The following is a 72,089-nucleotide window of genomic DNA, read 5'->3' on the forward strand; positions in this document are numbered from 1 at the left end:
TAAAAATGTAATTATATATATTTTATAATATTTTAACTTCTTCGGTTCGATTCAGACGGTTTGAAAATATCTCAGTATTAAACCCGAATAATGAACCGAACCGTTATTTATTCCCTCTCAGATGAACCGAACCGCCCAACCAACCCAAATCCATCTGATCCGTAAACGCTTGATTCGGTCGAGTTGATTGGTCCATATCGATTTCACTAGTTATTTGCCCACTCCTGATTTTATATATATGAATAAAACAATAAATGGAAAAAAAAATTAAATCTAAAAAGAAATTGATAATATTTTTAAAATTAAAAGAACTACATTATATTTAAATCAAACATAAAAAAAGATAGGTAAAATTAGCTCATTAAAAAAATGTATTCAATAAGTGAAAATGTAGGACCTAGGTACCATGAGACACACCTTTTTATTTATTTTTAATTATTTTTATATTAAATAAATTAATAAATTTAAAATTGAAATTGTTGTTTTTAGGGTTCAATATATTAGGAAGTAATTGCAGCATTTTTTTTTTTGGAGAAATTAAAAAATATAAAATTGCTATAAATCGATTATGCCTTATTTTAAACCTAAAATTACAAAGCTTTTATAAATTTATTATGATTAGTTGTTGCTAATTTATTTTAACTTGATGCGTTAAGCTGAAATAGACACATAGATCTTTAACTTTAACTTCTCAAGTATGCATTACGCTATCGATTTAATAATTTTTAGAATTAAAATAATAAAAGAAAAATAGAAACGTCTTGTTACGCATAAGCTAGCAGCGTTTGATGTTTAACCGAGGCTTGGCTTGTAGGTTGATGCATAGAAGTTTTATTAGTCTCGTCCATTTTAGAGCCTTACTTATAAGATACGTTTTTTTTTTTTTTTTTTTTTTTGGGTTATTCAAAGGTGTATTTTTTTTTTTTTATGGGAAAATGAAATTCTACTGAACACAGAAAAGAGAGCAAATAGGCTGCAGATCAGGTTGATCCAAATTCCAATCAGGTGGCAACATCTGTGCTTGAATATGATCAGATATTGATCTGAATGAAACTGAAAACAATTTAATAAAATAATACTAATTAAGTAACAAAAAATTAATAAACAAATTAGTATATACAAGGGCCCCACATAGTCATACAGGAAAGAAAAACGAAAATACGAAAAAAAAGACAAAAGATAGGTCTAAGGGGTTTATGGGTTCTCAGATCTTAGTTCTTACCCCTTACTCTCAATTCGAGGTTGACAGAAGCAATCAAACGCATGTGGTGGTGGGACGTCAAAACAGATGGAAAAAACGTGTCCACGGACAGTTTCAAGGGCCCCATATACCAATAGAATCATCAACAACAAAAAAGGCCAAAAAAAATGTTGGTAATTAATGCAAAGAACGGGGGGCATATTGAGAATCTTAAACTCCATTGCTACTTTACTCTCCATCCCATCATTCGTTCTTTTTTGGTGAAGCCATCGTTCTTTCATTCATCCCTACCCTATCTCTAGAAAAGAAAAGAAAGGAAAAGAAAACTTCTGATGGACAGAGAACAAGAGGAGCTTCAATCTCTAGGATTCTTTGGCATCTTGAAAGAAACTTTCAAGCTGGTTCACTCATGGAGAAAAGTATTCAGCCAAATCACTCTAGCCCTTATCCTCCCTCTCTCTTTCATCTTCCTAGCCCATTTCCAAATCTCTCAAACCATCTTTTTCAAGATCCTAATCCATGAAGATGCTCGTGATCATACCCTAACCAACACTCCAAACTATGAAAAGCTCTCTGATATCATTTCCTCTGAGTGGACTTTGTTTTGGCTCTTCAAAGCTGCCTATTTCACTTTCTACCTCATTCTCTCCCTCCTTTCCACCTCTGCAATTGTTTACACAATTGCCTGTATATACACAGGAAAACAAGTCACCTTCAAGAAAGTCATCAAAGTTGTTCCCAAGGTTTGGAAGAGACTCATGGTCACTTTCCTTTGGAGTTTTGCAATTGTTTTTGTTTATAACATTGTTGCAATTGCATTAATTGTCTTGTGGATTGTCTTTGTTGGGCCCGTTACAATTGGAATTGTGGTTCTGGTGTTGTTCTTGATTCTGTATCTTGTGGGTTTTGTTTATATTGGGATTGTTTGGCATTTGGCTTGCGTGGTTTCTGTTTTGGAAGAGGTTTATGGGATTCAGGCTTTGAAAAGGAGCAAAGCTTTGATTAAAGGAAAGATGGGAATTGGGGTTGCATTTTTCATCTTCATTGGGTTTTGGTATTTGGTAATTAAACTGCTGTTTGAGCATTTGGTTGTGCTTGGTGTTGTGCCTGGAATTGCTATTAGAATTGGGATTGGAATCCTTTGCTTCATGATGCTGTTCATGGTGATCCTCTTCAGCCTTGTTATTCAAACTGTTATATACTTTGTTTGCAAGTCATATCACCATGAAAATATTGATAAGTCCTCCTTAGCTTACCATCTTGAGGTTAATCTTGGAGAGTATGTTCCTCTAAGGGAAAAAGATATCCAATTAGGGGAGCTTCATGCTTAGTTTGAAACTTATTCCAATATCAATAAGTTGCTATATATATAGACATGTTTATGGTGTGTGAATGTTTATCTAATGTCAAAAAGTGATACTCAGTTCTTAATGTTTATATTATGTAAAAAAGCTCTTGATGTTTATATATATATATATATATATATGAAAGTATAATGTTATAATTTGTATACTTCTGTAGCACAAGATTTATTCAGTTGTTATCCTATTAGCATGAAGATTTACTAATTTTGCAAGCTTGAAATCACATTTTCATTTGATGAGGCTTGACAAGAACTGAAATACTAAAAGAGAGAAGAAAAAAAAAAATTGAATAAATGAATAATGATTAAAAAAGTAAGACAGAAAAATATTGACCAATAAATGTGACCTTAATTTTAATTTGGTAGTTGCAAGTAGGATATGAAATGATTTCAAAAAATTAATACTATCCAGAGGAAAGGATATCTCCATTTTGAGATGAATATGAAGATATATTCTCTCACTATTTTTTTTTTTTTTCCTCTCGTCTATCCTAACGAAGTAAATTTGAATTTTGAAAGGTTAAACTATGTTCTCAACACCTTTGGAGTTGTTGAAATTTAGTAATCATTGAAAGCCATATGAAATATTAGTCTTAGCTAAATGTTCCATGAGTGATATGAAATATTAATAGCTAATTGTTCCATGAGAATCCTGTGTTGTGCAAAATTGGATTCGATCGATTTTAAAATTCAAAATTGATAATCGAATTGAGTGAAAAACAAAAATCGGTAAAACCAATTTAAATCAAATTGGTTAAAATATAATTAATTAAAATATATATTTAAAAATAATTAATAAATTATAGTTATATTAATTAATTAAATATTTATATTGGTTTTAATTATGAAAAATTTTAATTACAATGTCAAACCAACTCTCTATGCATTTTCCTAAAAATTTATATTACAACAATACTTATATTTAATTTTTTTTTAGCTTTCAAAAAGTCTTAACTTTCAATTTATTTTTATTGTCTTCTTCTCATGCACCAGAAAAACGCGAATATACTAAAGGCTGCTATGGGACCTCCAATAAGTGTTTTTTTTTTTTTTTTTTTTTTTTTTTTTTTTTTTTTTTTTTTTTTTAATGATCAATTGGACCTCCAATAAGTTACTAGTGGTGTTTCGGTACCATTGATACTAATTTTTTCTCTTATATATATATATATATATATATTAATGAAACTAAAAATTTTAAATTTTTTCTTAAAATGAACGCTGGCCGACAATGGTTGTGCCTATCGGTGTGAAGGTCACCAATGATGGCCGATTGCTCTGACTGGAGTGTTGCTCTAATTTGCATTTTTAGATTCACCACCACCACCTCTCTCTTTCTCTCTCTCTCTCTCTCTCTCTCTCTCTCTCTCTCAAAATGAGAATCAAACACCCATTTATACCTCTACGAAAGCTCAAAAACCTAACACACAAAATCATCACAAATTTATTTTGATTTGTTTATATCTAAATAGGTGGATGCTCGCTTAAGAGAAGAAGAATATATTAAAGATCAATTTATTAAATAAATAAAAAAAGGGGAAAACTGGATGGGGTGTTTTGATAATTTAAAATAAGACAGAAAAACATTGACCAATAAATGCGACCTTAATTTGAATTTGGTAGTTGCAAGTAGGGTATGAAATTATTTGAAAAAAGTAATACCATCCAGAGAAAAGGGTATCTCCATTTTGAGATGAATATGAATATATATTCTCTCACTTTTTTTTTCTTTTCTTTTCTTTTTTTCCTCCTCTCTCCTAATGGCAAATTTGAATTTTGAAAGGTTAAATCAAGATTCAAAATCTCAACATTGATAGAAATATTGAGAATTTAAAACATGAAAATATTAACGAAAATATCAAAACGAAATTAATTATTAAAATTATAAAAATGTTAAATAAATATGATATTTTTCTTAATTATTTAATTAACGAAAATATCAAAACGAAATTAATTATTAAAATTATAAAAATGTTAAATAAATATGATATTTTTCTTAATTATTTAATTTTTAATAAGCATTAATAGTTAAAAATATATTATTATTAATAAAAAATATAAAAAATTACATATTTAATAAAATTATTTATTAATTAAGATTCTTAATCAATTATTTTTTAATCTTAATCAATCATTTTTTAATAAGCATTAATAGTTAAAAATATATTATTATTAATAAAAGATATAAAAAAAATTACATATTTAATAAATTTATTTATTAATTAAGATATATAGAGTAATTGGTATAATTATATTATATACTATGAATATCATTTTAATACTATAAAGAATTCCTAGATGGTTGAGAATTGTTTATATCTTTTCTATTTTTATTTTAAAATGTGAAATATAAAAAATAATTATTAAAAAATATATCTTCTTGATAATTTTGCATATAATTGTTAATATATAATCGATATGAATATTTAAGAGTTAAATTTACATGTATCAAATACTATCGATACCAAAATTTTGAACTTTATTTTACAGAAAATATATTTCTTTCGTATCTTTTAATTTTTGTCTACGTTCTAATTTTTATTCGTTTTATAATATTTACTCAAATATTAAATTTATTATTATAAAAAAATAATAATAGATAAGTAAACTTATAACTTGTGATACTGTTTTTTCTAAAAATGTGATAGATAAACATGTATAATGTAATTTTGGACATTGTTTGTTAAATGTGAATTTTTTTAACTTTTATTCGTCTAATTATTAGAAGACAATTAAAAAGTAAAAAAAAAAAAACTATGAAATAATATTAATTTAGAAAAAAAAATTTACTAAATATCAACAATATTTATAAAAATTTTTGATAAAAAACTTAAATAAAAAAACTATAGATATTTCTAAAAATTTTATGAAAATTTTCATAAAAATTATGGATTTTTTAATCAAATTATGAAAAATTTGATGAGAATATTATAATAAAAATTTCTATAGAAATTATTAAAAAGTTCACTAGATATTATAGAAATTATATTTGTTTTCACTTGGAATTTAAATTTCTTTTCGATATATTTAAAATATAGAAATTTTGGTGGAAATTTTACAAAAAGTTTCAATATTTTAAACTATGTTTTCAACACCTTTGGAGTTATTGAAATTTAGTAATCATTAAAAGCAATATGAAATATTAATCTTAGCTAATTGTTCCATGAGAATCTTTGGTTGTGCTGAAAATTAAGTGAGTGGATCACTTCAATCTAATTTAATTTATTTGGATTAGTTTTATCATAATAATTAGATTAGATCGGTTTTAAACTTCAAAATTGATAATTGAATCAGTTGAAAAAATAAAAGCCTATAAAACCGATCTAAACCAAATTAATTAAAATATATTTATTTCAAATAATTAATAAATTATAGTTGTTTTATTTAAGTAAATATTTGTATTGGTTTTAATTATGAGAAATTCTAATTACAATGTCAAACTAACTCTACCAATACCCCTACTAAATTTATTTTTTTCCCTATTTTTAGCTTTCAAAAAGTCTAACTTTCAATTTATTTTTCATGTGTTCTTCTCCAAACACAATCATACACCAAAGGAATGCCAATCTACTAGATGCTGCTATCAAACCTCCAACAAGTTACTAGTGGTTTTTCGCTACCGTTGATACCAAAATTTTCTCTTATATATATATATATATATATATATAGAGAGAGAGAGAGAGAGAGAGAGAGAGAGAGAGAGAGAGAGAGGCTAGGATCGGATTCGACTTGATCAATTTTTATCCGAATTAAAAATGTAAAAAATTTTCTGGCCGTTTGATTAGAATTGACGGCTCAGATTAGATTGCCTTTCTACCCCCCATTTCCTACCCATCTTCGACACCATCACCCACCAACACCAAACACCAAACAATCCTCTTCTTCCTCAAGATCTACTTTGGAACAATTTTTCAGCGGCCAAAAGATCCAACCCCAGTGTCTACTCACTGAAGAAGATGAAACCCATCTCCTTCAAATCTTCTACCATGTCACCAAATCATCACCTCCTTTGTTTCCCATCAATTCACCCAACTTGGACTGTATCGAAAAGTCTTTGGGATTCAGATTTAGCCCCACTCAGATCATCGACAAGCTCCTTCTTCTAGACCACGATCGAGAGGTTTATAAGATTGCACACAAGATCTGGGGGAGGAAAGGTTCGAATTCTTGAGGTGGTAAAACAAAAGAAGGAAAGGAAGAGAAGGAGGAAAAATAGAGAAATGGTGATGTGGGTTTGGAGGAATTTCCAGTCCTAAAGCACAAGGCTTTTGGGATTTTGCAGGGAAATGTTGTTCGGAAGAAGGAGCTAATGGGTTTTGAAGAGAAAACATTGAAGGGTTTGAATCAGTTAACGCCATTTTAGCCCAAAAAAAAAAAGGAAAAAAAAAAGGGAAAAAGGTGACGGTTTTTAGAAAACCATTACTAAAAGAGACAAAAGCGAATGCTTTTCCAAAAAAGCGTTGGCTATTATATATTGGAAAAGTCGACAGTTTTTTATTATATACAAGAAAAGGTGATAATTTTTAAAAAACCGTCGCCAAAAAAGAGAAAAGCCGATGCTTTTTTAGAAAAGTTTTGGCTATTGTTCTCGTTGATGCGTACATAGAATTCCTTAACAGTATCAAATGCAGAAAGAGGGCCTAAATTTGTGAAACTCCAACTTTTATTAGCTGATGCCATAACTGGAAAAAGCTTGCAGTGATTTATCACTCTTTGTTTTCTGTCTTTCTTCCCATACAAATGCTATGCTATAATGTTTCCATTTTGTAATACTGATCAAAGTGTGTTGTGAAAGGAAAGGATCCAAGAGTGTAGATGAAGAAATGGATGAGAGAGATTAGACATTGTAGATGGAAGTGGCTACCATGAAAGTGGTGCTGCTCATTTTCCTTTTTTTTTTTTTTTTTTTTTTTTTTTTTTTTTTGGTATTTTGTGAGTGATTGGGGAAGAAGATGATGAAAAAGAGTGAGTGGGAGTGTAAAGTGGTGCTGCTGGTTTTCCTTCTTTTCTTTTTTTCTTTTTTTGTTTTTCGTGAGTGATCGAGCAAGAAGATGATGAAAGACAATGAGTGGGAGTGTAAAATATTTAAAATAAAAGAATTTAAAATAATAAACTATATACCCACATTTTTTGTCCGTATAGAAACAGTCAAGACGTTCTAACTTTAGTCAAGTCTAGAAGGAAAGCCGATGGAAAATTTTCTTTTTTATGTAACGTCTGCTTTTCGCAAATCTACATTCAATTGAATGGTCCTAACTGTAAAAGAATTCTGTATATATTTATATATATATATATATAGATATTAATGACTATATATATATATATAAATGAAACTTAAAGTTTTCAATTTTTTCTTGAAATGAACTTTGATCGACAATGACTGTGCCTACTGTTGTGAAGGTTACCAATGACAAGCCGATTGTTCTCGGTTGACTGGAGTATTGCTCTAATCTGCATTTTCACATTCAAGACCACCCACCTCTCTCTCTCTCTCCCTCTCTTTGTGCAAAAACGAGAATCAAATACCCATTTATATCCTTAAAGAACAAAAACCCATCTCACAAAATCATCAAAAAATTATTTCAATTTGTTTATTTACAGAGAAAAAATTGGTTATCTAAATGGGGACAAAGTCTAAGCTAGTGAACGACCCAATCGCACCTTAATAAAATAAAAATAAAAAAATTAAAACAATCGTAGAACTTCAAAAACAAAAAAAAAGATTGGCTTCGGAGAATAATTGGAATTTTGCTAGAGATCCCATGGCCATCACCTGCAGATTATTGGTGTTCCTTCGACATCTGTAGGGTGACTGTATGATTTTATTTTTTTGGACAACAGGGTGGTGCTCACTTAAGAGAAGAAGAAGATATTAAAAATCAATTTTTCAAAAGAAAAACTGGGTAATGAGATGAGTGTTCTCCTAATTTAAATGTTTATGGAACTATATATAGTTATCCTAATTTAAATGTTTATGGAACTATATATATTTATTTTTGAATTGTAAAAACAATCTCTTTTTAATTATTTTATTAAAAAATTAGCTATATTTGATATATTATTTTAATCAATTTTGTTTCATTTATTTTATTTTTAAAATAAATATTTTTATTTTTCAAAATGTTGATTTTAAAAATTTGATTATTTTACGCAAATAGAAAAAAGCATGATCCGAGGTTTTAACTCTCTAGTATTTAAATTTCAAACCTCAAAATTTCTAAAACTAATTTCAAATTCAATCTAAACCCACCATATAATTCATCATACATGATACATTATCTTTAACATTCAATCTAACTGAAATCTAAATCAATAATTCATTTATTAACAAATCAATTTCCTTAAAACAAGCTTATTAACATATTTAATTTCATTTTTAAAAAATAATTATGCCATTTATTTCATTTAAGCATTTTTTAAAAATTAGTAAACTTAAAAACAAATATAAAAAAAAAATCCCATCCAAAAACAAAAACTTTATATATAATTCATATTTTACCCAATAATTATATAATGCAAAATATATATATATATATATGATTATTTTAGGATAAATTACATAAAACCCCTAAAACTATTTGACACTTACAAATAATTATCTTAAACTATTAAAATAACATATAAACTCCTCACCTATAATTATGTAAAACATATTGCCCTCCTAATATTTTGTACAAAATAAATATTCAATATATATATATATATTAAAGCAATAAAAATAATATTTGATTAAAAAAATAAATTAATGTTTTCTTCAAAAAATATTTTCTTCAAAAAATATTTTCTTCATAAAATATTAAAAATTATTCTCTTCAAAACATAAAATATGGAAAGTAATATTTTCTTCAAAAATATTTAAAATAATACTAATACTAATTAATTTAATTTGGTGTTGAAGTGTACCTTTTCTTTAACTTGTAAACTTTTAATAGATTGAGTATTGTTTCTACTATAAGAGGTTCTTTGTAAGTGTCAAATAATTTAGGGGGCTTTTCTATTTATGATATGTTATTATATGTCAGCCTAAAAACAAATGGGTAATTTCATTCACCTTCCTTGAAGTTTGATTTAAATATAATTTAGTTTTTTTAGTTTCAAAAATATCATCAACCTGTTTTTAGGTTCCAAAAAATTATCATATTCTTTTTCTATTATTTCATTTACACCTCTTAAAATAATATTATCTATACTTCCTTAGGAATGCTAGTTGTAATTTTTTGAGCTTAAGTGATGAAATTGTAATCAGTGCACACTTCAAAAGGTTCAAATGTAATATTTCCTAAAAAAAGTAATAAAAAATAACATTTGCAATTTTTTTTAGTTTATTTAAGGAATAAATGAATGACATAATTATTTCTTAGAAGAAAACTGAATATATTAATAAGCTTGCATTAAGAGGGTTGATTATTGACAAATTAACTCACTAATTTAGAGTTTAATCATAGTGAATTGAATTATACCAGATGTTTTATCATTAATGTAACCTCAGATATGGATATATGAATATTTAAAGAGATAAATATAATTAAATCAAATAATATATATATTAATATATATATATATATATATACTTGATAGATATCTTGATATGCTATACTATTTCCTAACATTATTTTATCAACATGTTATTATTGAACAGACCTATAGCTAACGTGGTCGACCTTTTTTTATTGAATAATCTCTCAATAAACCTTACATTGCCAACTTGCCACAAATTGTTTATTATTGTTATTGAGAAGGGGGGCGCATAATCCGACGGAAATTAAGTTCCCACTCACGACCCATATAACAAGCTGCACCAAGTAAAAAGTGTAGAAAAATTAGCTCATAAGGACCACCATATTATAACCATTCATCAACAAAAGCCGCTCCCCATATCGGGTGAAAATGCAAACCTAGCGCTGCAGAAGTAGAAATAATGACACCAAAAATAATATTGTTTTCATAAAATAGAAATCCAGAAGCAGGTCCACAAATACCATCAATATCTACAGGAGGGACAGCAATGAAACCGATAATAAATACAGAAGTTACGGTCAATAAAGTAGGGATCATCAAAACACCAAACCAAACCATCCAATGTAAAGACGGTTTTCAATGTTGGTTATCTAGTTATAGAAGTGACCCCATAGGCTTTCTCTTTTGCATCTCTCTAAAATTGTAGTCATGGTAAAATTTTGGTTTATTTCATCATTAATCATCAAGAACTCCCAAGCACATGAACTTTCTATAAATAGATAATTGATAACATGTTATAGATTAATATATAATGCCCTTTCTTTTGTGATATGAAGATAAGAGCGTATATTAATATAATTTATTAATGTATATAATTTTTGTACAATATATAATTAGATTTTTTTTTTTAAACTTTTGAAGTTAATAAACAATGTTACCATCTATTAGGGCATGGTGTCTTTGAGCTTTTACCCTTTTTCTTCAATTTTCGGTGAATTTGCATTGCTACTTTTCAGGACTTATTTTGCAAGACACATCAGATGGTATTGCCATCAATATCAGTTTGTGCTCAGAAGGATTCTTATTACTTAGTTTCTAAGAATCAAAACCTTAATCACGTTGTAGCTTTAGTAGAAAATCATGCTATCAAAGATATTCAGAAAGAAAATATTAAAGTCCTGTAGCAGAGAGTTTTTGATGCTTTATGAAGTATTTCAAAGCAATCAAAGCCTTTTTATGTTGCCACAGCTAGTAGAGGAATGTTTCGCCTTCGATGACTCAGCCAATTAATCATGGGGAATGACTGATGCTTTACAAACACTCTCTCGTCACTCATGTTGTTTGCTCTAGAGGGCAAAAGACTTTTCAAAACACAGGAATTGAAAGAGAGAAACTTATTTCTATTTGGTATATAACAAAAGGGAAACTAATTCCTTTAGGGAGGGGTTTGTCATATGTTATTATACTTAGAAGGATGATAAACAATGTGTTTGGAGCTAAGACTCCTTATCCTTAAAACTGGGCATGCTATGCTTGAAGTTGTGGTCTCCACATTTCAATTCAGAAAATTATAAGTCAACAAACACACCGATTTAAGTGCATCTTTGTGGTTTGAATTGGGTTTATTGGCATCCTTAAATCTAATAGAGATAGAAATACCTCTTAAGATTGATCAGGTGACAATCACTGGGGATGTTGGTAATTATGCTAGGGTTCTCATTGATGTTTATTTAGCTAATTCAATTCTAAGTTGTTTATTTAGCTAATTCAATTCTAAGTTTTATTTTACTTAATAGCGAGGGTGGGAGTATCAAGGTTTCTCTATCTTAAAAACCTTTCCGATTTTTGTAAGCTTACAAAAATATTGATCACACTGCTTCTAGTTGTAGACTTGTCTAACAAAAGTAAGACTTTCCCCATAATCATAATTAGCAAACTGAGAAGATTATACCGATTTTTACTTAAATAAATAAGGAAAGAAATAAGGCTACTATTATCAATAATTAGTGTTCTTCAGATAAAAGGATAAAGCATGACAATAATCTTTTAGGTGCTTTGGCATATGATAATACAAAGGAACAATTTTAGCCTAATAAGATAAACGAAATGGTAGATTCTCATACTACAAAGTCAATTTAGGTTCCCAAAAGTAGGATAGAAACTTCTCCTTGATTTTGCATTTCTTCTAGGGATGAGTTGAACATAGTTCCTCATCCCATTGATAAAGGTGGTTTAGTTCCATCTATTCGTGTTCTTTTGAATAATTGTTTACCCAATGTTACAGTGGTTGATTTGGATGCTCAACCAATCACTTTTAATGTTGATTTGAATGGTTTTATTCATGTCGTTACTTGTATTTATGTTGTTATTCTTCCTCTTGGAAAGAAGTGTTTATAGAATGCTTTTTTTGCATGTCTACTATTATTATGGATCCTTGCACAGTGGTGGGTGATTTTAATTCCATTATGGGAGCTCACGAAAAGATAGATCCTCCTCCTAAAATATCTACTTGCACTTATATTAGAGAGACGATGGATGCTGCAAAGTTGATTCCAATTTATTCTAAGGGTCTCGGTTTACTTAGTCTCATATGGGGACACTTTCTTTTATTCAAAGTAGGCTTGACAAATCTTTTTGCAATGAAGAATGTGTTAGTTTTTGGGAGGAGATTTCTTGCTTGGTTTTATCTAAACATCATTCTGATCATTGTCCCCTACTAATTTTATTTAACTCATTTTGATTCCATTGTCCAAAACCTTTATCATTTTTTTATCCATGTGGTTCAACATGGTAATCTTATTGATACGGTGAAATAGTTTTGGAGTCTTGTGGAATTTTGACTTAATTATTTTATGTATATTTTGAGGTTAAAGGTATATATTTAAATTACTGGAATTTTTGAGATTTTTATTTTGTTAGAAATTTTGGAGCTTTGAAATTTTTGGAAATGAAATTGATTTTGGATTGAGTTTGGATAATTGGTTTTGAAGAGGATTAAAAGAATTTATTTTATAGGGTTCGGATTAAGTAAATTGGAAAAGAAAAGAAAATTATCTTTTATATAATTAAGGTTAAGTTAAATTTTTAAGTTTTTAAGAGACTTTTGGAAAATATTGATTAAATTTGTCTAAAAGGTTGAGTTTGATTTTAACTTGAATATTAGAAGATTTTTGGGGAACTTAATTTATGATAGTGTCTTAAAATCTCAGGAGACTTTTGGATAATTGGTTAACAAGGTTAAATTGATTTCTTAAATTATTGGATGACCTTTGGAAATGAAATTTGAGGTTAAGAAAGATAATTTGTGACAGCCCAGACCACCCACATGTGATATTGTCCTCTTTGGGCCTGGGTAATCCTCTTACAACCCATCCCTCAAGGTTTTAAAAAGTTTTGTAAGGAAAGATATCCACATCTACTTAAATGGACTGTTTCGTTCCCCTTTCCAACTGATGTGGGACTTCACACAGTTGGATTTGATAAGCTTATTTTATGAGTCTTGCAATTGGATTTTAAGAATTGACTCTTGAAGAGTTTAGTCTAGATTTAAATATTATTTGGTTTCATTATTTGATCTTTAATGATGAGATAAATTATTGGACAATTTATTTGGATTTAAGTTTAATTGGATTATGTAAATGAAATGGAATTTTTGGCTAAATTTGTGGTTTTGATTAGTTAATTGTGGATGTTGGATTTTGTTTGTTAAACTTGGTTTGTAAAGTTACGAGGGTTGAAATTTTATTATGCATTATAGCTTGATTTGATGGATGATGGTTAGAACTTGTGGGTTGAATTGTGGTTTGTGTTTGGGATTGGTGTTTAAGAATGCTAAATAAGATATTTTGAATTATTGAATTGAGTATTAACCAAGTTATGGTTTTTGACCAAAAGTCAACAGAGTATTTGATTAAGACTAAAATGAAGGGCTGCACATGGACTTGGGTTACTGCAAGTATGAATGGGATCTTTCCTAAACCCTAATTACTTTCAGTTTATGTATATATTACAATGAAGTGGTTGCATTCATGCATGCATGAGCATGACATGTAGAGACTTGTATGTGATTGATGTTGATTTTAGTATACGCTTTTTTATTTACAATTTGTGGTATTATTATTGTTGTTGTTATTGTTATTGTTACTATTATTATTTTCAAAAATGTTGAGTTGAGTATGATATGTGGAAATGTATAGGATTATATAAGTATATTATATCATGGATGACATGCACTAAGCATGGTATATGAGTCCGTTTAAGTGAAAGTGATAAAATGCATCAGTTTATTTTGAAAACTATTTTAATGAACCCTAAACCTTGTTATATGATGGAGACATGTGATATATGGAGTGTTATGGATATGAATAATGTATTGACTATTATTTATGGAATTATTTTTTATCTCTAGACTTAGTCCAACCAATATAAAGATTAGAGATAGGATTGTCTTGTGATCCCAACTTAATTAGCTGTGGAGACAAGCGGGGCTATTATGTGATTATGGGGTTTATCATCGCCTAAAGACAAATAGATTTGGCATTCGGATCTGATTTGGTCACCAAAAGACCAAAGTTAGAGATATGGTTATAATAACAATTATGGTATTATCCTCTTATTTGGTGTCGAGTATCTATGCCAGATAGTTAAGATAAGATTTGGCTATTTACATGCCCTCCATACTTTGATTTATTCTTTGTATGCGATAAAAGTTTTCCCCTATCATGTTCTAATTTGTTTGTATGTGATAAAAGTTTTCCCCTATCATGTTCTAATTTGTTCGTGGCATGTGTGTTAGGTAAATGATTCATCGGTGGGCCAAACATATACTGATCTGTTATTTGTATGTGTTAGATCTCAATTAGTTAGGATCATATTATTTTATCAAAACCCCTAAACCATCCAATATGTGCACTTGCCTCCCCCTCCATTCCAATATTTTTGTGTGATTTTTAGTTGAAGATTAATTAGGTTGTCAAGTGTGGAAGTGAGGTTTCAAATCAAAAGTTGAAGTTAAGTTGGGTTCAAAGCTTTTTGGTCTGTTAGTTATATAATTGGAATTCTTATGTGATTTTATATCTAAACCTATAAAATTTTATGTTATATTGGACATTTGAGATGGTTTTGTATTATTTAATCAAGTTGGAAAAGTTGATCACTACAGTTTTATAATAATAATAAAAATATCTTATAAAACATTATAAATAACATATATAACAAAATTTGTTATATTATGTTTTATAATAATATTTTATAAAATATTGTTATTTTTATAATAGTTAACTATAATAGTTTTGTTTATTATATATATAATTATATTTATTTTTGTTATTTATATAATATTATAAATATAACAAATGTAACAATATTATAAATATAACAAATGTAACAAAATTTCCTAAAATTTCCTAAAATATTATACTAAATAACAAAAATAAATATACAGGGAGATTTTATGGTCAGGTTGGTTTTGACTGTTTTTATCAGAATTAAAAACATGGAAATTTTCCTGGCCATTGATTAGAATTGATGGTCCAGATTAGATTTCATTTTCCCTCCCGTTTCTTTTGTTTCCCACCCATCTCCCACCGTATTCAACACCATCTCCCATCGTGAGTAGTTTTCGGCAGGCATCTCACACCTATCTCCCACCATGTTTGACATTCATCTCCCTGTGAGCAGTTTTCAAAACCAAGATCTCTGTATTTTTGTTGCAACACCTTAAAGAAAAAATGGTGTTAATCGAGTAAAAAAAAAAAAAAACATTTTACTCACAAAATGTTTGAGTTTCTTCCATTGAAGAACTAATCAACATGACTCTTTGACTTTGATGAATATATGAATGTATGTTGATGAGGGGCAATTGCAAGTGTTTTGTAAATTAGCTCATATGTGAATATTTTATTTAATTTATTTGAAATATTATTTTGTTATGCAAATATTTATTTCAATTTTGTTGTCTATTAATTATTTTGTATGAAGTTCTATTGAACAATCGAATTTGACAAAATTAAAAGCACCATTCAAAATTATTAAAAAAAAGTGGAAAAGGCAAGACTTTTCTTAAAAAGCATTGAGATGCTTTTTTAGAAAAGCATTGACTATTGTACCGGTTTTTAGCGATAGTTTCTTAAAAAGCGTTGCTAAATGTTGACACCATTTTTTCTATAGGGTGTTACAACAAAGATACAGATATCTTGGTTCTAAAAATTGCTCATGGTGGAAGAGAACATGATGGGAGATGGATATAGGATGGTTGCTGAAAACTACTCATGGGGAGATGGACATCGAACACAATGGGAGATGGGTGTGGAATGACCGCCCAAAACTGCTCACGGTGGGAGATGGATGGGAAATGAAAGAAATGGGAGGGAAAATGAAATCTAATCTGGACTGTCAATTCTAATCAACGGCCAGAAAAATTTCCATCTTTTTGGTCCAGATAAAAATAGTCAAGACCGATCTGACTATAGAATCTCCCTATATATATATATATATATATATACATACATAAAAAAAGAATGTATTTTATAAGAATAATTTTTCAAAGTTTTCTTCCATATTTAAAAAATACTTGATCACTTTTTCACAAATATTTATTTTTTTAATCTCTAAAATATATAAAGATTGTTTTTTTTTTTTTTTGAAAAATTACATTTGCATTTTTATAATAATTTATGCATTTTTTTTAAATATTCAATTTTTTATTGGTTTTTATTTATTCATTTTTTAGAATATTTATTATCTGTAAACATTTTTATTTTTATTTTATAAAGCATATATTTGCAATTTTTTCATTTTTTTACTAATTTATTAAAAAAATAATAATCCTCTTTAAGTATTCTTTTACTCTTTATTACTTTTTATTTGAAAATTTTTGTAATTGGTACTTTAAACCATATAAAATTACACCTTAAATCCTTTGTTTTCATTTAAAATTTGATAAAGAAAACTAATAATGTAAGGATTTTGGAGTTTGAGTGCTAATTGTCGGAAAAAAAATCTTTAGTTAATAAAATGTCAACTCCAATAAAATTTTAAAATAAGCACAAGTAAGTAAAAACCAATTAAAGATATATATCATCAGAATGTTTTTTTGCATGCATATTATCATATCATTTGATTAATTAATTTGATAAAGGTATATTTTTAGCATTATTGTAAATGGTATTGATCTATTTACTTATATATTAGGCAATTAAATTAATCATATTCAACTAAAGTGAGTTTTATGTTTGTTTTGAGAAACAAAATAATAATATATTGAGCAGAAGAAATAGAAACATCTTCCTCTGGGAGAGAGTGAAGCCGCGGACGTCATTTCTCAAGCCAAGCCAAATAAGAATTACAATGCAAGCCATGCTTCACTGAGGCATTGGCCACCATTTTGGTACCTCTAGAGCAAAAGAACAAGAAAAATTAGGAAAACAATTAAGAAAAATAAGTTATTTAAATGTTAGCCAATTTAGTTAATAATGTATTCATTTATATTTGATATGGACTATTTCTTTACATATTATGTAATTTAATTTGGTATTATTTGTTAAAAAAAAATAATTTCGTATTATAATATATAAGTATTAAATTGAAGAGACCTCTAAATCACACATTCATAATTTCGATTTTAAAAAAATTAATTAGTTAAGATACAAGAACTCAAGAACACGTGGAGTCCATTTAAGAAGACGGTGAGAGAAGAACGACGTCGAATTGAGCAAATTCTGAGATCGGCCTTCTTCAGAAATAGTTTTTTTTTTTTTTTTCTTCTCCACAACAAAAAGAACATTTTGATGCTTGTGCTCTCTCTTCTATTTTCTTCAGGTACTGAAATCAATTTGATAACTCAAACTTTTATTCGAAATTTTCTTTTCCTTTTGTATTGTTTGCACAGTATGGACAGCATTATTATTCTCACACTCGGAATTTGATAAAAACAAGGATTTTTTCCAGATTGGATTGAACATGGAATCAGCGGAGTTCGATTACTTGTTCAAGATGTTGATGATTGGGGACTCGGGTGTGGGCAAGAGCAGTCTCCTCCTCAGCTTCACTTCCGAAACCTTTGAAGACCTTTCTCCTACCATTGGTAAAAATTTCATGCTTTATCAAATGCCACTTACGTTTTTTTGTAGATGAAGAAGAAAACCCATTTGACCCTTTTGGTAAATTCTTTCCCTTTGATGATCAATTGTGAATTTGAATGGAAAATTGCTTTAATTCTAACATGGGGCTGTTTCTAGGTGTTGATTTTAAGGTGAAATTTGTTGATATTGGAGGGAAAAAACTGAAGCTTGCAATTTGGGATACGGGTAATCCTTCTATATCCGTTTACCTTTTTGTCATGTCACCCTTAGATGAGAATTTTATGGTTCTGTTGCTTACAGTGTGATCATGTTGTTTGTGCTCATTGGAAGCTTTGATTTCCATGGAAGTTTGGTTGAATTTCTTGGTTTTGTTTGGATAAAGAGCTAACTGATTCATTAATATTGTATTTTTAGTCGTTCTCCTTAATATCTAGATTATTGATAATGTTGGGTAAGTAAGAAATAATCTATATATATATGCATACACACACACACACACACACACAAAAGACAAATAGAAGTATGATATATGGTTTTTTTCTCCATATTTAAGTCAAATTTGAAGTAACTGTAAATGCTAGAGGGGTGGCATTTACTGATTTGGTAGAACTTTTCTTCTTCTTTTTTTGTTTTTTTGGATGTCATTTTTCCTATCTAAATGTTAAGAAATAGACAAATAAAAGCTTTGATAAACAAAGATAATTTTGAAAGTAACGATAGATACATTGCATGTTGCTTTCCCTGCTGCATCTGTATTTATAGTAGTTAATTTATGAGGATTTAACTTTTGCTTGCTGACCAAGCTGGACATAGTTGTTATAGTTTACCTTGAAATCTCAGAGTTTGACTCCCATGTTTCAGTTTGGTTATTGCCAAGACTGATGATGGTTCTACTTTGTTTAATTAATTGATTTGTTTAATTTCTGCCTGGTATTCCAAAAACAACTGAGTCTTCTTTTTTCTTTTTTTTCTTTTTTATTTTAAGATCTTGGTTTCTATTTCCTAAACTTTTTTCTTTATGGACTCTTCACGCTTTCCTAATTGTAATAAAACAATAACAAAAGAAGAAAATTGGCAGTCTTAGGAGAACCTGATTTTGTTACTCAAGTATTGATTTTTTTTGTACCCTAAACTTAATTAATTTTGATAGTAATGGTTTTCTTTGCATTTGGTTGACTTTTATTTCTAAGTCCAACTTCCGTCGATATGAGATTCTAAAGATTGTCCCAAAATCTTATTCTAAGCAGTATCAAGCCACAATTGAACATGATCCTAAAAATGAGTAAAGCATAAAAAAAATAATGTTATCTTAAGATTTGATGCGAGTGGCAGTTTTAAATAGAATGGTCTTAAGTTTCTTGTCATTCTAAGAGTTGTCTGTAGAATTCCCTTATGTTTGTTTGATATGCTTGTAATTTGTCAATGTAAAGTCCTGCTATTAGATCATTCTGCTAATGCTGCATAAATAAGCTGTTGATCATGATGGGGAAAAGGGCCTTGGATTTCCTGATTTTTTGGGGATGTTTAATATGTTCAACCACTTTGAGTGGTGAAAATTATTGTTGTATAATTTTAAAGGTTATTAACTTAGTTGCCAGGGGTTATAACAGTTTTTAATTTGAGTAGTTAATTATGTTGTTTTTGGGGAATTTGTGTGTGTGTGTGTGTGTGTGTGTGTGTGTGTGTGTGTGGGGCAGTTGAGTTATAATTTCTTGAAAAAGTTGTCTGCAGTTTTTCTATTTGGTGGCTTTTTTATTTTTATTTTTTTCTTTTTTGTGTCTTGTTACCTATGTATGAATTGTAGCCTGTTTAGCAAAATTATTCCTAATCTTGCACAATTTCCCGCAAGTTTTAGCAGCCATCTGCATTAATCTGGGACATGCAGTCGTGATTTTGCCTTTAATATGTGAAGAAGTAATGTGGATTCCCAAATTTATTAATTTATTTTTTAAGAGTTGAGGGACTCTCTGTATGCTAGTTTCTTATGATAAATTATTTTTCAGTTTGAACATTTTGCTTGTCTAATTAGTAGTGAGGTGAATAGAAAAAGGGGATGGAGTAAATTTGCAGGTATTTGTTTGCAGTATACTCTATACCAAAAAATTTAAATGGGATATACTTTCTGATCAAATAGTGGCCTTGGCTTTGGGAGTCATGAGGTATAAATATCATTTATTACCTTCATAACCATCGCACATGTGTTCTAGTTTTATTTTTGCTGTTCAACTAGGTTGGATTAGGAAACTTCTGCTTCATGTTTTTTGTCCTACTAAACTTACGAATGAAATTTGGCTTCCAATTCTAACTGGTATAAAAAATTTAATAATGCAGCTGGTCAGGAGAGATTTAGGACATTGACAAGTTCGTATTACAGAGGTGCACAAGGAATCATTTTGGGTAAGTATGAATAAAATTCTTCATTTATTATGCTGAATCAAAATCACATGTAAATGCCTAAATGCATAATTAACTGGATGTTGAATATGTATCTTCTCTAAAGAAAGTAGTATCTTCTCTGAGAAGTTCAGGAAGAAAAAATTTGAAGAAATACGAGAACCGAACATTTTTTGTTTTTTACAGTATTTGATTACTTCAACGTGTCTTGTTGACTTGGTAGAACTTGAACTTTACCAAACTATTTGAAGAAACGTTTGTGTAATTGTGTTATAATGTTGATTAACATTATCTGTATTCTTCCTGCTTTATGTGATCTAAATCTTTTTACTTTAGTTATCGTGGATTTCTGGAGGGTTTCTGTGTGGTTCTGGCAAAGAATTAGGAATGCATTTGGGATTATCAGATTTACATTTCCCTTATTCTTCTAGAGCAGTTAAAGGATTAATTAGTTTTTTAATTCTACATTTAGCTTTCTTTGAAAGCGTTTAGTACCTATCATTTAATTGATCACATGCTTGTCATAAAGAATCAATCAGTGAAAAGGTATGTTTTGTGTGATGCTCAATGTGTGGAGTAAATTAATGAAAGAACTTTTTGGTTTTTATGTTCCCATTAGCTCAGATACAAATCAACATTAAGAAGGTGTAGTTTTACCATGTTTTGCTTATAGATGACTTGTATAATCTTCAAGAACGGAGATGGTTCTGGAAAATGAAGGAAATGCATGTGTTAGGCTCATTAAATTACTGTGTTGATTTTTTGCCATTTTGTTCCTTAAGATTAATGAAAATCAGAAGCTAAAATGGTATCCAATCGTCCTCTCTTTTCTTTTCTTTTTTGTTTTTTTGGCCTTCCTTTTGTTGAAATGCGATTGTCCTTTTTTTGCCTTACCTGAGTTGAAATGCAATTGTCCTTTTCATTTTCCATTTTGTTAATACCTTGAATGACCATGGAAAGAAACACCTCATACTCTGTTGAGGTGCGCTATTTTTATTACGAAGAAGAAGTTATAAGATAATATTCACGTTAATACCCATCAATCTACAATAGTTTAGGTCCGAATCTGATAGATCTTCTAACTTAGTTGTTAGTGTCTCCGTCATATACTTTTTCTAATGTCTCCATAAAATGTTGATCTTGTTTACATAACTGCGACAGTTTATGATGTAACACGTCGTGAAACATTTACAAACCTCTCTGAAGTTTGGGCCAAGGAGATAGACCTCTATTCAACAAATCAAGACTGCATTAAGATGCTTGTAGGGAACAAAGTGGATAAGGTATTACTTGTGAATTTTTATTGGTCTACGTTTTTTTTCCTCTTCCATTTCCTCCTTTCCTTGTTTATCTTATGTGGTGCATTATAAATGCTTTGGATCTTTAGATTAATTTATTTTCAGTCAAAAAGTTTATTTGATGCTTAAGAAATGTACCGAGAAAATGAGTCATGGATGCAAATTATAACATTAGCATTCCCATCTGTTCTGTCTCCATCTCTTATGCAGGGATGTTTCAATAAGGAAATTGCATAGGGCCACGAAATGTCATAGTAAGTCTAGAATTTAGTTTTCATATTTATAACTATTTGAGCCAAGTATTTTCTGTAATGAAAATAAATTAAATTCTTTTTGGTTAACGATTAAGACTTCTTATTTCTTAAGCATAAATCTACAATTATTCTCTTTTTCAGTCCACAATTGTTCTCACTTTTCCTTTTTCCTTCTTTTTCTCTCTGAATTACCAAAGAGTAATTACCTCTTCTCTTTAAATAGGGATTAATTGAATGATAAAGAGTCGATTCCATGATAAAAACTTATCTTAGCTCTTAATAATCTTATTTAATATTTATAATTCTCTTTTTGTCTGGAAAATAAAGCTCAGATATTCTCTTTGCTAATCTTTACTACAACTTGCATATATGATTCAAATTTATAAAAAATCCTATTCTCTTTGATTTAAACTCGTAATTCATATATTTTATATTCCTTATTAACTATTTGTTAACAACACAATTTCTTCATGTACTAAATATTTAATCTTCTCTTTAAAACTTTTGCCTTGGATCCTATTTTGAATTAAGATGGCCTTACTCTTATATTCTACAAGTGTATGCCTTTTGAGGGTGTTTGTTCATGCATCCAAGTTTAAATCATCTTATTTACCAAAAGTTTAGATCATCTTTTTATTTTCTATTAATGTAATGACAATCTTTTTATAGTTTTGAATGGGTCACACAACTAGTATTCTTTTATTCAAGGGTGGGGTATTTGAACTTATGGGGTGTTTGGTAATAGAGAAAATAATGAAGGAAACTGATTCTTTGGGAATCAGTTTCTTGAGAATGAGTTTTCTTAGGATTTTTTTTACAGTGTTTGGTTAATTATAGAGGAAAATAAAACTTACAAGTAATTAAATAAATTTATACATTAAAATTAAAGGATGAAATTGTATTTAAAAAAATACATAATATCAGTTTCTCTGGAAATTTTAGAATCATACCTCTTTAGTAGGATCCACTTTCTTTGTCAGTTTTCCATATTACGATATTTATTTTCCACTGGGGTCCATGAATTTCTTATCTTAAAAATTATCTAAACATCAGAAAATCACTTTCCTAGGAAATTTTAGATTCCCACTAACTTTATCACTACCCAAACACCCCATTAGGGTAAATGTCTGATGAATTAGTGTCTTTGTTGGGACAACACACACAGGTAGTATGTTTGTGTGCTTTGCATCTTACTTGCATGACCAATAATGATTTATCAAAGGTTCTTCAACAACTTTCGAGGTTCACATAATTTTCATACATTAACGAGGAAGGATTGTCTAATTCGTTTATCCAGGAAATTTATACAAAATGTTTTTCATTATTCACTTGTAAAGAATGCCTTGAATGAATTAGGGCTAGCAGTATTTTCTACATTATTGACATGCAACATGAGTTCACAAAAGTGAAAAAAAGAAAACTCTGCTGAAAAGATAAGAAATTACTTTTTTTAGATACTGTTGACAAAAGAAACGCCTAACATTTGAGTGACAGGTTCAGCCTCTTATTCCATAATGCTGATCTGATTTGAAATTCACATGGCTGATGCTATTTATCTTTCTTTAGCTTCACACTTGTCACAAGGTCTTTTTGCCTTTCGTAGAAAACCCTCCACTTGTTAGGCTCTTGACATGCCAATCTGTTGGAATTAAGTCGAAATATAATATATATATATATATATATATGTGCGGTTTTCATTTTGGTCCCAACCATTGGTTTCTATGTAGTTTCTAATCATTCTATTGCTTTTGTTATGCCTAGCTTATGGTTTTTATGCTTGTCTGTATTGTTTTTGCTTTTCAGGAAAGTGACAGGGTTGTAACAAAGAAAGAGGGAATAAACTTTGCTAGAGAATATGGTTGCCTTTTTATCGAATGCAGTGCTAAAACTCGAGTTAATGTACAGCAGTGCTTTGAAGAACTTGTTTTAAAGGTGAGGAAACTTCTTAACTGAATATAGTTCCTTGGTTGTGATGCAGGATCAAGAGAGGAGCAGAAAAAAAGGGGAAGTTGAAAGAGCAAAAAAAAAAAAACAAAAAAAACAAAAAAAACAAAAAAAAAAAAAGAAAAACAAAAAAAACACGAAGAGAGGGGTGGGTGCGGAATAGAAAATAGATGAATGGGAGTGAGAATCATGAAAATAAGGGAAATAATCATGTCTGTCTAGGTTTTCAAAGAACCTGACTTATAACCAAGAACTGAAGACCTATTCCATATAAATTGGTACTTTCTTAAATAAAGAAAATGCGTTGTACTCTTTTAATGTAAGTTTTCAGAAAATTTGGTAATAAAATTCAAGATGAGAAAAAATAGCAATATAATGAGTGAAAAATCATATGCAGATTCTGGATACTCCCAGCCTCTTATCTGAGGGCTCTAGGGGGGTGAAGAAGAACATCTTTAAAGAGAACAAGCCGCAGTCAATCACAGCCAATAGCAGTTGTTGCTGAGGCTGGATCTTTCCTACAAACTTCAGCATTTCGGATCTCTAACTCAAGGTTTAATGGTCTTAATTTCATTCCAATTTTTCATTGAAAATTATTCTCAATATATATCTGTTTGATGTGAATTGCAAATTGCATGTAATATAGTGATAATTTGATTTAGTGCTTTTTTTTTTTTTTTTTCACGTCATTCTGTGTCAATGGCCTCAATGAATCATTGATATTCAAAACTTTTGAGCTGATTTGGAATGTGATTTTGTACAGAAAACTGCAATGTGACTTTGGCTGTTGATATTAATTCCAGACTCTAAGGTTTACGTCGTCATTGTTGGTTGGAAATGATTGGAATATACGAATATGCAACATTTTAAATTTTCTTCCTACTATAAATATACACTCAATTTTGGTCAAGTTAGAATATTTTGACTTTATAAAAGCAAATATGTAGTATGAATAAGTTAGAATGCTATTTGCATTGTGTATTTCATGTGATCTGGATTTTATATATATAGAGAGAATACTGATCCATTGGGAAAATGTTTCCAACATACGGTGCAAACGTGTTGATGTGTTTACTGCCGAAGGTGCCATCTTAATTAATAATTTAAAATTAAAATCCTAATTGGACAAATAATAACTTTTAGTACTTGTTATGTAATTTTAAGAGGCCCCGACACCTACTTAACATTCCTAAAGGATGGATTAGCATGAGGGAGAAGATAATGATGTCAGCACAAACCTCTAATGGTCAAGTTAGTGATGAACAAGCAAGTTATCTTTAGAAGAGTGCCTCTAGAGAGCTTGTTAGAAAAAGAAAGCGGTATAAAGAGAGAAGGAGAAGAGCCAAAAAGACCCCAGGAGAGAATGGACCTGTTCCTTTTATAGAAGAGGATGGAGGGTGGATTTGCAACACTTGTCACTTGCATTACAGTATGGGTGCCACATGGTTTTTTCCCTTTTGTTGAAGAAGGTACTTTCCATGTGGAATAGCTGCTAACCTGATGAGGTGAAAATTGGAAATAGTGATAAGTTCAGTCCACCAATTGCTTGCATGTTGTTTGAATTTGGCTCACTTAAGGGTCTTAGATAAGTGCATGAAAAGTTTAAGCTTGGTGGAATCAGCACACGCCTCCATGTGTTCAGCACATCTCTTCACTATTCATTATTTCTTGGGCTCCAAGCTGAATCTAAAGTAAGAACTCGTCTTGATGATGTACAGTTGGCATTAAAGCTCTCTTAGGTAGTTTTTCATGAGTTCATTTATGTAGAATTGGCCTTAAACTCTTTTGAGGTTTTGAACCATCTTTCAATGAGCTTGTGTGGTTGTTGAGTCATTAAGATCGTAAGGTAATTCAACTATCCTATTCCTTCCTCAGGTTGTTCTACGACCTGAGGTTGTTTAGGTTCTTTTGCGGCCTAAAATCGTTCCATGAGTTGAGGTCATTCCTTCACCTTTCAAGGTCGTTCTTTGTCTAAGCCTACGTAAGTAAACTAGGTGAAAATCCATACACAACATGTTCCCCTGTAATCCTTTATGTTTTTGAAATAAAGGGTTGAACATATGGATTTCACCCTTGTTGCTTAAGGCTCCTTGTGAACTAGTTCTTCTTGAAAGCGAAGCTTCTTGACTTTATGAAGCTTTTTTTAATTGAATAATACAGGTTTGACCTATTACTATGCTTGGTTTCTTCGCCCACTGGTGTGACTTTCAAAATCTTTAAGCAGTTCTCAATTTGGTTGGAGGTGATGGCCTTGTCTAAAGATAAAATCAACTTTAAAAATTGGAGTGTTTACCCGAGATGGATGAACTGCTTAAGAAAGTAAGTGTGGTGCTTCGTCTGGGTGAGGTTTTTACAAGTAGAGAATTCGGTCATGTCACTTCTTGCGATAGTTTCCATAGCTTGAGCTAAATAGGGAAGCTGGAAGCATGTAAGGTAGCTTACTACTACTTCTAAGCTTATGGAGTTTTGGGAGATTTACCATACTCCTAATAGCATTAGATTAAGAGTTCTGGCCCTTGATGAGATATTTAGGTTGTGAGGTTGTTTACTTTGGACTTCCTACATGTGGTTCACCTTATGTCCTTACCACACTTGACTTTTTTACTTCGTTTGTTCCTGACTTATATCTTCTATCTTCTATTGGTGTTCCCTAAAGTTGGGGATTGATGGTGAGGTTGTTGAACCTTTCGAGCTTATTGTTGAGATTGGGCTATGATGAGGTTTTTTCCTTGACATCATTGAGGTAATGACGATATTGTTCTCTTGACACAATTGAGGTATGAGGTTGTTCCTTCGACACCATTTAGGCTATGGTGAGGTTGTCCATTGAGGTAATGCTGAGGTCATTCCTTCGACACCATTTATGCTATGGCAATGTTATTCCTTCGACACCATTTGAACTATGATGAGGTCATCCCCATCACACCATTGAGGCAATGATGATTTTGTTTCCTCGACATCATGTGAGCTATTGCAAGGTCATTTCCTCGAGACCATTTAAACTATGGTAAGCTAGTTCCCCTCAACACCATTTAGGCTATGGCGAGGTTATTTCCTCGACATCTTTGATGTAACACTCCAAAACTTAAATTATTAATATATTAAGCAACTATAAAATTTTTATGGTGCTTAGGCTAAAGTTTTAAAGTTTTTCTATGAGATGCTAGTGAATGGTGGAATTTTTATTTTTTTTTTTTATTTGCTTGCAGGGTGTTGATTTTTTATTTATTTTTTGTTTATTAAATTTTCTGTACTACCTGATTTCTTGAAATTGAAAAATTGAATTGCTCAATGTTTTCTTAGGATTCAAGCTATCTTTTAATCCTTTAAATTTCAACTTTCTTGTAATTATTTCCTTGTAAGTGTCTTATATATATATATATATATATAGATGTGCCTTGCTTTATTTACTTCTTGAAAAGTAGGAGACTCTATTTTGGATTGCTAGATCCTTTTATTTTCTTGTATTTGTCTCTATCAAATTATACCATAGTATTCTTTTACAAGATTGGGAGAATGACTTGCTTTATTTGAATTTTTGGTTCTTGGGAAAATGTTTTTAATTCTAATATTTGGTTTTAAAATACTTGTTGAGTTTTTGTCTTGAAGGAACAGGTGTCTGGACCGAAATAAAGAGGAAATTGCAAGAGCATTTGCGGGTTCCATAAATGATAATCTATTTCATTTTTTCCTCTTCCATCATCTAAAACCATTCCAAAAACATTCCTCCCTCTCTTTAGTTTCCTCTTCTTCTTCCTCATCTTAAGCTTCTTCTTTTTCATTTCTTTCAAATTGAAACCCTTTTACACATTTTCCTTGAAGCTAATTTTTTTTTTTTCCCCTTTTCTTGTTTTGATTGAATTTTGTAACTGGTTTTTCTTTTTCTTTTTATTGTTTGCTATTGAGATCTGTAGCGAGGAAGTGATTTGGTTTTTGATGGTTGACGTTGAATATTTTTGTGCATTTATGTTTTAAGTGTTGAATGGAATAGCTTTGAGTGTTTAGACCATCTTGCATGTTGATTTTATGCTTGATCTTTTTTTTTTTTTTTTTTTTTTTTTTTTTTGGTAAAGAGAAACTCATATGTGTAAGGCTTCATGAACCCGAATTAGTAAGGGAGCCTTACCTTGAGTTTTCACATAGTTTTTCTCAGTTTTTCTTTGCAAAATCTCTTTAATATTTCTTTTAAGAGCCTAAATAAGTTTGATCTCTAGTTTGATCTTCATGAATGTTGATTTTTAAGAGGTTTTCAAAGCTACCTTTGAGTTCTTTGGTAGAGTTTCTTTCAGCCTACACTAGAACCAGCTTTGATCTTGAGTTTTATTTATTTATTTATTTTTGTCGATTTAAGGCATGATCTTTAAGTATGGTTTGGTTAAATGTTAGTAAACTCTTGATCTTACTTTGCATGTAATGATCTAAAGGTTTTGAGACAAAAATTTGAGGTGGCAACAAATGAGATACAATCAGGTTTGATTGAGTCTTTTGAATCAAGGTTTCCTTTGGCTTAAAATCTTTGACTCCATGTTCCAAGTTTATTATCGTTTTCTTTTCTTCAAAATTTTGGCTTGTATGTTTAGGTTCTATGGTATTTTGAAAGAATTCCAAGAAAAGGGGATTTAGGAGAGTGAAAAGTTGCTTCTTCAAAAGCAAGGAAAGTTTCCAATTGAGATTCCTTTATGCAATCCTTTTTCTTCGTGTTCTCCACTTGTTTTATGGTTTTGTTGTAGAAAATTTTTTAAGCTTTTAATTTCTTTCTTTTAAGTTTTGATATGTAGTGACATGTGAGTTAGGATCAAGAAATGTTTCTTTGCTTTGGCTATGTTGATCCAAAACTGTGTGGTATAATGTTTGGTTTTATTTAGTTTTGTATTAGACTTGAAATACTTTCAGTTTAAAGCTTGTTGAAATCCTTATCTTGAGTTAGATGACCTTGTCGTGTGATTTCTATTTGGAATGTTTGGAAGTTCTTAAGTATTTGTGTTTCAAATTACCTTCATTTTAGCTTGAGACTCTACCAAAAAGTTTTCAACATGGAGCTCTTTTGTAGGATTGAAAACTTTAGTATTTCAAAGGGTTTTGAAGAAGAAAATGGTTCATATCCATTTTTGCTTTACAATTGGGTTGTAAGGGTTTAAAATTGTTAAGAAGAACTTTGTTTGTTGCAGTTCCTAAATCTTGCATTTCAAGCTCTAAAAGTTTGAGATAAATTTTTTTTTTTTTGGTTTTTTATTTTATTTTATTTTTTTTTGGTTGGAGGGGGGTGGTGTCCAATTGAGAGTATGGATTTAATTTGCCCTTAATTTTTTTCTTTATCGATAGTGGTGTTTAAAGTAGTTCTTGATATCTACATTATTTTCTTCAAGTGTAAAGTTATGTGTAATAAAACCTTTTGAAGTGGAATTTTCATTTCATGTTTGAGTCAAGCCAAGAGACATGATTTGATTTGCTACTTGATCTTTTCTTCTATGTATTTTTTGGCTCCTACATGAAATGGTTGTTTGCCAAGTAGTTTCAAGTTCCTAAGTTCGTATTATGTTATGGTTGTTTACCAAGTAGTTTCAAGTTCCTGAGTTTGTATTATGTTGAGCTTTTCTTACAAATTCTTTCAAAGTAATTCTTAAGCTTGTTGTTGTCCTTAACTTGAGGATTCTGTACAATTGTATTAATATTCCTTGTTGTGTGCCTAATTCGTATGTTTGCTATATTTTTGCCTTAAAAGTATTTCTCTTTTATTTGTGTAAAAATGAAAGCTTTAAAAACCTTTCTATCTTTGCTTATCTTAAAACTAGAACAAGTTACAGAATGTTTATTATAGTTAAGCACCATAATAAATGAAATTTAAAAAGACTTGGATTGGACTGGTTAAATTGGGTACTTGAGCATAAGGACAATTTGGAAAGTTAGATTTGAAGGTAAGAAAAGTATTTGGTTTTGTCTTAAATTGTTTGATTGATTAAACCAAATGGACGTGAATCAAGATATGGGTAAAGGTTAATTATGTTGACTTAGCGAATGGAATTAAAAAAAAAAAAAAAAAAAAGGTTTAAATGGTTCTCAATGCTCTAAAACAAATAGGACTTTTAAATTATAATTTGTTAATTGAGGTTAAGTGGATTCTTTTGCACTAAATTGGAAGTTTGATTGGACTTTTGAACTTCTATTTCCAAAATGTTTAGCTTTAATTTTTCTAAGTTATTAAAAAGGCTATTGGACGACTAAAAACATTTTGAGATCAAGTTTTGATTATTTTATTTTGAAAGACTCTTGGACAATTATAACTATTTTTTGAGGCAAGTTTGATTTCATTATTTTGAAAGATATTGGAACCATTTATTTTTATAAAGTTGAGTATTCTTTTCCTTTGATTAAGGGCTTCTAAACTTGTTGTGTTGTGCAATTTATAAAGTATTTTGGATCTAAAGTACTAATTTTAAGGTTAAATTTGTTCGAGTTTATTTATAATTTGTCATGGATCCTTAAATTCTTTTCTTGAAAGTTAAGTTACATTTCTTGGATTATAAGTTACCTAATTTATTGACGTTGGAATTGGATAAAAGTGTTAATGTGAATTATGGGATTAATTTATGATTGGTAGTTATTGTAGGTAGTAAGGGCTAAAAATGATAAATTGGTAATTAAAAAACTTTCTAACTTTGGAAATTGGGAAGAAAAAGAAACTATAGATTTATAAAAGGGAGACATTGTTTAATTGGTTAACTCATTAGCTTGTAAAAAAAAGAAAGGATGTTTTGGAATGGATCTTTCTGTGAAATATGTTGAGCAAAGAACACTGACTATGTTCTAATATTAGTGTTGTATAGATGAAGGAACAACGCCTTCCTAATTTGGAATAAGGAATCCGGATTGTAATGCGAGTGGGATTATTTTTCTAAACCTTAATTATTCTTTGTATACGTATGTATGGTGGTGTGTATTACATACATGCATTCATGAGCATAATATTTAAGTTATATATATATATATATATATGTACGTATATTACTTTTGAGTATAAGGCATGCTTGTAGAATTATGAAGAGGTTTCAATTTGAGTTAATTTTCTATACATCTTACTTACCTTAAGAGAGAGTAACCGAATTTAGGAATCTTTTGTTGATAATTAGAGTGGAATTGATCATTAATAACCAAATTAAGCAGTCACATGATAGGTTTAAATGGAGTCAAGGTCTCAGAGCATTTAATTCATATATTTAAAAACATTTGTGTGGTATTTGTTTTTACTTTCTTTAATTTGCATTCTAATTGTTAATCTAGTTAGAGTTATTGCAATTTATTCTTGATTTTTTATTTCCTAGGTAAAATTAATTGATGACCTTATTCTATAGTACTTAGCTAAAATATAGATATAGTTAGAGATATTTAGAATCCAGACTGTAATGTGAGTAGGATTATTTTTCTAAACCCTAATTGTTCTCTATATATGTATGTGTGGTGGTGTGTATTGTATACGTGCATTCATGAGCATAACATTTAAGTTATATATATATATATATATATATAAGGCATGCTGGTAGAATTAGGAAGATGTTCCAATTTGAGTTAATTTTCTATACATCTTACTTACCTTAAGAGAGAGTAAGTAAATTTAGGAACATTTTATTGATAATTAGAGTGGAATCGACCATTAATAACCAAATTCAGCTGTCACATGATAGGTTTAAATGAAGTCAAGGTCGTAGAACTTTTAATTCATAGATTTAAAAACATTTGTGTGGTATTTGTCTTTATTTTCTTTAAATTTGCATTCAAATTGTTAATCTAGTTAAGAGTTATTGCAATTCATTCTTGATTTTTGATTTCCTAGATAAAATTGATTGATGAACTTATTCTATAGTATTGGGCTAAAATAAAGGTTATAATTTTAAAAATCAATCCTTGTAGGATGAATCATGAGCTTGCAAGAATTGAAACAATCAAGTTTTGACTTTATTGCCGAGAATTTGAACTATGGTAAATCATCAATCACTGACGAAGCTAGAAAACAGCCTTGCCAGCTAGTCCTAAATGGATTGGGCCAACTAGAAGACAGCCAAGCATGAAAGCCTACAATCATTTGACATGCATAATTAATCAGTCTAAAATAATAATGTGTGCATAATTAATCAATCAATAATCAAAATCATCATAATACCAACCAATCAAGCTCTAGGCAAAATCCATATCCGATCCATATACCATATACCATATACAAGGTCGAGCGTGCTTCAAGCCTAAACTATAATTAGACTTGCAATTTGGATCATGACACGGCGACACGACTCGAAAACGACACGGAATAAATGGGTTTGGGTTTATTATAAATGGGTTTGGGTCATAATCGGGTCAACCCGTTTAACACGATTATTAATCGTGTCATTTTCGGGTTGACCTGTTTAACTCGAAATTGACCCGTTACGACCCATTTATTAAACGTGTCAGTTTCAATCCGACACGATTATATACCTATTACAACCCATTTAAATTTAATTTTAAATTAATATTTTATCACTAATATAATATTTAATAACTAAAAAATATTATAAATTAAAAATTTTATAAAAATAATTTTCTATTATTAATTTTTTAAAAATAAAAAATACATCTTTAATAAAACAAAAACATAAAAATAAAAAAAAAATAAAAAAAAATTTCGGGTTAATAGGTTAATTTTCGGGTTAACGGGTTAATAGGTTAGTTTTCGGGTTAATAGGTCAATTTCAGGTTAACGGGTTAATAGGTCAACACGACCCGTTAAAATAATCGTGTTAAACGGGTCGTGTCGTGTTGACCTGTTTATAAACAGGTCGGGTTAGTGTTTTGGGTACCTGACACGATTAATAAATGGGTCGTGTTCGGGTTAGGCATTTTTGACACGATTATTAAACGGGTTGACACGAACACGACCCACCAACCCGAATTGCCAGGTATAACTATAATCCAAATTGAAACCAAAATCTTAGAGTCAAATCCATGATATTAGAAAATAAAATCAATTTCATTTAAACGGGCATCAATGCCCAAATAGTTTAAGTAAATCAAACCATTTCCAAAAGAGTTTCCAAATCTATATTTCCAAAAGCAATAAAATCAATATGCAAAACCAAGTGCTTATCAAAACACTTTCCAAACTAACAATTTCAATATTCAAAACCAAAACTTTTTTTTTATTAGTGAGCATTTTACTCACTGATTTAGCCTGTTTAAGCTTAATTATTTGTTTGATTTTTCAAGATTTTGATTGATTGATTTATTTATTTTGTAGGTAAACCTTCGATTGAATATTTTGAAGAAATTTGCTAAACATTGAAGTTTTGGAGCTTTTCCTTGAAGAGCTAAGTATGAGGCATGAAGTGTGGACCCCTAGAATGAGCTTGGGCGTACATACTTGTTCCTACAAGGTGTACACACCACTTTTGTGTAGAAAGAAAATAAGCTTGGGTGTGTACACTTACTTGAGTAGGTGCCCACTACTTAACAAAGGAAAACAAGTTAGTTCAGGCTCTAGCAAATGCCTTGTTTTCAACCTATTCTCACGTGTAAACCACCTTTGTGAAAGCTTAATTGTCATTTTTTAAGCTTAATCTAGGCATTAGTGAGGCATGTGACTTCTATATACCTATTTTTGGTGATGGTCTTATAAGAAAAACAAAAGGTGAAAAGTTTAATGAAGCTCTTTGGCAAATATCTTTACATTTACCCAAAAAAAAGGCAAGACTAACTATCAAGGGGTAATTATTGAGAGAAAAACACCACAATTTTAAGAAAGAGAAAGCATTTGTAAAGAGATAAGCTCTAAGGATTTTGGAGTTCTTAAAGTGTCCAAGGCTTTGAGTTTGTTTAGAAGAGCTATCATACCTGAGATTTCTCTATCTCCCTACCTCTTCTTTTAATTTTTCTTATTTTTATAATAGAATTCTTGGATTTACATAGGAGATGATAACTTCTTTTATGGAATTCTATATTTTTTTTTGTATTTGATTTTCTTTTAGACATGAGTGGTTAAATCTTTTGGATCTAGAACCTTGAATGCAACTTAAATTGTTAATGTGATGATTTAATAAAATTAGTTTTGATGGATTTCCTTTCAATTATTTTTGTTATCTCGATTTTTGTGGGAAATAAACATTTAATTAAATGAGAATTTGATTGGATGTCGGTTAGATTTAAAGATAATAACCTTCAAAAATGGTAATTGATGAATCGAAGACTAGGTAAACACAATCTAAGAACCGATTGAGCTTGAAAAAGCCTATTAGATCTTGGATAACCTTAATTTAGGCTAGAATTGAGTTTAAAAGAACCAATTTAGCTCGGATTATTAATGGATAACTTAATTGAATGGGTAATTGTTAAAAGGGTAAATTTCATTTAGACCCTCTCAAATTTGCCATAGTGATATTGGTGATTTTTAATTGTAAAAATCAACTTAAAGACTCACAAATTAGTTATGAGTATGATATATATATTTTTTAAGTATGGATTTAATTGTAATTAAAACAAAACTAAGGGGGTTTAAATGAAAATTTTCTTTGTTAAAATTAGGAAGAAAATTCATTTATATGAGAATTGTATATAATCTAGCCTAACCTTAAAAGAGAGAGTTAGTGAACTTAGGATCCCATTGGCTGGTAATTGAAAGGAAGGAAATCAAAACTACCAATTAAGGCATTTAATAAGAAGCCTAATTGAATGGTCTCAGAATTCTCATTCCTTGAATTTTAAAATACAGTTGGTGATGTTGGTTTTTAATTTCATTTGATCTAATTTTATTTGTGGTTGATTTAGTTTCAATTTATGATTGTTATTGAATTTTCTCTTAATTTGAATCTTTCCAAATAAAATTAATTAGTGAATTTGAGTTGTGACAATCATCAATCACTTTTCAACTAATTTTCCAAACCACTTGTCAAAACCCAATAATATTAATATGGAAAACCAAGAACTTATCAGAAAACTTCACAAGACTATAGGTTAAAAAAGATAATTTGTTGAAATTTCATAGCCATGATATTGTACAAAATTCTTTACTTTGAGAGAACATGTTTCTTTGAAATCCTTTCCAAAATATAGCAAAAAGCTTCACAAATCCTTTTTCCAATGTATCAATTGTCAAAACCATTGCATACAAATCATGCCATATGCAAAGTTATGCAAGAAATACCATATATATTTCCCACACTCAATTGAACTCTCCTTAATTATCATTGTACCAAAAAGGATACTACATTTTTTGATATACATAAAATAGATGATATAATTTCATAAATTATAGTACCACACAACTTTAAAAGAAATGTTTATCAATTTACTCCCCAAAACCATGACACCCAATAATATATTCAATTTATATAATTTCAAAGATTTCAAAGTAAAGTGCTTTAATGCATGACGTGCGTAATGCATTACTATAAACCAAATTAATTTTTATTTCCAATTCCAAATTCAATAGAATATTTTCTAATAAATCAAAAAATTAAACATGCTCCATTGCATTCAATACATGATGCAATATACATATATAAATAAGAAGGTTTAAGAAAATGCTCCCAATCACAAATTGTGAGTCTTAAAACCCAACCCACGAATGGACCTCCCCATCAATCTCTTTTTGGTGCTACTTTGTCAAGGAAAAAAAAAAAAACCATTTTTCATTATTATCCTTTTAAAGAATTAAACAGCTTATTTCCAAATGTCAATCCTTAACTTGTAAAGAAACAGAGAACTATGGGAATATTGGGTCACTTCCTAAAAATCTAGACAAAAATAAAAGGTACATTCTAAACTGTCTAAAATAATGAGGATTTTGTGGACCAATCTATTTAAATCGTCTAAATGTAAATAGATTGAGAATCCTAAGTAGAATATTTTCTTTGCTTAAATAATATATTTATTTATTTCTTTCATACTAAAATCTTAATTATGACTCTAACCCTAATTATGAGTCTATATAAAGGCATAAATTCATCATCAAGGTACACAATATACAATTCGTGGCTATTTTAAATTACACATATATTATTATTCTTCTTTCCGTTTTCACATAAAATCCAAGGTTTCTTTTGACTTGAGCATCAGAAAGTGTTTGGTCGGCACTCCAAATGCTTTCTACATAGTTTATTTTTATTTTTTTTTATTTTTTTTATTTTATTGTCTCACAGGATTCATCAATGGTAAAGAAGGATGCGCAACTATCATTGTTGATTTTCGCATCAACAAGAACCATAGAAGATAAATTTCCATTACAATATTGTATCTAATCACTAATATACCAATTCCAAATAGTTTCTTTTCCAATCATAATTTCCAATCTTGATTGAAAGTTGCTTTAACAACTTAAACCAAAACATAACATCTTAAAGTTCCTATAAAATTTAAAGTCCATTTTAAAACAAATCTTTTCCAAATAAACCAAGTTTTCTCACACTAAATTTTAAAAGCTTAACCAAATACTCATATATTCTTAAATTATCCAACACTTTCTATAGTATCACCAAACAAATCACTTAATAGAACCATTTAAACACAAATTCAAAAATTTAGGGTTCAAATTCATGATTTACATTAAAACTGAATACGTGCTCCAACAATTAAATACTTTATTTGCAAATAACTTCTAAAATTTCAAAGAAAAATCAAACTCAACCTCTAAATGCCTAAATTCGAAACTAGCATGCAATTGAATTTCAAAAATTCATCTCCAAAATACCTTGAACCCGGAAAGTAAGCTTGAACCATAAAAATTCTTAAATAAAAATCTAATTTTCAAACTCAATCCAACATGCATAAAACAATCTCTTAATTTGCAAGAATTTCAAACCAAAAGACAAATTTCCTTTCAAAAACAAGTTAAAACTGAGGCATGCATGAACCCAAGAGTTTAAAATTCCACTTTCATAATTTAAAAACTCAAAAATTTCAAAATCCATAATCTTTCTCTTAGAAAACCAAAATAAAAATCATAAGCTTATAAACCTTCATGCATGCTTAACCCAACTTAAATTTTGAAAATTTATGCATTTAAAGTGGCAAATCCAACCATAAAATTAACATGCAAGTCAAAAGTTTCATCATGAAAGTAAGACCACAATAGTTTCGGTATTCATGCAAACCAACCATCAAAATTTCAAATATAACTTCATTCTTGAATCAAAACCAATATGCAACATCATCCATCATCAAATTACTTTCTCCAACAACTTCCAAAACCCATAAATATCAACTTTGCAAACTTCAAAAACCAAAAATCAATTATATGCAAAGACATTATTCAAGAGTCAAGCTTACAAAATTCAAAAATCAACAAGATAGAACTATACCATGGCATGCATGTATTGGAATCAACAATCACACTTTAAATCTTGAAGACGCAAGCTCGGAATCAACATGCATTAATCCAAAACAATAAATCCAAGAGTACTTACCCAAGGTTTCCTACAATCCTTCACATGCAAACCTAAGATTTCTCAAACTCATACCAATCTAAGTGATAGAAAAGAAAAGTTCGAAAATGACGTTAAAGTTTCAGTGTGAAGAAACAAGATAGAAAAGAAGAACAAAAATGTATTGATGGTCTCAGTTTCTAGAAGAAAAAAGAAGAATTGACAGAGATGGTGTTGATGACGACCACAAATTGCAAGAAGAAAAGAAGAAATCCAAACAAATGAGATGTGGTAGTGTTTTGGTTTTGGTGAAAAGAAGAAGCAAAATGGAAGTCGTAGTGGAGAAGATTTTCAGTGAATAAAGAAAGAAGCAGAAGAATAAGTGGAAATGGCGGTGTTGGTGTTTGAATAACAAAATGAAGGTGGGAATTGAAAAAGGAATTTCACAAGGTCTCAACATGTACAATGACACAAATGCTCTCTTTTAATCCTTGTACAATGACGCATGTACCCTTCCTTTGGCCAGAAAAGATCACATGTGCCCTTGTATGTGGGATTAAAATTCCACATGTACCCTTCACTCTCTTCCCTTCCCAAAAATACCCTATAAAATATTTTAAATCTATAAATATATATATATATACACATATAAAGTTCAAAATTTGGATATAGAATAAAGTATCAAATGTTTAAAATATATAAATTTTTATAAAAACATCGAAAAGTAGATTAAAATTTTTTTAAAAATGATGACAATTTATTTTAAAAATAAAATTTTTTATTAAACTTTTAGAATTAATTTATTTAATCAATCAATTATTAAATTGATTATAAAAATTTTAAAAATATTGAATAGATATTATATTTTTTTTAATAAATTTAATTTATAATAACCAGTAATAATCATAAATAAATTATTATATAAAAATATGTAAAAAAAAGTATATATTTGATAAAAAAAAATTTATTAATTAAAATAAAATATTTGTTACTATTATATTATATTTCATAAATATTGTCTCAATACTTATAAAATTCTTAAGTGGTTGAAAATTGTTGGTCTTTTATTTGTTTTCATTTTAAGATGTGAAATGTGAAATGTGAAAAATAATTATTAAAAAATATATCTTTTTAATAATTTTTTATGTAACTATTAATATGTTAACCATATCTTGTATTAAATATAATTATCTTTGATGTTTAGTGTAATATATTCTATCATCTTTTTATTTTTATTTGCTTAATATTATTAATTTAAATACTATCAATATTAATTGTACATAATATTGTATTTTTATATTATTATTTTTCATTCTTATATAATCAATTATTAATTTGTAATTATGAGATCCTAATAAATCCATCTTATAGGAAATGTATAGCAAGTATATATATATATATATATATATTTTATCAGTAAATAAAACCTATCAAAATTATTCAATTTAATTTATTTTGTTTTATTTATATCATTAAATATTTGAAAAGATAAAAAAAAATATCAATAAAGTTAATTTAGTAAAATAATTCAATAAATATCAATATGAATTTTTTTATAATTTTTTTTTTTACAAATTTCATAGATATTTTTAAAATTATATGAAAATTTTGGAAATTTATATGAGAATTTGTAAAATTTCGATAGATATTATGAAATTTTTAACCAAATTGTTAAAGATTTAATGTAGATATTTTGATGGAAGTTTTTATAGAAATTTTGGCGAAATTTCAAAAATTTTGATGGATATAACGAAAATTCTATCCGTTTCTATTTGAAATCTAAATTTCATTTCAATCCTTTAAAAAACGAAAATTTCAGAAAAATTTGGATGACAATTTCAAATATTTAAAACCTTGTTTACATATACCATATATATATATATATATATATATATTTTTATTTACATGTACCACTTAATTAAATAAATTTTTGGTGCACTAAATTGAAAAAATGGGTATATGTACACACACATATATCTATATATCTATATATATATATATATATTTCCTTTAATAAAAATTTTGTAATCCTCCAAAAAAATTTTCTTTTTAAAAATGTCACCACCATTTCCTTTAAGACAATTAAAATTCATGTAAAGTGTCAACTAAAATTAGCTGGAGAAAAATAAATAGATAAATTTCGATTGGGACGTTACAGAAGGCCCACTCAATTAGCCAATTTCCTTTCTTTCTTCTTTTTTTTTTTTTTTTTTTTTTGGGGTAAATTCCTTATCTTTCTCCTTTGTTGAAAAGCATTCCACCACGTGTATATTTATAGAGTAAAGAATCACGTAAGATAAATAAATGCATCTATTAAAGTCTCACCAATAATATTTATGGTTTACCATCCACCTCATTAATAATAAATCATGTGCAGTACAATGTAATAATAATAATTATTATTATTGTATGTTTGCAATGTTTCAACTATAACTAGAGGGCATTCTGTTGAATCTTGATAGAGCTCATTTGATGAGCCTTTTGTTAGATTTTTAAATGGTATTTTTCATATAAAAAATTCAATAATGTTAGATATAAACATCAAAATTATTAAGTGCCCACCACGTGCAATTTATTAATTAATCATATTGTAAAGAATTACCCGTTGCATTATTACTCAAATAAAATAATAATAATGATAAATATGGTAGTGTGATTTATTGAATAGAGAGACTTAGCAAAAAAAAAAAAAGAAAAAAGAAAACAAGAGTCAGAATAGATAGATTAAGTAATGCAAGAGACTATATTTAGGGGAAGCTTGGAAGGTAATAATATATTTATAACAATAAAAATGCTATGGTGCGAATGGTCCACATGTAGATCTGTAGTGTTGACGACGGTTTTTGAAAAAAATCATCATAAATGTTGTGATAATATTGATGGTAATTTTTTCAAAAATCATCGTCAATACTGCAGATCCATATGTAGATGATCTGCACCATAGGTGACCTCTTTATACCAATATCATTTATGATAAATCTTCTATAGATTGCTATTTATTTATTGTTATTCTGCATTTATTGTTCACAATACACCCATATTTAATAAGCATTTTATTTTATTTTAATTAATCATGTTTAATGATACTATTACAGCTCATTGATACATGCAAAACACATACACCTTGCCTAGCTATATATATATGTAATTCTTTTTTCATTAAAATATCTTAAGTTTATTAAAATTAGGATACACATAAGGTAACATGTCATTTAAAAAATATTTTAGGGAACATGTTGCTTGATGTTGATATTATTCTAATTTTATAAAATCCAGATATTAACATCTAAAATTATATACATATATCATATATATATATATATATAAATTTTAATCTATTGTAGACTATTTCCCAACTTAAAATATAAAACATGATGATGTAACAAGTATTAAAAATTGTTATATCTCCAATTAAAATTTTAATTTTAAATTCTTAATTAAGATATCACTTATATGACTTATTATGAAACTATATCTCCCCATTATAAAATGAAAAATAGTTTCAAATAAACAATTGTGCATGTGAGCATAGAGCAAGTCACTGACACTTCTATTCCTAAATGGAATGTAACAATCTAAGGATCTATATGTACACATGCTATCTATATATATATATATATATATATAGGTTCAAATGACTCCTTATTATAATTAAAAAAATGTATGTAATCCTATTCTAATATGGTCCAACATGGAATTAACTGACACGATCATCATGTTATTGGTTGTAGGTTCATAACCCTAGATGGTTACATGTGTAACCATGCATTTCTTATCATAAACAAATGGAAAATGAAAAAAAAAAATGAGAAGCTGCATTTTTTGTTAGAAAATGAATGGAAAATGGAAAAATGATTAACAGTGCATTGTCTAGACGAGTTAAAGAACGAGTTTGCCAAAAAACAAAAAAAAAAAAAAAAAAAAAAGGGTTAATTTAAGTGCTGAAGACAGTATAGTTTAGCGAGTTATATATACCTGTATCTGCTAAATCAAATTTAAAATTGAAGCAGTCAGTTAAAAATAATAAAACTTAATGACCTAGAATGAAATTGGAACTAGAGGGCTAGAAAATATAGTGAACTCTATTTTTAAAATAAAAGCTTAAGTTTTATATATATACTATGTTTTTTTTCCCCCCCAAAATATAATTATGAATATAAAATAATGAATTGTTTTAACTAAAAATATATATATTAAAATTTTTATATTTCATTAGTTTCATATAACTGTCTTAATTTTCATTTTTTTAATTTCATACCAATTAATATTTATCTCAAATATTAGGATAATATGATGTTATAGACAAACTTTTATACATTTACCTATAATCTCAATCAATTTATAATATAATTTTTTATAATAATTAAAATAAAACATGATATATTATTAATTTATCAATTTTAGTGAAAATATTTAAGTGATATATATAACATAATAAATAAAATAATGCGTACATTAAACGATTATTCTTGTCATATAAATGCATTATAGATGTTTTTAAAATTAGAAAGTTGCCTTCCTCAAAAAAAATAAAAATAAAAAATTGCCATGTATATGTAAGATTATAGCTTGAGAGATTAATTATCATTTTTATAATTTAAGTGTAATATTTGTTGTTTTAAGAAAAAAAAAATTATAGAAGATTTAATGTATTTTACTCTACTTTTGCATATACAATTATGCAAATAAAGCCAATGTGTACTGTGTTTTATCATAAGCCAATATGCATTCTGAGAAAATAAAAATAAAAACACTCAAAATCTCAAACAAAATTAATAAATAAATATATAAATGAGGCAAGTTTTGCCAACATAGAAACCAAGAAACATGGGAACATGTAAAGCACCCATTTTTAATCTCTTTAGTTCTTCTCTTTTTTCTTCACGTTCAAAACTTAGAGAACACCCAAAACCCATTTCCAGACCTCCATTAACGAACAGACGCCTTCTCCTCTTCTCTCTCCCTGTTAGCACTCTTCTGCTTAACAACTCTTTGCAACCCAGTTCTTGTTGTGCTCTTGAAAGCTTCGACCCTGTGAGCCCCACCGATAGAAAAGCAAGTCTTGCCACTTCTCAGAGAATTTCAGAAGCCTTGGGGTTGTTGGACAAAGGGAGAGAATTGCAAGCTCAAGGAGACTTTGACCAGGCTCTTTACTGTTTTTCTCAGGTACCCATTTAATTTAAGCTTTTCAGCCAATTTTTGAGTTTGAAAGTGCCTTTGGCTTTATGAAAATTGGAAACTGGGAACATGGGTATTGAAATTTTCAATAGTCAGTATGTGATTTAGAAGTGAAATCAGTATTGAAGTTCCTCAGCTTGTTTCAATTTCATTTGTGCCCTGGCCAGATAGGAAAGGTCCTGCTTTTTCTTGTGACATATAGCCATTTAACTCGGTTTCTGTCCTTTGGTTTTCGTGTCCTGTGCTTTTAGTGTACCATCACTTCTCACTGGTACATGATTAGTATTTGATAGAGTTTTAATCTAGGTTATATTTAAACTGGACTACTTGCTATAGCTAAATTTATATAATGTATATGCATTATGGTGGCATTTATGTATACTATATTATGCATATGAAGATGAAGTTCATTTTTTTTTCCCCCCTACAAAATCCTACTAGTTTTAATGGTACAGGCAAAAAAGAAATTCAGACTACAGTGGTAGATGTTTGGTATTTGACTGATATTGCATCTAGTTTATGTTTAAATGGCTTCGCTTCGATAGATTTAAAGTTTGTTTCCCCACTTCGATAAATCTATATGCTTCATTATGTTAATGGTATCACGAGCGTTCTCACTCCAGAAGTATATTACTACTATACGCACAAAGATGTTAGGATGAACTTCTTGCTCAAATTGGAACCACATGAATGTTCGTACGTTTGTTTTTAATTTTCATACGTTTTACTTTTCTTGATGAAACAAATAGGACATCATATTTGTAAGTTGAGTTTTATTATTATTGAAGATGTAGAGCCCTATAAATTGAGGTCATTAACATAGAAATACAGCAGGTTCAATGTTTTTTTGTGGAGCCCAAATATGTTCATTATTCTTCATTCATCAAAAGGGTCCTTCAAATACCCAAAACTAAATTTCAGCTAATTAGTCAAAATGAAAGGGAGCACATTTTGTGGAATCTAAGCATAATTCAAGAAGTTAATCCTATATATTATTTGAAGGCCAATGACAGAGTGTCTTGTACATGCTGTACTGAAATTTTAATAAGGTCAGGTAATCAGGTTTAGGATATTGCTGTAAAATATTATGCCTTAGGTTCACCATGTACTTTTAAACCTGAATTACTTGTGATTTACTAGGTACTACTACCAAGTGTGTTTAATTGAACTTATGTTCTGCATAACTTTCATTCTAGTGCTCCCTATCTTCATTTGTCTCTATGCTGCTGTTTCTGAATCATGTCTTCTAGTAATTCACCCTTGAAGTGCAAGCTTCTAAAAGGTTCTAGTAAAGAAAACTTGGACCATACAAATAATTTCTGTTGTTGCACCGGAAAACATATTAACATGCATTGTTGAAGGTAGAGGTTATTTTGTAATGGCATTTATTGAAGAGAACCAAATCGCATGATAGAAAACGCTACAAGCTTATACTTTCTTGTAATGTGTCTTTACATCTCATCATCAAGATCCAGTTCTCAATACAAACTTTTCATTTTCTAATCATAGCTTTTTAGTTTTCCCACAGATTAGTCTGCACTTTAGCATAATCAACTCAAGAGGTGCATGTTAGAGCATCTTAATTTTATTGTTTCTGTTGTGAACTGAAAAACATATTATTTTGATTTGGGGAATGTAGAAGTTTTTGCTGATGGAGAGTATTTAAGAGAGCCAAATTTTTAAGTAGAGAGCACTAAATTACTATACTTTATAGCATCATGGCTCTGCAACTCATCTCCAAGATTCAAATCCTTCAAATATAGATTTCTTTTCATCACATTATTTAATTATTATTGTTGTTGTTGCACTCATATAAAGCGAGAAAATCCACAAAGTAAGTTTATTTTTGCTGTTGCTGTTATTGTTGTTGCATTTTAGGATGACTACTTCTTTGTACAAGCAAGAAAGCTTGTCAAGACATAGGGAATACAACTCAGGGTATGTGTGGAGATAGAATCAGACGCTCTTGAGTTATCTAAAGATAGATGAAGGCACTCCATGGGACAGGAAAACCTAAACCTAAACAGCCTTTTTTGGGGTGGACCTCTGAACCAGCATTTAGGGATATTTAGGAGTGCCTGTGGCTGACCTCTGAAGGTAGGATGAGCATGCATGGAAGTCATCATGTTGCCTGAGTTAGGTAGCATAGGTCCCCTTCCTACTGCAGCTACAGGTGGCTTTATGAGGCTGCCTATACTGTGCCAGTAAAGATGCTGTAAGATGGCCTCTTGTGTCTGTTGCATGGCCTGTATGTTGGCCAGAATTTGCATGTTGTTGCTGCCTCTGGCTGTAGTTGCAATGTGATCCATGTATTCACCTTTAAATGGGATCAAGACACAGCAATCAGATTCTTGTCCTCCGTTTGAGTGGTTTTATTGGGTGGATGCTTGCTTGTATGACATTTGGTCTGCATTATCTGAGGAACTTCTAGTCCACATGTAGCATATGTGGCAGTGGATTTTAGCAAAAATGAAAATCTCACTTCAAGGGCCTTCACTTCTCAGGGTTTAGGACAGAACAAGAGCCTAGTTTTGAATGTATAGAAGTGTTTTCCTTCTTCACCGGCAAGAAAACTTTGCAAGAGAATGGTAATAGTTAAGAGTATGTGTGAGATAGGACCATCCACGTTTGATTTGTCCTAATACATAAAGGCACTCTTCAGATAGACAATCTAAATAGAGTGCTTAAGGCTTTCAATATGGGGTTCATTTGTGATTCAAATCAATAGAGGCCCTTCCTCAGATTAGTCAGTAGTCAGGTTGAAGTTACATTTTTGTTTTTTCTAAGTGCCTTGTCCATGCCCAACATTAAAGGATTCTTCAATGTTCTTGGTGTATCTTGTCAACCTGAAGATAGGTTCTCCACCCCACTCTTTCCCTCTTGGGGTAGTCTTCTATACTGTCCAGCTATCCAAAGCGAGAGTATGATAGATATCTCTCATGGAAGGCCAGAAAAATTCCCTTTCTGCAGATCGACCACATCTTTCCACAAGTCATAGGTTGCAGAAATTAATCTCCCACCTGGATTGGAGAGAAGCTGTTGAATGTCATATTTTTAATGGTAATAGAATGTCTGCTGTACTTGGGGCTATATTTAATTGCTACAAGACAAACAACACTAGTACCAGCATGATCCCCTTCTTCCTATGTGGTAGAATTAGTGTATGGGGAATAGTGGTGGAGCAAGCTCCCCATGGGTTACCTCTAAGCAAGTCCCTTTGTTGCAGTTTGGCAATCACGGACTCACCTTCCAATCCACATCTTCTTGACTGTTGTCTCATTTTGTGTGCACCATCATCTTACCATGTTCCTCTTTCTGGGCTGTTGTACTTAAGAGCAGTAATGTAGAATGCACATCTTACATGACTTTGAGAGAGCTCATATTTGAGGCAATTCTACTTCCCTGGCTTGACGGCGAGGGTGGAATTCCTTTGTGTTGTGTAGGGGAAGTATAGTCGCCTCCATATACGTCTTTTCCCAATTTATGGACCATACAGTGGTACATCTTACAGAGGGTGGAGGGACATGTCCCTCCTGCATGGACTTAGGGACATTTTTCCCCTGTAATTTTCTAGTACGATGAAAATGCAATATTGAAGGCACCTTAATATTACTATTGTTGTTATGGTTGTCAATTATCATCAATGTTGTATCCTATTCCCACATATTTGGTCGGACTTTTCCCCTACTTTGGTTTACTGTTTGTTGAGTTGATATTTGATTCATCTCTAGAGGGCTCAAAAGCTTTTAGAGAGGGAAGGAAGAAAAATAAAAAAATAAAAAAAATAAAATAAAAGGTAATTTAAACTTTTTAGACGTATATGTCGATCTGTATACATGGTAAGAATGCAAAAGCTAATCAACCCAATCCAACTCCATCCTAGAATTTGAGCTAGGCTGACAGTAGAAACTCATATTTTTATTCATAATGCTACTTTTTTATGACCTACGAACCTATTGTCATATCCTAACACACTTCAAACTCCCGTAATGCATTCTTTATGTGCATTCGGTAATCTCGTACTAGCTGCCCTACACATGATACTACCATACTTTCCACAGACATTCCCAACATGCAATTCAGACATCCACTAAAAGATATTTATTCTTGATGTATTAACAAGAGTTTGGTTGATGTGATCTTCTCTCTTATATTTCTGCTAATTACTCTATAATCAGGTCAAATGGTGTAGTTTTTTTGCATGACTATTTACAAAATTCCCAAGTCTAATATCAAATATTAGTGACAAGGTTTTCCGAAATACGTTCAATTTATAAATTTATAGAAGATGTACAAGAGGTTTACAAGTGGATGCTGATTCTGTTTCTCAATTTAGGTAATTGAAAAGTACAAAGATTTCGCTTTCTCCGAGTATGCAAGGGTGGGAAGGGCATTGGCTTTGTACGAAGTCGGTGACAAGGAAGAAGCGATTGCAGAACTGGAGGATGTTTCCATATCTTTGAAGGGATATCCAGGTACTTGGTTCAGCAAGATAGCAAGAAAATTCATGGATCTAACAATTCTTTTGTTTGATGGATAATTATATTTTCGGGATTTCCTGCAGAAGTACATGCAGCTTTAGCAGCAGCCTTATACGAGGATAAACATGCTCCTTTACTTGCAGAAAACCAATTCACAATTGCAGTTCTACTTGATCCTCACTATTCAGACCTCTCATATGTAAAGGAAACAAAGCATTGGCCTCCTAGTTTGATTATTTCCTTGCGAAATTTCATCACACTTTCCTAGGGAGTTATACATATATACATATATACATATATATATATATATATATATTTTTTTTTTTCCTGAAGCGAGCTTCCATATATGTATGCAATTGCAAAATTGTCAATTTCTTTTTTGTTATTATTTTTTTTTCACTAAAAGTGTTTCATCATTATAACTGTTACATTAACTTGTGTATTAAAGTTTCTTATTCTGTAATTTTTACTGTCAGCTTACATTTTACTTTTTTATTTTTTTTTTACTTTTTTTTTTTTCTGCAAGTTGATTAGAAGGGTAATAATATCCACTCTATATAGCCATGCACAAACTGAAGACTTTTTTGTTTTCATCTCTATTTATGAAGTTTCTGTAGGGTCCAGCTTTTTATCTCCTAAAGTCCAAACCCATTAAGGTTTCAACTCTAGAAACCCTAGAGAGCATTATAAATAGATGTTCATTTTCAGTCTTGTAATATATAACATATAACAAGTAGTATCAGAGCCAAGATTCAGGTATAGGGTTGGTCGTAAAAACGATCAAACAAAGTATTTGAGCATACCAGAAGATAGATCTCGTCGAGACGAAGAGAACGAGCTCAATCGGACCTCCATCAGCTTTCGCACAAGCGCCCACGTGTCGGTCAAATTTTCTGTGCAGGTTTTCACGGGTTGGTCAACCAACATGTGCCATCCACGCGCCCATGTCGAGTCGGGCCGCGAGACGTGAACTGAGCCAAGAGCTGAGCCAACCCTCCAACCGAGCCGAGCCGACACACGAGCCGCTGAGCTGAGTTCAAAGCCGAGCCGTGCCACATCATCCAGTCTGCCACGTCAGCACCGGTCCAAGACTTTTTTGAAATTGTAGAAATACCCTTGTATTTTTGGTATTTGTAGGTTTTTCCAAAGGTTTTGGTATTTGGAGTTTGACCCAAAACTTTTGGAAATTGCATTTTGTCCCTAAAATTTTGAAAATTTAGATTTTGGCCCAAGAAGAGTCAAACCTAACATTTTTTACCATTCTGAACACAATAGTGGACTCCATTTTGCCAAATTCAGCTTCGATTTTTTGTAGGACAAGATGTCATTAGACGAGTCACATTTGGGAGCTATGATCAAGCTTGCTGCCACCAACTATGCACTTTGGAGACCTCGGATGGAAGATCTTCTAAATTGCAAGAATTTGTTTGACCCCTTAGATACCGAAGGAAAGAATCCCGATCCCACCAAAGAAGCAGAATGGAAGAAGATGAACAGGAAAACGATCGGTCAAATCCGACGATGGATCGACCACAGTGTCTTCCATCATGTTGCACAGGAGACGGACGCATACACCCTCTGGAAGAAATTGGAGCATATACCAAGCTAAGACTGCTCGGACTAAAGCCTTATTGATGAGGCGTTTGGTGAATTTGAAGTTGAAGAATGGAACTTCTGTAGCCGAGTACAACAGTATGTTTTAGAACTTGGTAGACCAATTGTCTGCAGTGAAGTTACAACTAGGGGATGAAGAATAAGTACTTTTACTTTTTAGCTCTCTTCCAGATAGCTAGAAGACACTAATTGTCTCTTTCAGCAATTTGGCCCCGAATGGCAAACTTACCATGGCTATAGTAACAAATGCCTTATTTAATGAGGAGGCTAGGAGAAAAGACATTGGCAATTATCAAACACATGCGCTTGTCACAGAGAAACGGGGGAGACAGCAAGAAGATACTTATGATAGGGGGAGAGGCAAGAGTCAGAGCAGAGGTAGATCCACAGATGGAAGGAGGCCAATATACAAGTGTCATTATTGTGGTCGAGAAGGACACTTGGTCGAGAAGGACACTTGAAGAAGTACTGCAGGAAAATGTTATGAGAGCAGGGGCAGAAAATCAATCAGCTGAAGAATGATGGTGAAACTTTAGTCACTGTCAAAGGAGAAGTGGCATATTGTTCCACACATGAAGAATCATGCCTTCACACTTCAAGCCAAGAAGTCGAGTGGATAGTTGATACTGCAGCATCCTACCACGTTACTCCTCATGTAGAGTTTTTCAAAACATATAAAGCTGGAGACTTTGGCACAATGATGATGGGAAATAGCAGCTTCCCTAAGATCGTTGGAACTGGTGATATTCAGATAAAGACCAATGTTGGACATATAATTACTTTGAAGGATGTCCGACATGTTCCAGACCTTCGGCTCAATCTACTCTCAGGAATAGCCTTTGACAAGGAAGATTTTGGCAACCATTTTTACAATAGCACATAAAAAATGACAAAAAGTGCTATGCTTGTTGCTCGAGGACATATTTGTGGAACATTTTATAAGACTCATGTGAAGATTTGTGTAGATAGCCTCAATATTACAGAAAGAGAGGTATCTCAAAATCTGTGGTACCAAAGACTCGGTCACATGAGTGAGAAAGGATTGTCTACCTTGCCAAATAAGAAGCTTATCACTTTTTCCAAGGATGCCGTGCTAGATCCTTATAATCATTGTTTATATGGTAAGCAACATAAAGTCTTATATAAGACCTCTTCAATGAGAAGATCAAATTGCTTAGTCTGGGGCATTCTGATGTTTGTGGACCTTTGGAAGAGGAATCTTTAGGTGGCAATAAATATTTCCTAACATTTATAGATGATGCTTCTCGGAAGGTGTGAGTTTATTTCCTAAAGACGAAGGATCAAGTTTTAGATCACTTCAAAGAGTTCCATGCCATGGTAAAGCGTGAGACAAGAAAGAGGCTGAAGTGTCTTCGCTTAGATAATGGAGGTGAGTATACCTCCCGAGAGTTTGATGCCTACTGTAGAGGACATGGCATTCGACATGAGAATATAGTCCCTCACACCCCACAACACAATGGTGTAGCCGAGAGAATGAATCAGATGATTATGGAGAAGGTCAGAAGTATGATCAGTATAGCTAAGCTGACAAAGTCATTCTGGGGAGAAGTTGTTCATGTCACCTGCTATTTGATTAACAAATCACCATCAGTACCACTAAAATTTGAAATTCTGGAGAAAGTGTGGTCCGGTAAGAATCGCTCATACTTTCATTTAAGAGTATTTGGATGTTTAGCCTTTGCACATGTATCCAAGGAGCTTAAACAGAAGCTTGATGCAAGAACGACTCCATGCATCTTTATTGGATATGAAGATGAAGAATTCGGATACAGATTATGGGATCCAAAAGCAAAGAAGGTTATCAGAAGTAGGGATGTAGTATTCCATGAAAACTAGACTATAGAAGACTTTGAGAAGCTAACGAAGTCTTCTAATACTAGTGCCCATGGTTTTATTCCTGATCCAGCACCAGCACAACTTTCCACAGATGATGACGAGATACATAGAGAATTACCAGAAGCAGAACAGGAGAGAGAAGATAATGTTGAGCAGGGAGATGCTCAAGCTGCAGGACCATCATAACAGTCAAATGATGGTACACCTCTCTGAAGATCTGAACGAGGCCGTATTCCATCAAAAAAATATCCAGAATCTCAATGTATTCTGCTTACTAAAGAGGGGGAGCCAGCAAGAAGCTAATTCTCATCGAAACAAAGAAAAATGGCTGCATGTAATGAAAGATGAGATGGAGTCCTTACAGAAGAACCATACTTAAGAGTTGGTTAAGCTTTCAAAGAGAAAGAAGGCACTGAAGAACAAATGGGTATTCAAGCTCAAGAAAGATGGCAATGGACGGGTGGTGAAGCACAAAGCCCAATTGGTCGTCAAAGGTTTCCTTCAGAAAAAATGAATTGACTTTAATGAGATTTTCTCACCAGTGGTGAAGATGACTTCGATATAAGTTATTCTCTGTTTAGTAGCTTGTTTAGACCTAGAGCTTAAGTAGATGGATGTGAAAATAGCATTCGTTCATAGTGATCTATATGAAGAGATTTATATGCAGCAGCCAGAAGGTTTTGAGGTTTCAGGGAAGGAAAACGTCGTTGGCAAGTTAGAGAAGAACTTGTATGGTCTCAAGCAAGCACTTAGACAATGGTACAAGAAGTTTGACTTTTTTATGGTGAGTCAAGGATACAAAAAGACAGATGTAGACCAGTGTGTTTATATTCAAAGATTTCCAGATGGAAACTTCATTGCATTTTTGCTGTATGTCGACGACATGTTAATCGTCTGAGAAGATGCAATGAAAATTAGTCAGCTGAAGAGGAACTTTCCAAGTCATTTGATATGAAGAACTTGGGATCAGCTCAATAGATTTTAGGAATGCAAATAGCCCGAGATAGGAAGAATTATAAGTTGTGCCTATCTCAAGAGAAGTATGTCGAAAGAGTGATAAAGAGATTTGGCATGGAGAAGGTCAAACCAGTCAGCATTCCGTTAGCAAACCATTCCAAGTTGAGCAAGAGATCGTGCCCCTTATCCAAAACAGAGATAGAGGAGATGGCTTCAAAGCCTTATTATTCAGCTGTGGGAAGCCTAATGTATGCACTAGTGTGTAATAGACCGGACATTGCTCATGCAGTTGGTACCGTGAGCAGATTTCTTTCAAATCCTGGAAAAGAACATTGGGAAGAAGTCAGGTGGATTCTCAGGTATCTTAAGAGTACATCAAAAGTATGCTTGTGTTACGGGGGAGGCGATCCAGTTCTACATGGCTATACAGATGCAGATATGATCAGAGATCTTGATAGTAGGAAATCTATTTCAGATTATATTAATATTTTTACTGGAGGAGCTGTGTCATGACAGTCAAGATTACAAAAATGTGTAGCTTTATTCACGACAGAAGCAAAGTACATTGCCGCCGCGGAAGCTGGTAAGGATATGATGTGGTTAAAGCGTTTACTCCATGAATTGGGCATAAAGCAGAACGACTACAAGATATATTGTGACAGCCAGAGTGCTATGGATTTAAGCAAGAACTCAATGTATCATTTTTAGACAAAGCATATTAATATCTGCTATCATTGGATACACAATGTGACTGAGCATAAATTGTTTGGGTTGGTAAAGATTCACACAAAGGAGAATCCAGCAGATACGTTTACAAAGATTGTCACACCAGAGAAGTTGAAGCTATATAGAGGCATAACTGGTTTAGATGGTGGGTGACCATCCAGTTTTTGAAATGCGGCTGGAGGGGGAGAATTGTGGGGGTCTAGCCTTTTATCTCCTAAAGCCCAAGCCATTAAGGTTTCAACCCTAGAAACCCTAGAGAGAGCATTATAAATAAATGCTCATTTTCAATCTTGTAACATATAACACACAACAGTTTTCTTTTTCTTTTTTTGTACATGACCATATTTTGTGTATTGCAGTGTATTTTGATAACATGTTATGTATGGAGACAGAGACAAGTGTTATTGCCACGGGAAGAAACACCCATTCCACTGGCATTAAATGCAATCGCCTAGTTTTCTCTGTATTGTCTTTACAATGCTATAAATATTGGTATGTAAACCTATTTTTACCTACTAAAATTATTTAAGATATTTTTCATTTTATAGCCATATTATAAACTATAAAAAGTAAAAATAGAAATAGAAGATTAGACGATGTGGCTTTTGTAGTATGAAGTTCAGGTTTATTCTTATATTTAAATCCATCTCTTTGGCATATTATTGTATTTTTGTTTCGCTTTGCTTTGTCTATCATCATCTAATCAAGTAATGAAAAGGCTAAACAAACTAGGTTTCATTTATTTTTGTTTTCTAAAAATAATTGTGATGTGATCACTTATATAAGTGATTAGTATGGGTTTTAAAAAAATAATTTATTATATTTAATCAAAGAAGTCAATATGGAATTAATTATACTTTTTGAGAATTACTACTTCATAAATAATTTGTTTAGCAAATAGACTAAAGAGGATGTATTCGATTTAGAATTTGAAAGATTTTAAATTTTTTTTAAAATTTAGAGGTATTCGATTTAGATTTTAAAGGAATCCATACAAGTCTAATGATATTCAATTCAGATTTTGATGGATTTTATAAAAATCTATTAAAATCTAGGTGTATTCAATTAGAATTTTGTACAATTCTTTTAAAATCTGGTGGTATTAAAAAAGTCATTGATTTTAAAAGATTTTAAAAAATAATAGATTTTAATGGATTTGAAAGGATTTTAACAGTGAAATTGTGATGAAAATTGTCAATATAAAATCTAGCCTCAAATCCAAAGATTTCATTGGATTCTTATAAAATCTTTATGGAGTCTGTAAAATTTCATAACAATTCATCAAATTCTTTAAAGTGTATAACTTTTTTTTTTAATTCATCAAATTTTAAATTAAATACATCCTTCTAAATAAAGTAGTGCACATATAAAATAGCTATGTCACAATTATATTTCTCTCCTAATAAAATTCAATTTCATATTTGTTAGGTTTTATCATGAGCCACTAGATTTTGCTGAGGAGACGGATTTTTAAAGTTTTTTGCATAACATAAATTAATTCAGATAAAAAAGAAAATTTAATATTAAAAATTTAAAACTCAAAAGGTGTAAATAAATTACTTTCTTTAAATAAAAGATACGAAAATGCGTGGGACTGTGGAAGAAGTTAGGCAAAAGGGCAGTATTGGAAATTTAAAAAATAATATTTCTTAATTGCTAGCCAAAGGGTAAAATCGGTACTTATCAAAGACAGCAATAAATGCCCGTGGAAAGGGAGTTTTTCCCATGGCAATAATAACAGTTGCCTTGCAACGAGTGCTCAGTTAGCTTTCAGTGTGTCGGTATTTGCTTTTCTCCAGATAAATAATAATAGGAAATATTTCACCTTAACTTAAAGTAGTTTAAACTTATTCTTATATTTTTATTAATTTTTTAAATTTTTTTAATAATTAATTTGATCATATTAAATATTATTATTTTTAAATATATAATAATTTTAATTATATAAGTTTTTTTTTCCATTAAATAAGTTATATATTTCACAGACACCTTTAGTGAAATATCTTTTAAATATTATAATATATTTACTTAAATTTATTTAATAATTATACTACATTTAGTTAAATGTATTTGATTGCTTACCAATTACTAAAAAAAATTTATTTGATAAAAATTATCATATCATTTTTTAAATTGAAAAACCATCACATAGTTTAAATAATTTTAATTAAAACAACATAGATTAACAAAAATTTAAATCTTCAAAATTAATTTTAACAAAATCATCAAAAAAATTAATTTTTGCAAAAAGAAAGAAAAAGAAAAAGGAACAAGACTTTTAAAAGTAATTAATCTTATAAAGGGTATTAAGATGATTTAATTTGCCACCCAAAATGTGGATAATTTATTATATACCTGAACAATATTTTTGTATTCATATCGAACATTAAATATGTAAATAATTTACTCTCATAATACTAATAATAATAATAATAGTAAAGCCAATGTGAAAAGGTAAGTGGAAGTTTCTTCTACTTAGTCCTCTCTCTCTCAGAGATGGAGATCCTTTGATCCAATTTTTCCATTCTCCAATTTTCATTCCTGTGGGATCACTGGTTGAATCTCATGCTATCTAAAAAATGGTTACCCTTTTATTTGCTTATTTTATTTTACCCTTTTTTTTTTTTTTCTTGGTCAGCCTAGATAAGTCAATCTCTTATTTCATTTCCCTGCAAAACCTTTCATTTCTAGCGCACGAGTTTGTGTTGGTTGAATATTATTTTGGACTAGCTTTACATGAACTTTGATTCTTCAACAACCCACTTGCTCTTTTCCTTATTCCACATTTCTTACTATGATGCATGATGTAGCATTATCTAATTTTATTGATTTTTCTGTAAAACATTTTCCATATATCTGACAAAAAGAAGTAAATAACAAATTTGATTTGATGTTTGCACTTTCAATGTAGAGCTGTATATGCACTTTCAATGTAAAGCCGTCGTATATTTCCCATGCCATTTGTATTGATAAGATAATTTGGATTCAGAACGTGACGAATGTGTTACTAGAAGCTTTAAATCTGGAATTTATTGTCCACTAATGAGTAGATATGGAAAAATTATATGTTAGCGTTTAAAAAATTAATAGAAATAAAAAAAAGAATAAATTAATATCTAGAATAGTGCTAGAAATATCAACAATCTAATGATATGTTTATCAAAATGATTTGATAATGTTGAAAAATTAATAATTAAATATAGATAAATAAACCTGAATAATATAATTAAATATAAACCAATAAAATAAAAATTTATTACATCAATCTCTTTGGAAGTTTTAAATTACTTACAATTTGATCAATTTGGTTTAAAAAATTATCGTTCAAATCCTTTTAGATTTTAAAAACTCATCATCTTCTATTCTATTATTTCATTCACATCTTTTGCAATAATATCATTCACATATTTAGTTATAATTTTTAAAATCAAGATGATTAAATTATAATTAGTGCAAATATTAAAGATCATATGAAATATTCTAATAAAACAATAACACCACATTTGATAAGTATTTTATAGACTTCTTGGTACCTTTGGTATATTTTTAATTTCATTGCATTATTGCTACCATTAATAGTATTGTTAAGACAATAAGCTGCTTACCAACTTGTTTACTGAAAAACGTGACAAGAATGATCTATTATTATTTTAATGATTGAAAAAATAATATAAACTAAACATAAACAAATAAATTTTTTTAAAAAATGAAATTTAAAACAAACACAAATAGAATAATAACATTTCATCTTCTTACATCACTTACTAAACAAGCTGATAAATAATTTGGGGTACAATTTAATATTTGTAGCATTATTAATTCACTAAACAATCTAGATAACTAAATCATTATATATGTATATATATATATTGGGGAAGCAAGCCAACTCTGCCCACCCAATTCTAGCGTGGGGTTTACCACTACAGTAACTTCACTTGTCAACAAGAACTGTATTTGTTTAATAGTCGAATTTCCAAAAATCTCGCTTTCTATTTTCTAACTGTTTTCTATTTTGATCATAGTTATGATTCATACATCCATACATATATATATATATATATATATGGAAAAAGGATGGAAAAAAAAACATTCTTTATGTGACCTTTCTTGTCACCACTTTTCAAAAAGGAAGTCCTTTTTATTTGAGCATCCTGTTATTAGATTAAGTTATAAAAATTATACAAGTTGTCCACATCTGTATATGTCATTAGATAGATGCTGTTAGAACTGCCTAATTAAGATGGATGGACTGACTTTTTGAATATGTTATTCAAAAAGTTTATGCAAAGGTGTTTGGTAATGTAGCATACCTAATAGTATCAAGAAAATTAAAAGGTGGAAATGTTTTTTGTCTTAGTCATATTGTTTTTTCACACTTTTTTTCCCCACTTTTCCTGACCTGATTTTCGGGCTAAATAGTGCTGCCATTAATATTGTTGATGCCCCCTGCCGAAAAAATGGACCTTAAGTGATATATGCTTGGGTGTGTCTTGCCCACAACATTTATTGTAAAAACCCAACTCCCAACAATTGTTTCTTGGCTTGTTTGGTCAAAAGGTGGGTCCTTCTAAAGCAACTCTTTCAGATTTATTTTATTATTAATGTTCCTATAATTATTTTTAATTTCTTATATCGTGGAAAAGTGATGGAATCTTTAGAAGTTGGAATCTTATAACATTTTGTTGAGACAAAAATTCGTCATTCTAATGTTTCTAAAAGGCTCAAAGATGTGGAATCACATTATCTTCCAAAATCCTAAAATTTTGTTAGGCATAGTTTCTAAAATGACTTTTAAGATTTAAAAGCATTTTTAATATTCAAAAGCCTAAGATCTTGTTAGGTGTAGTTTCTAAAATAACCATTAAAATTGGAAAACAGTTTTTGAATTAAATTTTTAAATGGTTTTTTAGAAATGCTTCAAGCCTTCATGATAGGTTTTGTTTAGAAGTTAATTGAAGCCTTTTCAAAGATCCAGAAGTAAAATTAACCCATATACATATAGAGCTAAATTTAAATAAGATTTTTAATATAGGGACTAACATGAAATCTTCCTTTTCAAATCATTACATCACATTAACGGTTAAAATTTAAAATTATATTTATTAATCATTAAGTTCCAACAAAATTCATTTTCCCTAACAGTATGTTTGGATAAAGATAAAGTTAGTGAGAATCTAATTTTATTGAAAAAATGATGATTTTCTTTTATTTGAATATTCATTGTAAGGTAGAAAAATATAGGTTCAGAGAATTAAATTTCTACCAACGTAGAAAAATATATGGGAAAACTGTCCCCATCTATATAGGTGTTATTTTAAGAATCCCAAAAAATATAGTTTTGAAATTTTTTAAAAATATATATTTTCCCTTAATTTATTATACAATATTAAATTTAATTATTTATAAATCCTAATTTTCCTACTACTCACCAAACAGACCAAAAGAAAAGTTAATTATCAGGAAACTAAATCCTGAAAATCAATTTTCCTATCAAATTTGGTACTTCCTAAATGGGAACTAAGTAGTATTTTATATGGCGATAAATCCATATTTAATTATTTTTTAAATTTTGAATCGTAATCCTTAATCTGATTTATGGTCCATTTGGTATAGTTGATAAAAGTAAAGCTTTAATTTGTAGAGCTTTGTATAATAGATTTTTTTGAAAAAGAGATTTTATTAAAAAGCTAATAAGTGTTTGATTGTAAATAAAAGAACTATATTAAATTCTCATTGAGTTTCTATATAAGCTAAAAAAACTGCATTAAATATTCATTGAATTTCCATATAAGTTAAAAACAAAAAGAGTTTTTCTAAACGAGCACAAAATTCAAGCTTCTCTAAAATAGCTTAAAAAAACTGTTTTTTTTTTTTTAATTAACAAGTGCTTGTTGCCTCTTGCCAAATATTTTTATTTTCAAAAAAAGAACTTTCGACCTTCAAATAGAACTTTTGCTTAAAAAAAAAAACTCTGCCAAATAGACACTTAATGGTTAAGAGTAAACATTTATTTCATAAAGCAAGGTAGACCTTATTTTGAAGTGACTATATATATATATATATATATAAACTTCAATCTTTTGAAAGCCTAAAATCTTGTTAAGCATATTTCTAAAATAATTTCTAAGATTCAAAAATAGTTTTTGGATTAAAATGTTTGAATACTTGTTTAGAAATGCTTCAAGCCTTCATAAAAGGTTTTGTTTAGAAGCTAACTAAAGTCTCGTTGAAGAAACAGAAGCAAAATTAACCCAAAAAATGGTGCGGTCCAAAAATGTGAAAAAATGACTAGCCATTAGCTTTTAACTTATTCAATGAACGGCTCAGATACTTGCTTGTCACACGTGAAAAAATTGCAACTTCAAAAAAATTTCTTTCAACCTTCGCACTTCAAAATATCATTTCCTTTCCCGCTCGCATTACTGTTTTACACAAACTTTATAATTTCAAAATTCCCAAATAAAATCCACCATCTCCCACTGTTTCAAAATTCTCAAATAAAATCCATTATCTCCACCGTTCCAACCCCAGATATCCTTCTATTGCTTCCACCACCCGGGTTTTCTCCTCGACAATCCAAAATCCATTTAGAGCTTGGGTTAAAGGTTAGTATTTTTGAGCCATTGGCTTTTTATTTTTTATTTTTTTATATATATATATTTATAAGTGTGAACAAAAAAGCAAAAAAAAAAAAAAATGACATCGATAACTTGCAAAATACCACCGGCTTGTGTACCAAACAACTGGGCATTTTCTTTCAGATTAAAAGCTGCTCTTTCTCGGTGGTCCAGAGTAGTCTCGACGTGGTCGAGAACGAAGTCCCAATGGTGACTGCATCGCTATCCAGAGTAGAAAGGGTGTCTATGGCCTTAATAATCGAGTCTCTTTGGCGGGGTTCTTTTGAGTCTTAAGGCCCCGATCTTAATCGAATATGAGGTTAAGGAGTTCCTACTTGGAGAGTTTTGATTAAGCTATGAGGGATGAGCAGGCGATCATAGAAGAGTTACAGTAGTGGGGTTTCAGAGAACAAAAATTGAAATGGTAGTGTTGTGGGTTGAATTGAATATTGGATAGAAGGAGGTTTGAGGACATAGAGTTCTGGAAATTTTCTTTTTTCAATTCCTTTATAACCTTTTTTATATTTTTGCAAGTATCATTCAAAATAATAAAATTCAAACTTAACAAAATAATTTGAAAACCAATTGAAAATTAGAAAATTGAAAAGATAATAAAAAAAAAATTGGGGGACCAAAGCCAATGCTATTACATCCCAGCAACATTGGCTTTGGTCTCTCAATTTTTTTATTTTTTTTATTATTTTCTTTTTTTAATTCCTTTATAATTTTTTTTTATATTTTTGCAAGTATAATTTAAAACAATAAAATTCAAACTTAATAAAAAAATTGAGGACCAATTGATAATTACAAAATTGAAAAGACAATAAAAAAAAAAATTGAGGGACCAAAGCTAATGCTATTACATCATAGCAACTTTGGTTTTGATCTCCCAATTTTTTAAATTCTTTTATTATTATTATTTTTTTAATTCCTTTGCAATTTTTTTTTTATATATTTTTGCAAGCATCATTCAAAATAATAAAATTCAAACTTAACAAAAAAATTTGAGGACCAATTCAAAATTACAAAAATAAAATTGGGGGACCAAAGCCAATACTTTTACATCCTCAAAGCCTTAGTTTTGGTCCTTCAATTTTTTAAATTTTTTATTATTTTCTTTCTTTTAATTTCTTTTATGAAAATATGATAATGAGCAAAAGAAAAAGAAGGGGGTTTGTATTTAAAATTGGACAAAAAAAAAGAGAAAAAAAAACTTTTGATGAAAATATGATTATGAACAAAAAAAAAAATAAGGGTTTGTCTTTAAAATTGGATCCAAAAAAAAAGAAAATTTTTTTTGCTGAAAATATGATAATGAAAAAAAAAAAAAAAAAGAGGGTTTGTGTTTAAAATTGGACTAGAAAAGAAAAAAAAAAATGGGAAGGAAAAAAAAAAAGGTCACAAAAGGAGCAAAGCCGACGCTATTTTCTTAGCAAGTATCGGTTTTATATAGGCTTTAGTGGCACTATTTTAAAATTGCGTCGCTAAAAACCAAGTATATACTTGGTTTTTAAAATTTATATACTTGGTTTTTAGCGACACAATTTTAAAATAGAATTGCTAAAGCCTGTACAAAGCCGATGCTTGTTAATAAAATAGCGTCGCCTTCGCTCCCTTTTGTGACATTTTTTTCTTTATTTCTAGTACAATTTTAAACACAAATGCTCTTTTTTTTTTTTTTTTCATTATCATATTTTCATCAAAAAAAAATTTCCTCTTTTGTTTGGTCCAATTTTAAAGAGAAGCCCCTTTTTTTTCTTTTGCCCTTTTTTTTTTTTTTTGTGCATTATCCTATTTTCATCAAAAGTTTTTTTCTCTTTTTTTTGTCCAATTTTCATCAAAGAAATTAAAAAAAAAAGATAAAAAAGAAAATAATAAAAAAAATTTAAAAATTAGGGGATCAAAGTTAAGGCTTTTATGATGTAAAAGCATTGGCTTTGGTTCCTAATTTTTTTTTTGGGTTATCTTTTCAATTTTGTAATTTTCAATTGATTCTCAAATTTTTTTGGTTAAGTTTGAATTTTATTATTTTGAATGATACTTGAAAAAATATAAAAAAAAAATTTTAAAAAATAGGGGATCAAAGCCAATGTTATTGGGATGTAATAGCATTGGCTTTGGTCCCCCAATTTTTTTTTTTTATTATTTTTTCAATTTTGTAATTTTCAATTAGTTCTCAATTTTTTTTTGTTAAATTTGAATTTTATTATTTTGAATGATATTGCAAAAATATAAAAAAATTATAAAGGAATTGAAAAAATAAAAATAAAAAAGAAAATAGTAAAAAATTAGGGGATCAAAGCCAGCGCTTGCTGGAATGTAATAGCGTTGGTTTTGGTCCCCTAATTTTTTTTTTATTATCTTTTCAATTTTATAATTTTCAATTGGTCTTCAATTTTTTTTTGTTAAGTTTGAATTTTATTATTTTGAATGATGCTTACAAAAATATAAAAAAAATTATAAAAGAATTAAAAAAATAAAAAAGAAAATAATAAAAAAATTTGAAAATTGAGGGATCAAAGCCAACGCTGCTGGAATGTAATAGCGTTGGCTTTGGTCCCTCAATTTTTTTTTTTATTATCTTTTCAATTTAGAAATTTTCAATTAGTCCTCAATTTTTTTTCTTCTTAAGTTTGAATTTTATTATTTTGAATGATACTTGCAAAAATATAAAAAAATTACAAAGGAATTAAAAAAAGAAAATTTCCAGAACTCTACGTCCTCAAACCTCCTTCTTTCCAATATTCAATTCAACCCACAATACCACCATTTTAATTTTTGTTATCCGAAACCCCACCATTCTAACTCCTCTATAATCGCCTGCTCATCCCTCGCAACTCAATCGAAACTCTTCAAGTAGGAACTTCTCAGCCTCATATCCGATTAAGATCGGGCCTCAAGACTTAAAAGAACCCAACAAAATGAGACTCAATTATCAAGGCTATAAGCGCCCTTTCTGCTCTAAGCAACGATACAACACCATTGGGACTTTGCTCTCGACCACGTCAAAATTACTCTGGACCACCAAAAAAGAGCAGCTTGTAATCTGGAGGAAAATGCCCACTTGTTTGGTACCTAAACTGGTGACGTTTTGCAGGTCATCGATGTTATTGCTTTTTTTTTTTTTTTTGGTTTTTTGTTCACACTTAAAAAACAAAAAAAAAAAAGGCTAAAAAAAAAAAAACAATGGCTCACAAATACTAATATTTAATCGAAGCTCTAAATGGATTTTGGATTGTCCAGAAGAAGACCCAGACGGTGGAAGCAATAGAAAAATATCTGGGGCTGGACTAATAGATTTTATTTGGGAATTTTGAAACAGTGAGAGATTGAGAATTTTCTTTGGGAATTTTAAAATGGGAAAATCTGTGTGAAACAGTGGTGTTAGTGGGAAAGAAAATGATATTTTGAAGCGGGAAGGTTGAAGGAAATTTTTTTGAAGTGGCAATCTTCTCACGTGTGATAGGAAAATATCTGAGCCGTTCACTGAATAAGTTGAAATCTAATGGCTGATCATTTTTTCACTTTTTTGGACCGTACCATTTTCGTCAAGTCGGTCCTGACTATAAAAGGACTATATATATATATATATAAATTTCTTTTAGATATTGTCTAGTAAAATCATTGTTTTTTTGTTTTTATTTTTATTTTTAAATTTTTTTTTTCTATTAACTATGTGTAATTTGCTTTCCTTAAATATGTGTTAGTGACAATTAAAGTTTGTTAGGCATTAAATCAATTACAAAGTTAAAAAGAAAAGAAAAAAAATTTGACAGAACTTCTTTGATTTTTTGTTTTTGTTTTTTTTGTTTTTTGTTCCTTTAAATTTGTTTGAGAAATAGAACAAATCAAAATTATTACTAATAAATATTTGAAGTAAACAAATTGGTAGAAAAACATAAAAAAAAAAAAAACAAAAACCAAAAACTAAAAACTTTACCAAACGACCTCTTTGAATATCAAATTACATTTTTACATAACAACAATATTATTATAAGCATCAACCTGTTCATCAGTTAGTCTTAGGCAACCCAAAAAAAAAAAAAAAAAAAAAAAAAAAAAAAAAACTTGTAGATTAATTAATATAATAATAAAGTAATATAATAATATTTTTATTAGTTGGTATAAAGTTTTGGGTTTAGTTATCGATGTGGTTGGTGAAATTTTTTATCTTTTTCTCAATTGTAAACATATCAATGTGCCCATCAACGCATATTTCAAAAATTTGAACGAAAGATAAAAAGATGCTGCTTTAGCAGAAATGCAAGAAAATTCTTGTCTTTTTCCTTGTTTTTCAAATAAGAATATATACTTGATTCTCATTCGCACCCCGATGAAAACAAAGAATAGATAAAATCTGCATAAGGACAAGCAGCCCTACAATGTTATGCAAGAATGGATTTTTCTACCATATGGAAATTCTAGGTAAAAATTGATTTGAAATCCCAAACAAAAATTTGTCCATAATTTATCCTATTATTGGTAATAGGATAGTGAAAGACATTCTATACCCATAATAGAATGAATAAATTTGTTCAAAATTCTTGGACCAAAAAACTACTAATGAAAGTATACATATTACTATTTAAAATGGATCACTTCTTGGGTACATTCAAATCAAAATGGAGTCTACGTTGAGGTTGCGGATAAATTATTATAGCTTTCTATTTAATTGTACAATAATGGGGTAGAAATTAATTATGTCATGTGTTTCTTTTTATTTACTTGTTTTGTTCTTGTAATGCTATGGAACACATATCTCAACATTGATTGTACTCTAAGCTATAATTAAGATTAGTACCCACTAATTAAATGAAATTTTCAACATCTTCATGTAACGAAACCCCAAAATAGAAATATCTGGCCAAAAAAAAAAAAAGCCCAAAATAGGAAAAGAAAATTACAAATCTACTTAACTTAATAGGTGGAATATTTAACCAAAATTGATTTTTTTTTCATTGGAAAAATTGTAAACAACTCTAGCCCTAATTGGAACTTAGATTAGTTGAACAAAGGAATTAAATTAGAAAAATGTTTTTGTCATCAATGGTAATTCTTATTGATAAAACTTGTATATCATTTGACAATTTAAATAATTGTCCCAAAAAATTCTTTTATTCAAATAGAATTTTAAAATAAAAAAAATTAATATATAATTAAATATTTTCAATTAATAATTGCTATATAAATTTTGGTTGCATATTTTTTCAAAAAGTATTTATAGGGTTCGAATGGTAAAAACACTAATTAGAACTTTTCAGATTAAAGTATATTATAGTTTCTGACTAAAAAAAAAAGGGGGGGCTATCGTCCCGAAGGACTATAATAAATCACACAGTAAAGAAATTTAAACCCCACATATGTAGATATTAACCAGACTTGCATCAAATCCTCTACTCTAATTTTTGGATCCTAGGTCGACCCGACTCCATATATATAGACCCTTAAAACTTAAAATTGAAAAAAATAAAATAAAAAAAATTACACATGCTTTGGGTCCTCATTCCACTTGGATCTTAGCAACTTTAGTAACATTCTCGCCTTTGTTTTGGTCCTACCACTGCACTGACTCTGCAGAAGCAACAGCAACTGAGTCAAAACTCCAGCACTAATGGCTTCCTCTCTTGCCTGCAAACAACCATGGCATATTATCATAAGCGACTCAATGGCACTCTCACTTCCTTGGTGATCTGATACCCTGAAAACCATCTTCACAAGAGCTTTCATGGCATTTGGATTCTTAATCAATGCCTCTTTCCCACTCTCAACCCCTAAAAGCTTCTCGATTGTTGCCATTGCCATTGCTGCCAAGCTACTTTCTCGCCTTTCGATCCCCGAAATGTACTCGATGAGCACATCCATTGTACCCCCTTTGATCAAAAACTCTATGTTGAATTCCAATGAACAAAATGCCCAAATGGCTCTAATTCCTGAATCTGATGCCAAATCATTCTGCTCAGTAACCACAAGCTCAAATATTTCTTGCAAGAGCACGTTCGATTTTCCAAGCATAGCAAAGAGTTGTTTAGTCTCTGTGGAAGATGAGATGGCCTCTATCAAAAAGCATAGATTCATCTTAACCACTGATGTACCTTGCTTGAATAAAACTAGGAAAGATAGAAATTTAGACTCTTCTTTCAGGGCATTTAGGGACTCGAATTCGCCGAGTGATAACAATTTTATTATGCAAAAAAGAGCTTGCTCTGCTACCTTGATGTAAACCTCGGAGAGCTGGGCTTCAAGTTTCCCAAAAACCAGTTCCAAAAGCAGAGGCATGAAGCCCAATTGAAGCAAACATGAATTCCTTGATGATGATGATGATTCTTGAGATAAAACTTGGATTTTGTTCAGTGCGTCCAGCTTGCTATCTAGAGAGGAATCATTGGATTCAAGGATGTGTTTGAGTGAAGATAGAGATTGAATCGTTTCCAAGTAATCAGAGTCGAACTGGTGACCAAATTGAAGCCATTGATGAATCAAATGGCGAAGAGTGTGGTTAGGAACAATGGTCGGATCATGAAGCTTCTGCATTGTGACTGGACAAGTGAGATTACCTGCTGACAACCATTTCTCAATGCTTGATCTGTCATAGGTTTGACCTGTACACAGAGTGACTGGATCTTTGAACAAGTCTAAGCTAATTGGACACCTAAACAAGTATGGAATTGCCATTTGCATTTGATGCTCAGCTTCTTTCATAGAAAAAGAAGAAGAAAAAATCATGAAATGGCTTAAGCTGGAAATCAAAGAAATGAAAACAAAACACAGTTTTTGAAGTGGGTTGGTTTTTGTACCAGGTTTTCTAGAGATAAAAGAGTGAATATGAAAGAGAAGGAAATTAAAGAGATTTGGATTGGATGAGTTTGTTTGTGTGTGTGTGAGAGAGATAGAGATAGAGAGAGAGAGAGAGAGGGGAAAAAACGTGCAATTTAGTTGGATGAATGAGAAGGGAAAAGCAAACATAGGTAGGAAGAGCAGAAATGGGCAAAAGAAGAAGGGGGTTATCCGAACGAAAGAGAATGCTACTAATTATAATATAGAATAACTGTGGAAAGCGGTCCCCTACAAGCTGGTTTTGATTTATTAATTCAGTCAAACTGACCCACCAAGAGAAAAATACATTGTAATTGTCTTTGAACTTTGAACTTTGAATCCATCCATGCGTACTATTTTCAAACCAAAATAAAATCTAGAGAGAGAGAATCTGACAAAGGTTAATAATAGCAGTCACAAGTCTCATGAGAATAGCAAATATTTTGGAATTCATGGATGGGATGAATATCATCCAAGTTATGTGCATAAAATTGTCAAACTTATTATTCAATACCTTCTTTATCATTTTTTCAGTTGTTTTATAAACTAAAAATTAAAAATGCATCAGTTGTCTACATCTATGTAATAGTGAACTACTAAAATCTTGTATGGACATATAAAATAAACTTATCAATACGTTTTTAAATTTTAACATTTAAAACAATATAATTGTTGATAATGCAACCATGAAATAGATGTGTTGTGAACCTAGTTGTGCTTATATAAATAAATATATATAGAACTGCTTGTTTCTTACGTAAATTCTCCAACCAAATCAAACCAATAATTAGGTACAATTTTGGATTTTTTTTTTTGTGTTATTCTTTAAGTTTATACCAATTTGAGTATAATAGACAAATATATATATGTTACGTGACCAATTCAAAACTATCGCAGGATAAATTTTTATGTTTTGGATAAATATTAGATGTACTTTTCAATATTTCATTATGGTAAAAGATTTATGGCGAGATTTAATTATCATAATCTGTCTTCATAAGTTATTAATTATATCAAAATTATATATATAGTGAGTTTAAAATAAAGTTTTAATATACGAAAATAATATGATATCTTCTTTTTTTAGATTTTAAATCATATTTAAAATTGAAATTTATAAATATATTTATTATAGAGTTTTATTATGTCAATAAATCTATATTTGATCAATTTTTAAATTTTAAATTCTAACTTTTACGAAATTTAATGGTCATGAAATTAGTTTAATAAAATAAAACGGAATTTATTTGAAACTAATTGTGTTTGTAAATATACATATATTTGTATTGTTTCATTTAGTGAAATAGGAAAAAGAAATTATGTGAAAACTTACGAAATTTTTGGTCTTGTAGACGTATACAAGTTTTACAATTTCTAGTTTTTCATTCAAGAAAATGTCTTCGAAAAATTCAATTTCGAAATCCATAACATATTTTTTTGATTAAAAAAAAATTTCCATAATATACTTTGAAGCTGATTTAATACACAGGATTTTATTTTCCTAACATTCACTCCATATTTTCAAGAAAAACAGCAAAATTGTTTCATAGTCCTGCCGGTTGTCCCAATGTTTTTCTCAAATTCAATTAACTCATTTTCACTCAATCTTGATTTGGAACTAATTTTACCTAATAAATTTTTTCAGTTCACGCACATGCAAGGTTCTAAATATGTTCATGCATCAAATCAGCTCTTAGGAGATTCTCCAACTAACAATACGATCCATAGGGGAACCTATGCTTTGGGTACTTTTGACCGGCCAAACATTCTGATTAGTCAATTTACAGCTGCGGGTGGGCCACAGAGTTCCCATCCACAGGATCACTATCGAACGTTCAGCGAGTCTTTGAATACTATACTAATGTTTTAAAAATTTTGTTGTAATGGACAGTGTGACCGAACTTATAATAAATATCATGTTTATATATAACTTAGATGTTATATTTCATAAATTATATATAATTTGATTAGGTGATATTGCTTATCATACAGTAGCAGAATTGATAACTTTAATATTCTATTGGATATAATTTTTTCCATTTCAGTCCTATGTCCACCGAAGGTGGGGATTTGTCACCTTCCATGCGTAGCCGAAAAGTATTTTCATTTTATTATTAAAGGATGAGGCAGAGAAAGCAACAAATACTAAATGCGAGGGGAAAAGACAACATACTTTCTTCTTCTCTGTCAAACCCTTTCAAACCCATTACATATAATGAGTTATAAATATATATAATATTTTTATTGAATTTTAATATGATAAGGGATTTGTAGAAATAAATTGTAAGGAGGATTATTTATAATTATTAAATTATATAAATTATGTAAATTTAATGGTTATGAATACTTTTTTATTTTTTATATTTTTACACACAGCTCTATATATGTATATATATATATATATTAGTTGAAGAAAACAAAACTTAAATGTTTTACCAACAACTGGTAAGTTTGGCAAAAAAAAGAAACAAAAGTTATAGATGCTAGCAACAAAAAGACAAAACAGAGGCTATCAAACCAAACTTTAAAATCAAGATTAATGTGTTGAAAAATTGGCCTTTGAATGCTATCTTGTCTGCCATATGAACATATCAAATTCCACTGATAGTAGATAATTGGATGAAATGATTAAAATATATTCTTCTTAATATTAGAATTTAGTCAATGATCATAACCAATCAGAAAATTAAAAGCAAGGAAAATATTATTTCACGCAAACTATGGACCATTTTTTTATTGTTATTTGACTGCAGAGCCACCCAATTTATATCAAACTCTTGTATATTTAGTACAAGAAATTATGCTTTATCTGCTTCAAAATATGTAATATATGTATATGTTTAATGGATTAATGACATTGTCAATGATATAATGAATATGGCTTTATAAATATATTAAAGAGAATAATTTGAACAATTTTGTTTTTTATTTTTTGTTTGTTTGTTTTTCTTCTTCTTCTTGTATTCATTTATTTATTTATTTTTATACACTTTCAACTTATGAATATGTTTAGTCTTAGATATTTCTCTGGAACAGATCAATGGTCAAGCCAATGATTTTTTTTTTAATTTATGCTTATTTATAATAATAATAATAATAATAATAAGGGGTAAATATAAAAGCTCCTTTTGGTGTTTCATTATACTTTTTGCAAAATTTCATTTTTTTTTATGAGTTTGCAAAAATTGATTCAAAGACTTGAAAGTTTTGTTAATCTATATTTTTAATTATTTCTATTAACCTATGTGATAATTGTTTAATTAAAAAAAGGACATGATGATTTTAACAAGATAAGAATTTTTAACTAAATGATAATTTGTCAAATATATTTATCTTAATATACTAAAATATATTATAATTTTTCAAATATATTTAACTAAATATATTATAATTTTTCAAATATGTTTAACTAAATAAATTTATCATGCATATAACTTACTTAAAAAAGCTAATCTAATTAAAATTATCATATAGTTTTTGTTAAAAAAATGAAAATTATCACATAGGATAAATAAAAATTAATTAAAATATTAAAAAAACTTGAAGTCTTCATATTAATAACTTAAAAAAAAAAAATTAAAAGTAATTTAACTTTAGTAACTGTGTAAAGGTAATTTAGACAATTAACTGGAGAGAAAAGAGTGAAAGTCAGATATTAAAAGTTCTAAAAGATGCTCTTGTATTTACCATAAACCTTAGGGAGATAAAATATTCCGTAATAATAATAATGTTAAAGATACTAAACTGTTTAGCAGTGGAATAGACTATATTCGACTGAAATATTTCAAATCTAGGGCAATCAGGTTACTTTTAACTTAAAACTGATTAGATTAATTATAATAATCAAGTTCAATTAAATTTCCGATTCAATAAATAGACTAATAATATAAGAATATTTAATTAATTTGTATTATATTTTATTTATCTATTTATTATATAATTTGTTAACTATTAATATATTATCATATCATTTATTAAAGGATTTGAAATCTCAAACAATACAGCAGAGAAAAAAATCCACCCAAAAAAAAATAAAAAAGAAGTAGGGAACGGTGGGTTTTGAACTTTTGGCCCAATGTTTCTAAAAAAGAAATATAAATAAATAAAATAAGTAAAACTTTTGGCCCAAGGCAATGATAGTTTTATTAAGTTGTAATTAGAGAGGAGGGTCCTTGTGTTGGTGGGTTTTGAACTGTAATCATTAACCACGTGTTTGGACATGCTCGGCAAATCATGCCACTATATCTATTTTTAAGACTGGCAATGATTTTATCAATTAGACATTTACTGTATCACAAAAATTAAAATAATAAAAAATTTTACAGTGACGAAAAAGTCGCAGCAAGTCATTATTGAACAATAAACACAAAAAACAAAAAAAAAAAGAAAAAAAGGAGAAAGGAATTGGTTTTTTTAATTTTTATTTTTCCTAAAAGCGAATTTAAGAGGACATCAATGTAATTTTATTCTCATATTTTTATGAATACTTTATGCTTAATATGATTATTTTTAGATTTTTTATTTTCTCAATTTTTTTAACCATTTTGTCCAAAAAATTTTTTCATTTATAAATATTTTATTAATATCAGCAACCAATTATAATACTAGCTAATCAATGTTGCCAGATCCTTTAATTTTTTTTTTAAAAAAAAAAAGGAGGGAAGGAAGAAATTGACATTATGCCATATTTGAAGGAGACATTGCTTAAAAACAAAAACAAAAATACCAAAAAAAAAAAAAAAAAATTCAGGGAGCGAATTGGAATTTCACGCAAGTTGAGGGAGGCATCATATAATTTTCCTAAAACAAAGAGTTAAAAAAAAAAGAAGTTAATATGATTAAAAAAAAAAATAAAGAGAAATATGAAGAGCTTTGACTCTCAAAACAACAACTTTATATAATCTTCCACTATCCAAATTTTATATTGTTGTTATGTGTTTTTGTTTTTGTTTTGTTTTATTTATTTATTTATTTATTTTTTGAATATCCTTTTTTACTTCCAATGTAACACTCCGTCTCCATTAGTGGTTCTGTTACTCTTTTCCGATATTGTTTCCAATTTAATCATTACATTTTATATGAGATTTTTTTGTTTAGAGTTTTCCAAGAGGTCATCCATCCAAGGATTGCTTTTGCCTAAGCACACTTAACTTCGAAGTTCTTTTGAATTATGACTATTCTAAAAAGGTTTCAGTGATATGAGAATTGTTATTATACATTTGAATTATCCCTGAATCACACTTTGGCGATGTGGCATTGAACACCAAATAGTCTGCCAGTGTCCCGCACCCGCCTACACCAGTCGTCACAATCCACCCTCCTTAGGGCACAACATCATTTCTGGCACATTTGATGAGAATCCGTCCGCATCTGCACAATCAACAACCCGTTGGAGTGCCGATCCTTTACAGTTGAAGACCGGGCCAATCACTAGGGCTCAAACCAAGAGATTTAAGGACAACCTAGCTTGCTTTATACAAGGAGTGTTCAATTCTCAAAAAGGCTTGTCAATACCCAAAAATTCAAAACCTGTTTTAAGCATCCAAGTGGTGGAGGCCAAAATAGACTCGGATAGTTGGTTTAGTGCATTTATGGACTTCGGATAGCAAGGAATGGATCCAATACTTCATGAATTCAATGAATATCACTAAAAGATCATGGAAACAAGTCAAGATAGAAGCAAAAGCTTCCAAGAAGTCCATTTGTGCATGGAAGGAATTTTTGGCCGGTTTTGTTGTATTTGTTGCTGGCTATGTTGTATTTTGTTGGTTTGTCATTTTCTCTTTGTTCCAATCAACGGCAATGTATGGGAGTCATAATTAATCCTAGTTGGCATCCTACATGGCATATGGGAGCTTATTTGGAGACTTTACAAGCTGAAAATTGATCAAAGATAGCTTAGTAGTCAAACTAATAAACTAGTTTCCTAATTTGAATTTGACTTTTTGTTTTAGGAAACTATCTTTTATTTTAGTTTTTATTTGTTTATTTGCTGGATAAATCAACTTAAGAAAGTTAGAGTTTTATTATTTTGATTGTAAATTAATTAATTTCTTTTTCAAAATTAATGAATTAATTAATACAAATTAGATTAGGAAAGGGTGTGAAATTAAGCAATTTCCTAATTTGATTCTATGTTGGCCGAAATTTTCTAATCATTTTAGGGTTTTATTTTTTTCATTCAAAGTCTATTTAAAGGTTTTCAATGAGAAAACACCTTTAATATTATTCAAAAAATTATTTGTGAGATAGAATTCTGTTTATTCTCTTTGAATATCTAAAACACCATTAGAGAGTGAGTGTTTTAGTTTGACTTATCAATAGGACATCCATTACCTGTTGTGGCGTCTTCAACATATACTAAGGTTTCTAATCATAGGTTGATTAGGGGTTGAGGTGGCCATAAGAACTTGAACTTAATTATTTGATTCCGCGCTAATATAATACGGGGTTTAGGTGCGAGTTGACCTAAGT

The 72,089-nt window shown here is 29.8% G+C and overlaps 4 protein-coding genes across 10 annotated transcripts; 3 read left to right on the forward strand and 1 right to left on the reverse strand.

Annotated features, from left to right (window-relative positions):
* The first annotated feature begins 1,533 nt into the window (after positions 1–1,533).
* LOC125423775 (uncharacterized) lies at positions 1,534–2,532 on the forward strand. The gene has a single exon (XM_048478920.1). The coding sequence runs from the start codon at positions 1,534–1,536 to the stop codon at positions 2,530–2,532; it is 999 nt and encodes a 332-aa protein (XP_048334877.1).
* A 15,114-nt stretch (positions 2,533–17,646) lies between these two features.
* Positions 17,647–34,038, forward strand: LOC107425648 (ras-related protein RABC1). Of its 7 annotated transcripts, none has more exons than XM_048479624.2 (8): positions 17,647–17,837; positions 17,967–18,102; positions 18,257–18,325; positions 20,432–20,497; positions 21,656–21,777; positions 23,850–23,978; positions 24,388–24,543; positions 27,586–27,911. In XM_048479624.2, the coding sequence occupies exons 2-7, from the start codon at positions 17,979–17,981 to the stop codon at positions 24,493–24,495; spliced, it is 618 nt and encodes a 205-aa protein (XP_048335581.1). In that variant the 5' UTR covers positions 17,647–17,837; positions 17,967–17,978; the 3' UTR covers positions 24,496–24,543; positions 27,586–27,911. The 7 variants fall into 7 exon arrangements, with proteins under 7 accessions (XP_048335581.1, XP_048335580.1, XP_015891151.1 ...); XM_048479623.2 differs by having other exon boundaries at positions 27,606–27,911; XM_025076885.3 differs by lacking the exon at positions 27,586–27,911 and adding an exon at positions 33,256–34,038 and having other exon boundaries at positions 17,648–17,837.
* Positions 34,039–42,167: 8,129 nt separating this feature from the next.
* Positions 42,168–47,518, forward strand: LOC107425653 (uncharacterized). The gene is made up of 3 exons (XM_048478401.2): positions 42,168–42,538; positions 46,887–47,025; positions 47,115–47,518. Exons 1-3 carry the CDS (start codon positions 42,200–42,202, stop codon positions 47,297–47,299), a joined length of 663 nt encoding a protein of 220 aa, XP_048334358.1. The 5' UTR covers positions 42,168–42,199; the 3' UTR covers positions 47,300–47,518.
* A 16,570-nt stretch (positions 47,519–64,088) lies between these two features.
* Positions 64,089–65,813, reverse strand: LOC107425651 (U-box domain-containing protein 26). The gene has a single exon (XM_016035668.4). The coding sequence runs from the start codon at positions 65,763–65,765 to the stop codon at positions 64,284–64,286; it is 1,482 nt and encodes a 493-aa protein (XP_015891154.3). The 5' UTR covers positions 65,766–65,813; the 3' UTR covers positions 64,089–64,283.
* Positions 65,814–72,089: the final 6,276 nt, after the last annotated feature.

The sequence above is a fragment of the Ziziphus jujuba genome, chromosome 7 (genome assembly GCF_031755915.1).
Source record: "Ziziphus jujuba cultivar Dongzao chromosome 7, ASM3175591v1".
NCBI lineage: Eukaryota > Viridiplantae > Streptophyta > Magnoliopsida > Rosales > Rhamnaceae > Ziziphus > Ziziphus jujuba.

What these genes read in the sequence shown, in the direction of transcription:
- LOC125423775 (XM_048478920.1), top strand. Translation starts at nt 1,534, where the DNA reads ATGGACAGAGAACAAGAGGAGCTTCAATCTCTAGGATTCTTTGGCATC.
- LOC107425648 (XM_048479624.2), top strand. Translation starts at nt 17,979, where the DNA reads ATGGAATCAGCGGAGTTCGATTACTTGTTCAAGATGTTGATGATTGGG. An exon ending in AGACCTTTCTCCTACCATTG is followed by an intron (nt 18,103 to 18,256) that starts GTAAAAATTTCA and finishes GGCTGTTTCTAG; the next exon opens with GTGTTGATTTTAAGGTGAAA. An exon ending in GCTTGCAATTTGGGATACGG is followed by an intron (nt 18,326 to 20,431) that starts GTAATCCTTCTA and finishes TTAATAATGCAG; the next exon opens with CTGGTCAGGAGAGATTTAGG.
- LOC107425653 (XM_048478401.2), top strand. Translation starts at nt 42,200, where the DNA reads ATGGGAACATGTAAAGCACCCATTTTTAATCTCTTTAGTTCTTCTCTT. An exon ending in CTCTTTACTGTTTTTCTCAG is followed by an intron (nt 42,539 to 46,886) that starts GTACCCATTTAA and finishes TTCTCAATTTAG; the next exon opens with GTAATTGAAAAGTACAAAGA. An exon ending in ATCTTTGAAGGGATATCCAG is followed by an intron (nt 47,026 to 47,114) that starts GTACTTGGTTCA and finishes GATTTCCTGCAG; the next exon opens with AAGTACATGCAGCTTTAGCA.
- LOC107425651 (XM_016035668.4), bottom strand. Translation starts at nt 65,765, where the DNA reads ATGTTTGCTTTTCCCTTCTCATTCATCCAACTAAATTGCACGTTTTTT.